This window comes from Artemia franciscana, chromosome 9, assembly GCF_032884065.1.
Source record: "Artemia franciscana chromosome 9, ASM3288406v1, whole genome shotgun sequence".
In the NCBI taxonomy this organism is placed as follows: domain Eukaryota; kingdom Metazoa; phylum Arthropoda; class Branchiopoda; order Anostraca; family Artemiidae; genus Artemia; species Artemia franciscana.
Window position 1 is genome coordinate 3,253,778 of NC_088871.1, and position 72,089 is coordinate 3,325,866.

A 72,089-nucleotide genomic window follows, 5' to 3' on the forward strand; every position below is an offset into this window, starting at 1 on the left:
TATGAGAATTAAAAATACATAGATCGAAATAAAGGTAGTTTTCAGTAAAGAGCAAATTACGTTCTAGTCTTTAGAAGGGAAAGGGGACACTGGCCTTACTCTTCTTAGTGGTAGTTTCTTTTCGTTTTGAGTTTGACTTAGTTATTTATTTTAATTTCTGTTGGCTTCGAGTTTCATTTATTTATTGATGGTGATTCATAACGGTTTTACCCTTGAAATATTATTTGCCTTTATTTCTAGTCATCTTTGGTTTTCCTGCATACCTTTAGTTTTTGTTCAAAAACTTCTTTAGCATAATAAGTTTATTTTTAATTAATTCTATAATAGCAAAGAAAAATCCATTCGTCTAAGAGCATATGAGTGGCTTTAGAAAAAAGGGGAAAAAAGAAAAAAATAAGGGGTTGGGTGACGAAAATATTGAAAATTACGCCAAAACTTCCAGCACGCTCACCTTTTGTGTAGTGTAGTTCTTTATTTTTATTTTAAAAAAGAATTGTGTTAAAAGTTTTTCAATACACAGGAACAAAAAAGAGCTCATTGTAGTATTAAGGTCATTTAAATTACTTCTATTTGAATTTGTATTCGCCAGGTTTTTACCTTCTTTAGGCAAAGATAGCAGAAAATGGCAGAAAACACGAGTGTGCTGCGACAAGATATCCTTTGTTAATTAAAAGAGCAGTAGATAGCCCCTTTAGTCCCACCCCCTGGGTGCGTGCCTGCTCCCATTCAGGGTTCATATCATGAAAATAATTTGCGTCTATTTAAATTGAATTCATCAGTTTTTGTTACCCTCTTCTGGACAAAATGGATATTTTGTGGCATAAAATGGAAGAAAACACCACTTTGCTGTGGCAAGCTGTTCTTTGTTACTTAAAAGAACAGTAGATAGCCCCTTTAGCCCAGCCCTATGGGTGCACGCCTGTCCTGTTCAGGGTTTATATCATGAAAATAAATAACGTCTATTCGGATTAAATTTATTAGTTTTTATTACCCTCTTCTGGACAAAATGGATATTTTGTGGCATAAAATGGAAGAAAACACCACTTTGCTGTGGCAAGCTGTTCTTTGTTACTTAAAAGAACAGTAGATAGCCCCTTTAGCCCAGCCCAATGGGTGCACGCCTGCTCCTATTCAGGGTTTATATCATGAAAATAAATAACGTCTATTCGGATTAAATTTATTAGTTTTTATTACCCTCTTCTGGAAAAAATGGATATTTTGTGACATAAAATGGCAGAAAACACTACTGTGATGAGACAAGGTATCATTTGTTACTTAAAAGAACAGTATATAGCCCCTTTAGCCCAACCCCGTGGATGCGTACCTGCTCCTATTCAGGGTTTAATAATGAAAATATATTGCGTCTATTTGAAATGAATTCATCACTTTTTGTTACCCTCTTCTGGAAAAAAATATATATTTTGTGGCACAAAATGGAAGAAAACACCACTATGCTTTGGAAAAGTGTCTTTTGTTACTATAAGGAACACTAGATGTGACAATTTTCTTTCAATTGAGCCCCATCCCAAGATTCTACGGCCACTAGTTCGGTACGATTACCCCTGGAGAGAAAAATAAGACGAAGAGAAAAGGGAGACACATCAGTGCTTCCCGAGCAAACAGGCGGGGTACTGTACTTCAAGTGAATTTGCTTTTCGACTATGGAGATCCCAATAGCTTACTGCTCATTTCAATCGGACGCCATTTTTGAGTGGTTTAAGGCTCTTTTTGAAACTTCCATAAATTTGTCTTCGATATAACCTTTTATCAATGGACTGGCTAAGTGGTTGGCGCGCTGGTTACAAAATTCTCTGTCCAAGGGGCACGGGTTCAATCCTATCGTAGCCAGCTATTTAATTTGGGACGGGGGTCAGTGGCGTGACTTTGTAAGCTTAAATAGCCCAGCTGCAAATAGGTACCAGGAGAAATCTGTGGAAGGTAAGCAGGAACGGTGTAGGAAAGCACAAGATGGCTGGCCCCCAACCCCCCATTATACTTCCTGACTGAAAGGCCACGAAACGGATATCAGCACCGCCGGTTCGGACCTTAAGGGTCTAGTGCCGTCATGGAATGAAATCAAATGGGATAAAAGTTATCATTCATGAACCAACTCAAATTGTAAATTCTTTCTGAAAAGAGTGTTTTTTTCAAAATACGCGGAGTAACATGATGATAAGCTGAATTTTCTTTAAGCTCCAAAAATAATAAGGCTTATTTATCCGCATTCACTTTAAGTAACAAGATTTTCAGCTCATTTTTTTTTTCAAGTATTTAGTAAATAAATTACCAAATGGCTATATTTGTTGGCCCCTAAAATACTTTCAGGGAAGCACTGGTCAAACTTCAGCGTGAAGTGAAGGGGTTAATTGGGCTTCAGCCATCCTTATAGATAAGATAATATATATCTTCTTTCAGTTTTAATGTTGATCTTTGAGGTCATTTACAAAAATGTATTAGAACAAATAATTTAAGTAGAATCCTTGTGAAATCAATGACGTCTTATCAGACTCCTTTTGCGTCAAAAGTTAGAGGTCATTAAAGTTAGAGGTACCAGCTACCCTATGCTTTTTATCAAGAGCATTATTAATTATAGTAGTAATAAATGAAATCGCCATTTCTCTTGTTCTACCTTTCCTGAAACCAAACTGATTTGGATATAGAAGTTTATGACGTTCCAAATGTTCATAAATTCTAATATTAATACATTTTTCTAAAACTCGTGAAACAACAGGTAATAATGAAATTGGTCTATAATTCCCCAAATCATTCTTGTTACCACCCTTAAACACAGGAGTTATCCTTGTGATTTTAAGACAATTGGGGAACTTCCCTTGCAACTAACAAGCATTAAACAAGCATTAATAAGGGACGTAAATATATGTGAAATGCTTGGAAACGCGGTGTTTAAAACAAGAAGGTTAATGGAGTCACTCCCAGCCGAAGAACTCTTCATCTCAAAGATAATCTTACGAATTTCATCATGAGTGATAGGTCTTAGATACATTGATACATCGACAGAAGTACCCATAAAAGTCTCAAGCGGAGGATCATTATTAGAAGCTACTGTATTACGAGAAAATCGACCCCCAACAGTTGCAAAATATTCCGAAAGGGCATTACATATTACATCAGGCTCATTCGATTTTAACCCATCACTTGTAGTAACTTCATCACGCAGAACCGGATCTGTTGAAGATAAAACACTTTTAATATTTTTCCATGTTATAGCTGGGTTACCACAAGCATCTTTAAATTTACACTCAAAATATTTTTTCTTCGCGTTTCTCAGAAGTTTATTAAGAGCATTTCTATAATTTTTATAAATTCTAGTGCAAACTGGATCATTTTCATTCCTTATGTGAATCCCTATATAACTGGTCTTTCTTAGTTATGCACCGCAGAAGACTAGGTGACAACCACGGCTTTTTGGGTATCTTTTTCCTTGACCTTGTCCGATTAATTATACAAGTTTTACTCAAAATAGAGATCAATGTACCATAAAATCTATGAAAACTTATATTTATATCTTCTAGATTTTCAACTACATTATTCCAATCAACATTAGAAATCTCTTGTTTAAACTTTTCTATGTTACTTTGGTTGAGAACAGGTAACATACTCATTTTCAGTCTAGGGCTTTGCTGCCTCGGGAAACAAACTTTAAAACTTGCCGAAATCCCGAAATGGTCAGAAACATCAGTAACAATAACCCCTGGATCTGAAAAGTTAGAATTAGAAAAGATATTATCAAGTAGCTTTGCCGTTAAAGTGGTAACACGCGTACAAATATTAATAGTGGGAAATAAACTTATTCGAATTCATATCGTTAAGGTCAATATTAAAGTCCCCAAGCATGAAGAATTGGTGTGAACCAGTAGGTAGTTTATCCAACTGTTCCTCCAAAATATCCATAAAGGCGGGTATAGATCCAGATGGTGGTCTATATAGTACAACACCATAAACATCTTTTGGCTTAAGCCTGAGCTGAAGGATAAGTGGCTCAAATAACATCTCGTGATACAGCACTAGATCACTTCTTACCAAAACCTCGATATCGCTCCGTATATAAGCTCCAATTCCTCCATGTTGTCGAAATTGACGATTCCTATGAGTATACCTTATGATTCTACCTAAAGTGTATACCCTGGAATATCCAAGAGAGCAGAGTTATGCTCATTTAACCATGTTTTTGTAAGACCAATAACCTTAAAAATGGAAAGTTCATATATCTCACTTAAAAAATTAAAAGATGAATTCAAACCCTGGCAGTTAGGTGGAAAATTGTGAGATCTTCAGAATCACCACCACTATACCCGGACCTCAAACCATATTTAAATAGGTACTTTGAATAACAAGAAACATATTGACCAGCAACCCCAATATCATAATTCCGGTGAAGCTCCTCCATAAACATACTACCAAAATCCGCAAATGAAGCTTCCGAATTTTTGAGACGGCTATTGCCCCTGGTGCCACGATCACCATCAACCATATTCGTACTGTTTTACAACAAAGTAATATGGCCTCATCTCCACAACAAAACAAAAACAAAAAAGAACAAAAAACAACTAAACAAAAACAAAATAGAATATAACAAACAACAAAAGAATGACACTTCTCATCTCGAAAAAAAAAAAAAAACAAAAAAGAAAGAGGCCGCATTTGGTTTGCCCGTAACGAATCCATATACAAGTCACCAAATACAACGGCTACTAATTTCCATAATCACACAACCATAATTATCGCGACCAAATAGGAAGTTTTATTTTTTATTTATTTTTATTATTTTCTTTTTTAAATTGATTTTTTCAATAACAAATAAACAGTCACTAATGTTAACAGCAGCAAACAAAATATAAGAATCCAACAAACTCTTAGCATTGTACCAAGGCACTTTAATAACACGGTTGTCCTTTTTAACAGAGATGCTGGGTGGTAGGGTAGGAGGTGCCCAGCATTCCACACCTTTATCGACCAAACGCTTACGTAACCCAAGTAATTCTTTACGCAAAACCCGTACACGCGGTGTGACATCATCACTAATAAAAACAGACTTATAAACACCGAACTCTTTCTCTTTTAATTTTTCGCATTGCTGAGAATCAAGAAACGCGCCTGGACGCTGTCCACCCTAATTTTAACAAAATTCTTGGAACAGTGAACCACAGTGAATGTTGGCAACTTGTCACTGGGAGTGACAAACCATCTACAACCACCTCGGAAACCCGAGATGCAGCCTCATTCAACGGGATATCATTAAGGCCCCAAAACAGCGAATTGTGCAACTTGTCCCGATTTTCATCAACAAGAGACTGGGACACAACCACATTCATTTCCTCATTGCATTTCTTAATAAGCTGTGACTGGGGTTTTACTTGGCAGAGCTAGAAGTTCCGATTTCACTGTTGCAATTTCATTGTCCGTTGCACTACTTTTATTTTCCAGCACTATAATACGACTGTTAATTGTACCCAAATCATTCTGAATTTCAAGTACAATCTGATTTAGGGTTTCCATGTTAACATTAATAGATTGGACCATTTCCAAAATTTTAATGATATTCTCTGCATTCGTTTTCTGGCAGTCCGCATTGACACTCGCATCCGAATTACTAGTAGAATTCATAACCGGATCCGATAACTCAGCTTCTGTCCGGTTGCATTTGGGTCTGGCATTCTTTCCCATTCTGACTTTATCAAAATAATATAAGTCACCTACTTTTGCAAAAACTTATTTTTTACCCACGCTAGTTTACAGCGTGCAGTTTGCATAAACCGTTAAAAGGGCACGACTAACAACCACATCTGGATTTCTCAGGAAATATCTCGAACGTAGAACTCACTCCTTTGTATCCAATATTATATTGTGACAATTAACTCAAGCAATTATCACGATATTATTCACATAAGTCTACAACATAGCATAGCAGCCGTTGTATCCGGGCAAAAGCAGTCAGACAAGTTTATCCATTGACTGCTAAATGTCGACATATCGAAAATAATATTATTTATTTTACAAATATGTCAGTGTGCACTTAACTTGTACCAATGAAGTATGTAAAGTGTCTGATTAGTCCATACACGGCATTCTGTTTTGCACATGCCCGTGATTACATTTGCATAAGAAGGGGGCTGTTACTCCACCCTCCCCCAAGAATTAATCAAAAGGACCCCCTTGTAAAATCGAAAAATATTAGCCTGAAAACACACATCCCCAAACTCTAGGGAAAACGATCTTCTCCCCTCCCAAATGTTGGGCCTGTGTGAAACTATCCAGGGGATTAGCTACTGCCTCAAGGCGTTCCAGATTGAGTGTGAATAGCGCTCAGCCATTTTTTAGTATTTATTTCCCCGGGGAGAAAAGGGAGAAAGAGGAGACCCATCAATGCTTACCTTGCAAAAAAAATTCCATTGTTCAGGAGGGGAGGGAGGCTATAATTCCCTTGAATTACGATCTTTGAAGATTCCATCAGTGTACTTTACGTTACGGTCCACCGCTATTTTGAGGGATTTTATACTCTTATTCAAATTCCATCTTTTCTCTTTGTCGACTCAATTTTACAAGTGGAGATGTTGGGAAGGGGGATTATACTGGGGAAATTGTCATCTTTGATGAAATTAAATAAAAAAAACATTTTTTTAAAATGAAACTAAGGAGCGACATTGAAACTTAAAACTAACAGAAATTACTCCGTATATGAAAGGGGCTTTTCCTCCTCAATGCCCCGCTCTTTACGCTAAAGTTTGACTCTTTCTCTTAACATTACTTTTTAAAATAGTAAAAAACTTTAGCGTAAAGAGGGGGACGTTGAGGAGGAAAAGCCCCTCTCATATACGGAGTAATTTCTGTTAGTTTTAAGTTTTAATGTCGCTCCTTAGTTTCATTTAAAAAAAACTTGTTTTTTTATTTAATTTCTAAATGTTTTTGAATTAATGCATGTTTTGTTCTTGGCTATCCGCACATAAATAATTAAAGTAAAATTTGCATATTAATTTTTTTTTGGCTAAATGGCTTTCTCATAGTTTTAATCGGAAGATTTTGAGAAAAAGGAGCGCGGGAGGAGGCCTAGTTGCCCTCCAATTTTTTGCTTACTTAAAAAGGCAACTAGAACTTTTAGTTTTTTACAAACCTTTCATTAGTAACAAATATACGTAACATACGAATTAACCTAAGTAACCAACTTCTTTATTTGTATGTTTTTATTGCCTAAATGAGGGGGTTCACCCCTCGTCGGTACCTCGCTCTTTACTCTAGACCTTAAATTTTGTCCCAATTCCTTAAGAATGACCCCTGAATCACAAAGGCCGAAGAATAAATACTTGAAATTACTAAAAATACTTTAGCGTAAAGAGCGAGGTATTACGAGGAGGTAAACCCCTCATATGCGTAATAATTTCTGTTCGTTTCATGTTTTAATGTTGCTCCTCACTTTCAGTAAAATAAAATTTTCATATTTATTTTGTCATTGTTTTTTTAAATTATACTAGAAAATCCTGCGCTCTCTTATTTGTAAGTCTCTTCCCCCATGAAAAAATCCTCCATGGAAAGATCCTCCCACGTAAACCACCTCAACTCTCCCCCCAAACCAAAAAATTCCCATGAAAACGTCTGTACACTTCCCAGTAACCATTACTATATGTAAACACAGGTATAAGTTTGTAACTTGCAGCCCCTCCCACGGGGACTGCGGGTGAGTAAGTCGCCCCCAAAGACATAGTTATTAGGTTTTTCGACTAAGGTGAATAATTGGCTATCTCAGAATTTTGATCCAGTGACTTTGGGGGAAAATGACTGTGGGAGGGGGCCTAGGTGCCCTCCAATTTTTTTGGTCATTCATAAAGGGCACTAGAACTTTCGGTTTCCGTTACAATGAGCCCTATTGCGACATTCTAGGACCACTGAGTCGATACGATCACCCCTGGGAAAAAAAAAACAAAAAACACGCATCCGTGATTTGTCTTCTGGCAAAAAATACGAAATTCCACATTTTTGTAGATAGGAGCTTGAAACTTCTACAAAAGGTTCTCTGATACGCTGAATCTGATGGTATGATTTTTGTTAAGATTGTATGACTTTTAGGGGTTGTTTCGCCCTATTTTCTAAAATGAGGCACATTTTCTCAGGCTCGTAGCTTTTGATGGGTAAGACTAATCTTCATGAAACTTATATATTTAAAATCAGCATTAAAATGCAATTCTTTTGGTGTAATTATTGGTATCAAAATTCTATTTTTTAGAGTTTCGGTTACTATTGAGCCGGGTCGCTCCTCACTACAGTTCGTTACCACGAACTGTTTGATTGTCTGTGGTATTTTTCTGTGGGAGGGTGAATTTTCTGCGGAAGAAATCCTCCATGGGGAACTTCCAGCGGGAGAAATTCCGCATGAGGGCATTTTTCGCGGGAAAAATTTCCATTGGGGAGGGGGAAACCTTCTACGGAGGGGGATATTTCTAGCATGATTTGAAAAATTATCAGAAGTTAAATAATTAACAAGTAAGCTAAGGAGAACTGTCCAGGTAGAATTGTCAACAGAAATTGTTCGGTGGGATATTAGCGACGAGGGAATGTTCCGGAGGGTATTTCACGCAGGAAGAACTTTCCATGGAAGAATTCTTCATGGGTGGGCCAATTTCTAATGGAGGAGGGAGGTGGACTTCCCAGCCTTATTTGATGAACAATCAAAGATTAAATAAAAAGTTAAGCTTTTCAACTGAAAGTAAGGAGCAGCATAAACACTTAAAACGAACAAGAATTTATTCGATATATGAGGGGGATACCCCTCTTCAGTACCTTTCTCTTTACGCTAGAGTTTGACTTTGTCTCAATTCTTTGAGAATGACGCTTGAAAGACACGGGCTGTTTATTTAGAATAATAAACATTTTTAAAGTACCAAAAAAAACTTTTGCGTGAAGAGCGAAGGATTGAGGAGGGTGCAGCACCCTCATATGCAAATCATTTCTTTTCTTTTAAGTTTTAATGCAGCTCTCTAGTTTCAATTGAAATAAACTTGTTTTTTATTATTTAATCCACAATAAGAAACTATTTATTATAATGATACCATTAAATCGTTTTCAAACAGTTCGTGGTAACGAACTGTAGTAAGGAGCGACCCGGCTCAATAGTAAACGAAACTCTAAAAAACGGGATTTTGATGCTAAAAGATACATAAAAAGAATCGAATTTTTATGCTGATTCTAGATATATAAGTTTCATCAAATTTAATCTTTGTCATCAAAAGTTACGAGCCTGAGAAAATTTGCATTATTTTGGAAAATAGGGGGAAACACCCCCTAAAAGTCATAGAATCTTAACAAAAATCACACCATCGTGTTCAGCGTATAAGAGAACCCTATAGCATAGATTTCAAGCTCCTATCTACAAAAATGTGGAATTTCGTATTTTTGCCAGAAGACAGATCACGGGTGCGTGTTTATTTGTTTGTTATTTTTTGTTTTTTTTCCCAGGGGTCATCGTATCGACTAAGTGGTCCTAGAATCTCGCAAGAGGGCTCATTCTAACGGAAATGAAAAGTTCTAGTGCCCTTTTTCAGTGACCAAAAAAATTGGAGGGCACCTAGGCCCCCTCCCACGCTCATTTTTTCCCAAAGTCAACGGATCCAAATTTTGAGATAGCCAATTTGTTCCGCATAGTCGAAAACCATATTAAATATGTCTTTGGAATGACTCACTCCCCCACAGTCCTTGGGGGAGGGGCTGCAAGTTACAAACTTTGTCCAGTGTTTACATACAGTAATGGTTATTGGGAAGTGTACAGATGTTTTCAGGGGGATTTTTTTGGTTTGGGGTGGGGCGGAGGGGAGGAGGCTATGTGGGAGGATCTTTTATTGGAGGAACATGTCATGGGGGAAGAGAAATTCAATGAAAAGGGCGCGGGATTTTCTAGCATTACTATAAAAAAAAACAATGAAAATATAAACACGAAAAAGTTTTTCAACTGAAAGTAAAGAGTAGCATTAAAACTTAAAACTAACAGAGATTATTACGCATATGAGGGGTTCTAAAAATACTTTAGCATAAAGAGCGAGGTATTTAGGAGGAGATAAATACCTTGCTCTTTATGCTAAGTGTTTTTAGCAATTTCAACTACTTATTCCACGGCCTTTCTGATTCAGGGGTCATTCTTAAAGAATTGGGACAAAACTTAAGATTTAGTGTAAAAGGCGAGGTATTAGCGAGGGTACAAACCCCCTCGTATACATAATAAAAATATAAGATTATGAAAGTTTGTTACGTAAGTTAATTTTTAAGTTACGTATATTTTTTACTAATAAAAACGAGGGGACAAACCCCCTCATATACATAATAAAAAATATAAGAGCATAAAAGTTTGTTACGCAAGTTAATTCTTAAGTTACGTATATTTTTTACTAATAAAAACTTTCGTTAAAAATTAAAAGTTCTAGTTGCCTTTTTAAGTAACCGAAAAATTTGAGGGCAACCTCCTTCCCCACCCCTTATTTCTCAAAATCGTCTGATCAAAACTAAGAGAAAGCCGTTTAGCCAAAAAAATTAATATGCAAATTTCATTTTACTAATTAATGTGCGGAGAGCCAAAATCAAAAATGCATTAATTCAAAAACGTTCAGAAATTAAATAAAAAAAACTAGTTTTTTAAACTGAAAGTAAGGAGCGATATTAAAACTTAAAACGGACAGAAATTACTCCGTATATGAAATGGGTTGTCCCCTCCGCAATCCCTTGCTCTTTACGCTAAAGTTTGATTCTTTGTCACAATTCTACTTTTTAAAACAATTAAAAACTTTGGCGTAAAGAGCAAGGGATTGCGGAGGGGACAACCCATTTCATATACGGAGTAATTTCTGTCCGTTTTAAGTTTTAATATCGCTCCTTACTTTCAGTTTAAAAAACTAGTTCTTTTTATTTAATATTGAGAATGGCGCAATGCAATGTATCCCGAAAAACCCTTTCCTGTTTGAGAATTTTTGTTAAAATGTAATTGGGTTTTATGATCTATTTCGTATACAAGCCTGATGTATAAGAATAACTCTCCAGGTTTTGCATATGTGTCTTTTTTTATCCTTTGGTCAAAAATAAAATTCTTTGACGCATAAATTGAAACAGGTGTATAAAATAGATAGCTCCCTAACACAAGTCGCTTTGATAAATGGCTGAATGTATTATAAACGAAAATAATTTCTTACAAAAAATATAACAAAACTTGTTGGTTCCGGTGAATAGTTAACATGAGAACTATTTACAGCTAACAACGTAAAAGGGATTTTACAATGTGCAGCACGCTAACTGGGCATCATTCAAAGCTGTGTCATCTACAAAAATTCCCCTGTCAGGCTCAACTCTAGTCAAGATAGCGCAAACTCCAGAACCAATTGGACATGTATCACTGAAAGTTGTATATGTGCCATGTGTGTTACCAATTCCTTCAATCATGGTGATTCCGCTAGTGCCGTCAAACGTTCTACACAGTGCTTGCATGTTGTTAATGGCAGTTTCATCTCCTATAAGACTTTCTTCTTGATTTTTAAGTGCAAAGCCAACGATATATGAGCGGTTATTTCCTATGATTGGACAATTGTAGGGCCCTCGCCAGTCACCCCATGGGCCTTCTTTTGAGCATGGACGGTTCGCAAGTAGACCAGAGTCAGCATATACACACTCCAAGCAAATTGAATTCACTGATGTTTCATCTGCAACATGCTGAGGTTCAACCTGCAAATATGAAGCTATAATCACTGGATTACTGAAAAAGGATTGAATATTAGAAAAAGGGAAGGATAGAAATAAAACATCTAATCTTTTTTGTACTTTGGTAGTTAGCTAACCAAACTTTTCGTGGTAGCGAAAATTTAAGAATAAAGCTACTTATACCAATAGCAACCAAAACTGTAAAAAACAGTATTTTGATCCATAAAACTAATTTGCCTTTTATTGGTGATTCCAAATATAGAAGAACCTTTAAGTTAAAAACTATCTGTCATTCGTAATTGGTGTAAGGACCTTCACATAATTCTAGAAAATGGGTACAGCCTCTTCCGAAAGGAGGAGTGTGCGATTTCACAGGCCGTAGATTACTGTCGCGCGTTGGTGTATTCATTTCTAAACATCATATACAGTTCATACAAAATGACCGGTTATAATAACGAACATGTATGAAATACTACTAATGGCTAAACATTATCATATATCTAAACTGCAAATATTATGGGGTAGGTCCGTGGATCTTGCTGATAGCTCCCCTAATATTCTAAAAAGTAATTTCAGCATAATATGAAAAATCTCATTCATATTTTTACCTACAGAAAGCCAGAAAAAGTTTGGGGCGTCACCCCAGAAGCAATGTTTTTTTCCAACGGGTCCCATACCCCTTGAAAAATTCATATTGTGGGCTATATAGTAAATTTTTGTTTCAGAACTTCCCCCATCAAGAAGAAGAGAAAAAATAAGCCTAAACAGCGTTTAGAAATGGTTCCCATTGTTATTATCGTAAATAATGGGGCTCCAAGGCTTCTCACCTGCAAAACCTCTCTCTATTTATCATTCTCAATTTCTCATTATAAATTTACTATCATTTTTGTATTCAGCATGAAGTTCCATCAAGAAATCGTAATAATCAGTGAAATTTGATTTTATTTTTAAAATATAAAATTCAAAACAAAGAACCATTATTGAAACAGTAAAGGTGACCTTTTCCATATCTAATTTAAATTCAGCTTTCTTTAAATACAGACTATGTAAAGGCAGATAGGTGTCGCTTAAAAATAAAAATGATAAAAGTAAAATGACTTAGCTTAATTGGGAGATTCAAGGTTGATCGTATCCATTTCAGCAAACGTTGACGACGGATAATGTTTGATCAGTTTTTTATTTATTTTTTGTTTGCTGGGTAATCTAAGCAGGGAATAATATAGTCTTTACTTTATAAGGCTAGGGAAAACTTTCACAAGCTTGAAACCAGGACATGGCTACTCAATTTGAACTGGTGCCGTAGCTGTCACAAGACTTCACTCTTAAAGTGGCGTCAAGCATAAGAAGTGAGTAATGAAATGATTACAATAAAATTATATTTAATTATAGAGAAATTATAATTACAAAGAAATTAATTTTAAAAAAATGAATAAATAAACATTATTTATTGCACTATTACAAAGACATGAATCTAGCGTTGCCTCTAGTAAAGAGCCACAAGCCTTCAATGTGTTTTTCCCGTGCCACTTCACATAGAAGAAGCGGTCTTATATATTTGTGAAAAAGCTAATTCGATTGGATATTGAAAGTTCTAGTGGCTTTTCTAAGAGTCACGAGTGATTGAAGGGCATCCAGTCTCCCTCCTTACCCTTCCTTTCTAACCGGCCCCCCGTACCCTCCAAAGGCATTTGACCAAAATTTGAGAGAGCCATTTTGTTCAAAATAGTCAAAAGGTAAAAAATATGCCTTCGGGGATGACGTGACCCCAATATGCTCTGGGTAAAGGGCAGTAAATAACACAAATTTGGAGGGCCCAATCTGTTTGGAACTGAAAGTTTTAGCGCTCTTTTAACGAGTCAAAAGTGATCGGAGGGCAACTAGTCCCCCTTTCCTTGCCATTCTTTCCCAACTGCCTCAGCAGTCTCCAAAGTCAATTGAAACAAATTTTGAGGAAGCCATTTTGTTCGAAATGCTCAAAAAGTTAAGAAATGTGGCTTCCGTGATGACATGACCCCAACATACCCTGGGGCATGGGTCGTAAATATGGCAAATCGGCAACTGTTTGAGCATATGTTTCATAATAAAAAAGAGGGATTGTGCAATGCATTAGGAACAGATAAGAGCATTAAGTTGGAACTTTCAGGGAATCTCAGAAAGCTCTGAGATTTAACGAGGTCTGCAAATCTCAATATACCATTGCAAAATAAAAATAAAAAAACTACCAATACTTCATTATCACTCGGAGCTATGGGGAAAGGAGACAATAAAGACTTTGAAGACAGTTCAATTAAGCTGCTACGAACGGATTGATCTATTTTAGTTTCTTATTTATCTATAATTATTATATCTATATATTGTATCTATATATCTATAATTGATCTATATATAATTATAAAATTGATCTATTATTTTAGTTTCTTGCCATCCATTGCAATTTAGGCACTCCAAAAGAATATGTAGGCATCCCTGGCAATAGGATAGGACCACAATTTTTATTTTTGCTGCAGCAAAAGCGACAGAAGCTTATGCGACGTTACTTCAGGATGCCGTAAAAAAACAGTCTAGAAGACAAAATCAACATTTTGAAATAAAATAAGTGTAAATATTATTTCTAAAACATACAATTTGTAATTTAAAAAGTTTCTAAAACAATTTATTTGCAATTTCAAGCTTTCGTTTAACTGGAAAGCTTTTAGCATTATAATGGTCATATATTTTTTTTTTCGTTTCATCGTAGCAATCTTGGATAATTTGATTATTTTTCTGGGGCACTGGGACAAGAACCTTGAGTATTGAAATACCCTGGATGTTCCGGGACTAAAAGTAACTGTAATTGTACCTCCGAAGCAAAAGCTAAAGAGAGATGGTTTATAGATCCTTATAGAGATGGTCTATACATCTAGATGGCCTAGAGTCTTGTTTTTAGTAAGGCAAGCACTGAATACTCACTATTTAATTTTTTTATGCTTAACTAGTCGTAGAAAAATGTTCAGGGGGTAACTTTCTACTTGCAAAAAAAGAAGCAAAATAATAATGAAAAAGCTGACCTTCATCCTGAATCCATTTGCATAGCTTCCCTGCGGGCAACTGTCCCAAAGGCCCCAATCTCCCCATGGGCCAGCATTTGAAACGCTTATGATCTGGATAACGTTCGCCCGGCTTGCTTTCAGACTTTCTATTGTTGGCGGAGCCTCATGCAACGCTGGCACTTTTGCCAATTCAGTTGCTGGCAAAACAAAGAGAAAAAAGAGGAGTGCTTCCATTGTTTATCTTCAGTATTCTTAGTTGTACATCTTTATATACAAGGAAGAGTAGAGATAAGATTTATTTGTTTGATATTTTCTAGATTAATTTTTAGTTGTTTATATTACATTCGGTTGCTCAAGCTTGACTCATCTTAATCAAACAGAATCTTATCAAAAAGACCTTCACAAGCATTGTATTTGAAGAAGCTATGTCATAAGAATAATCAGACACATCATAACGTTTATAGCAATAGCTACAACCTGGTAAAGAGCTAACGACATCCATCTAAAAGTTTAAAAATTTACTTAAACGTTTAAAAAGTTTAAAAGTTTACTTACTAGAAGTTTAAAAACTATGCAGTGATAAAAGAATTCCATTTAGAACTGATCCAGGAGGGGTAACTATTATTTAATTGGGGTAACTTATTAGGGGTAACTATAGCAATTGCAAAAACCAATATGTGTGAATTTCAATAAAGAGTTTAATATCCTTCAAAGCGGCATTTGACCGCAACATAAAGTGCACTATTGAAATCATCCTGATAAAAAATCTGATTTAACAGAATTATAGCCACCCCCCCCCCTGAACAACATGGAATTTTTTTGCAAGGGAAGCATTGATGTGTTTTCTTTTTTCCCCTTCCCCCAGGTGAATCGTACCGAGCCAGTTGTTGTAGAATGTTGGTAAATTTCTAACTGGAAAGAAAATTACCATATCAAGAGCCCTCATAAAATAACAAAACATATCCTTGCATATTAAGGTAGCGTTTTCTGCCATTTTTTGCTACCAAACATCGATGTTAGACAACGAAGGTAAGAATACAAAAAGAGAGAAAACAAAAGATAACCGATCGGCTTTCCCTGGTCTAAAACCCTAAATAAAAGGTTTGAATTTATAATAAAAAATAAAAATATAAAATATAAAATAAAAATATAAGAAAATAAATAAAAAATATAAAAAAAAATATATAAACAATAAAAAAATAAAAATAAAAAACAAATAATAAAAGGTTGTGAGTTCCCCACCTTGAAAACCCACTGCAGAGTTACATTTTCTGCCACAAAACGTAAATTTTTGCCCAAAGAGAGTGCAAATACTAGAGAGTGTGAATTTTAAAATAATAGATTAATTTTTCATCATCCGCAACCCCCAACAGAAGGTTGTGTGACAGACCAAGGAAAAGAGACGTTTTCTGCCATTTTATGTCACAAAACCTCAGTTTATACCCAACAACAGTTCATGATACGAATTAGGTTCGTATCTTGGAAACTGACCCGACTGGGTAACGCACCAGTGAAACAACTGATGCAGTTTTTTGGATATGAATTCTCCTCATCCGTCGGCAATGTCTCACTACTTTTGGTCGTTTGGTAACTACAAATGGTTTGACATTCCTTGTGCTCCAACTTTTCCAGACATTGCCACTGTTGAAGAGAGTAGACCACAAGGCTGTTTTTTTTAAATTGATGGTGAAATACCTTTGGAATTTCATGACTCGGGAAAAGACTTTGTTTTTCTGTGCATTAACACACCGGTAACTAAGGCTTTTTGAGTCCACATAATATTTCTTTGGTAGAGGATGGGGGTATTCACTTGACACCTTCAAAACAAAAAGTTATTGCCGACTTTGGTCCTAAGCGGAATCACAATGAGAATGTCGAAAAGTCTGCAAGGGGATCCTACGCAGTATGTTAAAGATAATTTTGATATGAGTGTTCTTAGAAACTGTGGGGAAAATAGTTTTGCTGCAAGAGCGAAAGTCATGGTGATTCGTAATTTAAAATTTAAAAAATAAACAGATTAGAGAAAAATGCCATTTCATACATATCGGACAAAGTCTATGTATTTGAGGATGGTACTATACATAGGCACTACCTCATTTTAAATTGAGATGAGTGTGCACAATATTAACAGTGTCTCGGTCTGGAGAAAGTCCTTTAATTTCAATGGACAGAAGGTGGGAGGGATTTTCTTAGCAATATGTTCCGTGTTTACTTAAGGCAGAGCTATTGAAGATGTTATATTGCCAACATATTCTTACATATTTTTAACATAAAAATTGTTGTTTAAATTACTTGCATCCCCGCAACCACGGCTGGCCTTTTTCTAAGTGTTTTTTTAACTGTTATACTTTTTTGTAAAGTCTTGATTTAGAAAAAAATGTTGTGTAACTATTATAAAATAAAAGAAAACATATATTATTCTAGTTTTTTGTGTTCTTTAACATAATAGAACGAGGAGGATTAATAGGTAAATTATTATTTATTCATTAGACAACCATATTTTACAGTTAGTGGTATTACAGCTGTTGAAGACGTTGACGACAACAATATGTGTCAATTTAAACACAATTCTGATCGTTTTTTTTTGTGGTGCATCAATGTCGGGAAAACGACACTTTTAACAGAAATAATTCCAAACCTTAAACAATTTTTTTTGGAAAAACTAAGAGTGTCTACTATTGCTTAAGACTCTGGCAAGAGTCCTATGATAAAATGAAGTCTATTACACAAGACACAAAATTCATGCTCGGACTTGACGTGTTCAGCATTATTGAATCAAAATCTGGGTTGATTATTGACAATTTTGCTGGATTCATTGAACAATGGCCTCAGGAGATGTTACAATTGCTTACTGTCCGCTCGTACCATGGGAAGATTTTCGTAATACCTGTCCTTCATAATCTCTTTCATCAGAGCAGATGTATGAGAACAATGGCTTTGAATTGTGCCAGATATATCATATGCAAAGTTGTTCGTGACTCAAGTTCTCTAGTAACTCTCAGCAAATAAATACATCCCGATGCTCCGAAATTTCTACTTTCAGGCAACAAATAAACCCTATGGTTACATTCTCTTTGATCTCAATCAGAATACACTCGATGCTTTGCATGTAGTCACAGATATTTTTGGACAATGAAGTTACCCTATATCTTCTAGTGAAGAGTAAAAAAAGGTCATTAGTTGCCATCTTTAGACAGAAGAAACTAGATGAAAATATTTTTTTTCCTTTCTAAGCAGTTCAAAACTGGCACTTAAGAAATCCATATTCAAACATGGTATTGACAAAGAATCCATTAATCTCATATCTGAAGTTTGTTGAAATTTAACTGAGGGCACTATTCAGTTGCCAGAAGTAGTTATGCAATAAACAAAGCAACATCGTTTTATTGTACGTGCTCTGGCAAGAAGCACCAACAAAGGAAAAGATTCAAAATTCAAATGAAAACGTCTTCTCCAAGTGGGTGGTAGATTTTTTTTACACTTTTACTGCCTATAATTGCAGAACTTGTAAACTGTTTTCTCTAGAAAGAATGGCTAAGCCAAACAAATTAACGCCCATAGAACTAGCCCTTCCGCCAATAGAACACCTTGAGGACAATCTAAGTAAATTGATTGATCATGAGAATATTGCCGATAAAAACAACTTTTGCTTCAAGATACCCTTTGACGAGTGGACAGGCATATACTCTGTCAATTAAAACTGGTCAATGTAAGTGTCATTGACAAAAAAGAAACTCCACAAGGCTCTGGAGCAACACGACCCAAGAAAGGAAGATTCAACATTTTCCAATGTTTTGTCAAGTGTTGGAGACTTACTGCCACACTCATATCGTGAGGAAAGTAAAACACTCTTGACATATCTCATGGAAAGTGAACACATTCAAGTTGATAGGAAAGGCAATCGAATTATAATTCAGGTGAATTTTATAATCTACTTGATTTAATATATGATATGGTTACAAACCGGAAAGCACTTTTTTCATTTGGCAATCATCTATGCGACTTTTTAATTACTTTAAACTTCCCGAAAAGTCTTCTTACCAATAAGCAAATTTAAAAGTATTTAATGGAGCATAGTAGTAGTAGTCTAACATTAGCAGAAAAAGAAGATTTTTAAATCAATCTTGGAAAAGACTAGCACTTCTACCGCTACTAGTAGTAGAAATAATGATTTGATGACACCAGCGGTGGTTAGATAAGAGCGAAGATGTCTTGATATTGACTCATCACTATCAGACATTACTCTACGTGTTTTCTTTCAAAATAGATGAAGTTTTGAAACAGGTTTTCTGAAAATATACTTTCTTACTAGAATAAAAATACATTTAAAATGCAACCTTATACTGGAATTGGTTGCTACGGCCGGTTGCTTGGGCCTCATGGATATATTTAAATTACATTCCATCTGCAGTATGCAAATTATGTATTCCTTGTAGTATAGGTAATCTTGTTCCTAGGGAAGGTTCATGACCGAATCTGGTTGCTAGTATGGGCAGTTGTGGAAGTATGTAACCTAAGTTCAAAAGGCGAGAGGGGTTGTTTCGTTTGGAGTGTTGCCCCCCACTACTAAGATTGCATAGGGTTAAAGAACTTCTACTAAAAACCGACCTTGCTTAAGTTTTTAATGAGAATTGTTTGTGTACTAATCTTTAGTTATATCAAGGTCACTGAAGGACTGTTTAGAAACCTATAAATCAGTCTTTGTTTTGTGGAGGCTGCATCCTATTTTCCGAACCGTCGATATTTTTCTTTTCAGTAAAGTGCTAGCTTTTAAATTTATACAGGCATTGGAAAACGTCTCGACTCAGTTCACGTGATGAAGTTTCGTAAATTTATCGGCAAAACGTGATCGGCAAAGCAATAATTTGGATTGGGCATAAAGTTCAACTTCATTCTTTACTTCCGTAAGAATTTTTTTTTTTAATTAATTTCAGTATAGACTGAGCAGTATCCCTTTTTAGCAAGCATAATTTCTACGAGTACAAGCCTTGAGTTTGATAACAACTTTTTTGAAACAATTTTGAAGCAATATTTTGAAATCAATTTAAAGTAATTGTACGAATTGTTGAAAACGGACTCAGCAAGGACGACATATTCAATTTACAAAGTATTAGGTTGTTCCAAAGGTGTTGCCAAATTTATGAATAGTCTTCAAACTGTAATATCTCATTGATTGCTTACTCAATTTATCAGGAGTAAGTGTCATGATTCACTACAATTTTGCCAATGTAACTCAAGTCGATTAATTCTGTCTGGCATAAAAATTGCGAAATCTGGATTCGATGAAGTCGACAAAGGCATTTTTTCGTCTCATCCAGATTGACGAAAGAAGTGCTTGAAAAGGAGTTAGTCGATTGGCGAGAAGTATAGGGAGTGTAATGAGTAAGGAAGAACATCGAAAAGTGGATCCTCTAGCACAACAGGAGACAGTCAGGACAGTGATTGGACACTGACGAGTCACCCAAGCGCTTCCCAAAGGCAAAAGCCCGCTAAAAAAGATCATGATTACTGTGTGGTAGTCAGCGGCTGGTGTAATTTACTGCAACTTTTGTAACCAGACCAAACGATCACAGCAGGGCCTTGTTGTAAGAAAGTCGATGAAATGTACCGAAAATTGCGTCAGAAGCAGCCTGCTTCTGACAACAAAACAGGTCCGATCCTGCTGTAAGATAACGTTTGTCTACACATTTGACAAATTACCGTCTGAATATTAAAAAAATAAGACGTTGAAGTGCTGCCTTACCTGCTATACTTCCCAGAACTCTCACCAACTGACTGCTATCTTTCCAAGCACTTTGATAACTTTCTTATTGGTAAAAACTTCGTCAATCTGGACGAGGAGGAAAAGGCCCTCGTCGACTTTACAAAATCCCGAGCACTCCATCTTTGGTGCCGACGGAATTAATTGAACTGTATTAAGTTGGCAAACGTGCTATGAACCAAATGCCACTTATTTTGATTAAATCAAATAAGTAATCAGTAAGATGTTACTGTTTGAAGAAGACTCATGAAATTGGAAAAAGATTTTGAATTCTACAAGATAATCAGCTAAGTCTTGTGAGTTGATCTGTAATCTGACAGAAGTAATCAATTATTCAGTGTAGTATATTTATTCTGTAGTCCATTTAATCCCAGAGAAAGTTTCTGCTTGCGTTGGAAAATATCAGCATCATGCATATTTGCTTTTTCCCGCAGGAATACTAGTAAAAAATCGGATGTAATCCCCAAAATCGCTTTTGTTTTCGCAAAGCGCAGCATGAGGAATAGGTTACAGATATTGCAAGATTATTTCTTCCCATTTTATGCCCTGAGCCTGATACCAATAGTTTGAAATCAAACATATTGCCAAAAAATGGCAGAATGCTATGCATACTCAATCTGAAATTCCTTGAGGTATGAGCTAATTCCCTGCATAGGTTCAAACAGGCCCAACATTTGGGAGGGGGTAGAGCAATTTCCCTACAGTTTGAAGACGTGCGTTTTCAAGCTACTATTTTTCAATTTTTTCAGGGGATCTTATTGACTGATCTAGAGGAGGGTGGAGTGACCGCCCCCTTCTTATGCAAATGACCCTGGTCATGGGCCAAACAGAATCTCGTGAATGGACTAATCAGACACTTTGCATACTTTATTAGGTTCAAGTTAAGTGCACCGTGACATATTTGTAACATAAATTATTTAATATATTATAAATATATTATTTCCTCTATGACTTTATTCTTTTTGGAGTAGGAGCGGTGCAAGATCAAGGGATATCCTATGACTCTTATGGATCATTTCCTCTTGTACATAAAATTGCGTATTTCCCTCTTCCCTCCTCATGTGTTTCCCCTGTTCCCCTTATTAAATGTAGGTCCTACTCTCTACTTTATTTAAGAGGGCTCAAACAACCCTATGGTCTCTCTCTAAGGCTCAAGGATTGACAGGAGCCTGTCTAGAAGCATTGATGTAGGTTACCGAGGGAAGAAAAATGATTTGTTTTAAGAAAATCATGGACAAGGTGCCTAAAATTTTTTGTTTTTTTTTCCACAAAAAGTATGTAAAACTTTCTCCTGCTCATTTTTAGACTTTCCCCTCCCTCAGCACAGAATTTAAATGACAGATATATTCTCCTCCTCTAGTGTAGGGGATTACAGTGGTGTGCCTTCAATTGCAGTAACTCACTAAGCTAGCCAAATTTAGGAGCGACATTAATGGGAATCGTCCTGAGTGCTGAAGGGACAAAAGCCCTCTCTGTTTTATTAAGGAGACGATACTCTGCCTTAGGAAACTAATTTTTGCTTAGAAAAGTAAATACATCAGATGAGCTACTTTTTTCGATGTATTGCTGAAAAAAGTGGATTTTGATTTAAGAGTTGAGTTTGAGGTAGCTCTCCTCCCACTCTCCTCGTTTATTAAAAACGATCTGGAATTAAATAAGAAAAAATTCAAATGACAGTAAAGAGGAACAGTAAAATCTTAAACAAGCAGAAATTATTTTGTATGTGAGGGAGGCTACCCCTGCCTCAATCCCCACTATTTACGTTAAAGTTTGACTTTTTGCACTAATTCCTTATGAAATACTGCTCAAAAACAAGGGCTGTTCAAACGAAATAAGAAGTATTTTTAACGCAAGATAAGAATGTAACATAAGGATCGAGGCCGAGAGGATGGGATACCCCTCCCTCTCATACACGCAATAGTTTAGGTTCATCTAAAGTTTTAATGTTGCTCTTTACTTTCATCTTGAAAAATAAACTCTTTCTTATTTAACCGTTATTAAGCTCAAGGCATGCAATGGAAAAAAATATAAAAAAAACAAACAGATCAAACAGTTCGTGGTAACGAACTGTAGTAAGGAGCGACCCGGCTCAATAGTAAACGAAGCTCTAAAAAACGGAATTTTGAAGTTAAAAGACACATCAATAGATCGGATTTACATGCTGATTTTAAATATATAAGTTTTATCAAATTTAGTCTTTGTCATCAAAAAGTTACGAGCCTGAGAAAATTTATCTTATTTTGGAAATAGGGAAACACCTTAGGAAACACCCCCTAAGAGTCATAGAATCTTAACGAAAATCACACCATCGCATTCAGAGTATCAGAGAACCCTATAGCAGAAATTTCAAGCTTCTATCTGCAAGAATGTGGAATTTCGTATTTTTTGCCAGAAGACAAATCACGGGTGCGTGTTTATTTGTTGTTTTTTCCCCAGAGGTCATCGTATCGACCAAGTGGTCCTAGAATGTTGCAAGACGGCTCATTCTAACGGAGATGAAAAGTTCTAGTGCCCTTTTAAAGTGACCAAAAAAATTGGAGGGCACCTAGGCCCCCAAAAACGCTCAATTTTTTCCCAAATTCAACGGATCAAAAATTTTGAGATAGCCATTTTGTTCCACATAGTCGAAAACCATAAAAACTATGTCTTTGAGGATGACTTACTCCCCCACAGCTCCAGGGGGAGGGGCTGTAAGTTACAAACTTTGACCAGTGTTTACATACAGTAATGGTTATTGGGAAGTGTACAGACGTTTTCAGGTTTTTTTTCGGTTTGGGGTGGGGTTGAGGGAAGGAGGCTATGTGGGAGGATCTTTCCTTGGATGAATATGTCATGGGGGAAGAGAAATTCAATGAAAAGGGCGCGGGATTTTCTAGCATTACTATTAAAAAAACATTGAAAAATAAACATGAAACAGTTTTTTCAATTGAAAGTAAGGAGTAGTATTAAAACTTAAAAGAACAGAGATTATTACGCATATGAGGGGTTCTAAAACTACTTTAGCATAAAGAGCGAGGTATTTAGGAGGAGATAAATACTTCGCTCTCTATGCTAAAGTATTTTTAGTAATTTCAACTATTTATTCTACGGCCTTTCTGATTCAGGGGTCATTCTTAAAGAATTGGAACAAAACTTAAGATTTAGCGTAAAGAGCGAGGTATTAACGAGGGGACAAACCCCCTCATATACATAATAGAAATATAAGAATATAAAAGTTTGTTACGTAAGTTAATTCTTAAGTTACGCATATTTTTTACTAATAAAAACGTTCGTTAAAAATTAAAGGTTCTTGTTGCCTTTTTAAGTAACCGAAAAATTGGAGGGCAACTAGACCTCCTTCCCCGCCTCTTATTTCTAAAAATCGTCTGATCAAAACTAAGAGAAAGCCATTCAGCCAAATAAAGAATTAATATGCAAATTTCACTTTAATAGTTTATGTACGGAGAGCCAAAATCAAACATGCATTAATTCAAAAACGTTCAGAAATTAAATAAAAAAACTAGTTTTTTTAACTGAAAGTAAGGAGCGACATTATAACTTAAAACGAACAGAAATTACTCCGTATATGAAATGGGTTGTCCCCTCCGCAATCCCTCGCTCTTTACGCTAAAGTTTGACTCTTTGCCACAGTTCTACTTTTTAAAACAATTAAAAACTTTAGCATAAAGAGCGAGGGATTGCGGAGGGGACAACCCATTTCATATACGCAGTAATTTTTGTTCGTTTTAAGTTTTAATGTCGCTCCTTATTTTCAGTTAAAAAATTAGTTTTTTTTATTTAATTTGCTGAAAGGAACTACTGATTAGTCTGTACTGAACTGACGTATCTTGTTCATCTTATTACATAGCTTGCTCAGTGTATTAGCTTGATTTGAACTTAATATAATGAACCAGTTCAAATCGAATGTTTGTGAAGGTGATAGCGAACTATTTAATTTTCTTTTGCAACTCTTCACTTTTTTTGATAAGATTATGTTTGATTAAGATGAATCAGCTTGAGCAACATAATGAAATATTCACAGATAAAAAAACATTCTGGAAAACATCAAACAAAACAATCTTATCTCTTTTTCCTTTTCAATGAAGGTGTAAAACTAAGAATTTCGAGGTTATAAAAGGATCCACAAAATATTTACACGCACATGTTCTATGTACAGGGGCGTAAATTGGGTAGGGGCAGGGGTATTTACTTCCTCAAGATTTTTCCCTCCTCATAGGCTTTACGCTGAAGGCTTTACCTCATAGTCTTTACCTTGCTCTTTACGCTGAAGTTTGAATTCAGTCCCGATTCCTTGGGAACGACTTCTAGAACCCTATGTTTGTTTAATTAGAACAATAAGAAGCTTTTTTAAAAGTACTAAGAACTTTAGCATAAAGAGCAAGGTGTTGTGGAAGAGTAACTCCCTTTATATACGTAATAGTTACTGTTCGTTTTAAGTTTTATAATTACTCCTTACTTTAAGTGGAAAATTTTTTTATTTATTTAATTAGTGATATAAGCAACCAAATTACAAAGGTATATTAAGAAATAGTATTCTAAGTGAGCTGCACAAATAGCAAATATTATTTTGTTGAAATAATATTTTGTTGAAATAATATTATTTTGTTGAAATAATATTATAATGTTGAAATAATATTTTGAATATCTGTCGGCTTAAACAATTGCCTAAATCGGGTGTAAAACAAAAATCGTCAATCGAACAGTTCGGGTAACGAACTGTACGTAAGGAGCGATACGGCAAAATATTAACCGATACTTTAAGCAACAGAGTTTTGATACCAATAGACACATCAAAAGAATCAAATTTCAATGCTAATTTAAAATATATAAAAATTCTTTGAGTTACTGTAACCCATAAAAAGTTACGAGCCTGAGAAATCTTGTCCAATTTTGAAAACAGGAAAGGAAAAGTCCCCAAAACATCATTTAATCCTAATGAAAATCCTACCATCAGATTAAGCATATCAAAGAACCGTACTGTAGAGGTTTCAACTTCCTATATACAACAATGTGGAATTCTGTATTTTTTCCAGAAGAAAGGTCACAGAGACGTGATCACTATATAATCGAAGTTGACTTGACCCCCCACTATCCCCGGAGGAGGGGCTGCAAGCTACAAACTTTGCCCATTGTTTACATATAGTACAGGTTATTGGGAAGCATAGAGACTTTATTGGGGGGGGGGGGTACGCTGGAGGATCTTTGCATGGAGGATCTTTTCCTGGGAGAATGGAATTTTCATGGAGGGAAAGCCAGATTTCCTCGTGTTATTAAATAAAAGATTAGTAATCAAATAAGAAAACAAGTTTTATTCAACTGAGAGTCAGGACCAACATGCAAACTTAAAATGAACATAAATTATTATGCATATGAGGGATGTTCCCCCCTCCTCAATGCTTCGCTATTTACGCGAAATTTTTTTAGGACCTTTAAAAAGGCTTATTATTTTAATTTAATGGCACTTGTGTTTCATGTTTTATTCTGAAGTAATTAGAACAAAAAGTCAAACTTCAGCGTATGCTATAATGAAGCTAATTTGTTTTAATAGAATAAAATCCAATTTTAATTTATATATTGTAAAAGGTTTTCTTACTTCTTTTTTATATCTATAAATTTTAAAGATCGATTTTTTTTTGTAGTCAACAGATATGTAACTGCGTACTCTGTCACAAGAAAAACTACTTAAATCATGAATCCAAGCAACTATTTCTCATTATACAGTCACCAGGCTCAGTAAAAGGATGAAGAATTTTGACGTTATTTCGGTAAGTCTTTCCTGTTTTTCGGTTTTTTTTTTATCACAGCTAAAAGACTTGGTTCAAACTTTCAGGAAAATATTTTGGGGGGAGGGAGTTAAGATGACTTTAAGTTCTGTATTAAGGGACGAGAGCTGTTTATACCTGTCATCTTAGATTTTCTATTGTGAGTATCTACATAATAAATTAGTGAATTTGATTGTAAGTGAGTGTCTTTTACATAAAACGACGAAGTTTTCGCTAAAATATTATATAGAAAGCAAGTCAAAACCAAGCGTAATTGTTATTTTTCTATTTTTAGATAAAGGAATTTACGTCAATGGATTTAGCTATCCTGTTGTTACAAAAGGCGAAGCAAGAATCAGAGTCCAGATATCAGCCGCCCACACGCCATCTGATATTAACAGAACTGTTGACGCATTTATTTCAGTTGGTCGAAAAATAGGAGTGATCATATAATAGTCAAAATACTTAAGTAAGATTAATAGTTTACTCTTAATTTTTGTGTTATTTTAGAGCCAAATATAAAAATTCAACTGATATGAATTCCAGATGCAGCGGCCGTAATTGTTAGTGGAATATTCCTGTCAAGACAATTTTCAAAGAAAAGTCTCAACTGTCCCCTTAAATATTTTTCCCTGTCATCCCTCTAAATTCCAAAAATACTTATACCTTTTCATTGAAAAAATCCTAAAATATCCCCCCTCTCCAAAGAATATTTTTTGAAAATATCACCCCCTGCTTATATGCTAGATACATTTGTTGTTGTTTTTTTCAACAAAAAAAAAACCCAACTAAATAGCACAATCAGAGATCCCACAAAGGCTGCATGGCGTGTAAACTAGGAGAATCACAAAACAAAACTATTAATCGATTAAGTACAAACGATTCTTAAACCCGTACTGACAAAAATAGAACGAAAAAAGGAAACAAAAGAAAAAAAAAATACCATCCCAAAAAGGCTGTATGGCCTGTAAACTAGGAAAATCACAAAACAAAATTATTAATCTATTAAGCACAAAAGATTCTAAAACACGTACTGACAAAATAGAACGAAAAAAGGAAACAAACAAAAAAAAAACAAAAAAGAAGGAAAAGCAAGAAGAAGAAGTGACAGGAGGAAAGAAAATTCATTCATATAAGACAAAATGGACAACTGATATACAATGTGTATGATGTCGTTTTTGAGCAACTCTGCTTGGGGTTGTCCCCGTACTATATCCAGCTAAGAAAAAGTCGAGTTTTTTTTCCTGTGTGTGATATATGACGCAATTTCAATATTTGAATAAATGATAAATATAACATCTACAACATCAATATAACGTCTATGTGACACATATAACGTTCATAGATTTGTTGACTAAGTATACTTGATTCGTTTCAAGTATACTTGAGTCAACCCGCGTCTGTTCCCCGGTGAGAACCTCCAACAGGGTTGACTCTAGTTTGGCATTGTGTAGTGACATGCATGCACGGAGAGGTGTATCATAAATGGGAGACAGTAACAACGGCAATCAAAGGGTTAAAATTAACCTTGACTAGATGCCTACTTAATTGGACAATCTGTCTTTGAGTTAAAAACAGGGAATAGTTGTGGGAAAAGTCAAAGTCATGGCCAATTGTAGAAAAAGCCAAGCTCCCTGTTGAGGTTCTCCCCGGGGAACACACGCGGGTTGACTCATGTATACTTGAAAATTTTCCTCTTATGCATGTCACTCCCCAATCGTATGAAAATACTATACAATCGGTATGAAAGACACAACGGAGAGGAGAACTAGATGAAAAACGTTGAATGACAACTAATCACAAGTAAGCCGCTCCAATAATTAAAATATATTCAACACAGTAATGGGTCAATATGCATTGTAAAAGTGAGAACGTTTAGCTCACTTTGTCATGGGTATCAATTTCCTTCACAAAAAATATTTGGCGCTATTCCAGAGGAAAATGCTGCTTCAAGTCATTAAACATTAGGCAATCTAGCATATTTTCTTGAGTAATATCGTCTAGTTTCACTTCAAACTTTTCCACACGATTGTCAAGATTAGATTTTTGCAATCTATATGCTTTACACTCAAGTTCAATCCGGTTGAGGACTGGATTAAAGTCGAGAAAACAGACTGTACTTATCGGTTATATAATAGACACTATAAAATATCGATCGCGAATGATGCGAGCATGACACAAGAAACTGGTCAAGCAATTTCTTTATACCACACAATTAGCTTTGGTTTGGTTGCAAAATAAATTGCAGCTATGTTTTATTTAAGTATTTAATTTGTATTTTGGTTTGCTTTGGTTTATGCAAAGAAATTATGGCTATATATTTGCACAGTAGGGGCGTGGTGTAAATTATAGCATATATTAAATACAGCAATGGTTAGATTACGTATTTAATATATGCTAAGCTTTACCCCCAACCCCCCTAATGTGCAAATATATAGCCCAAATTTGTTTCTAAACTATTATATATTCATAATATTTTGTTTATTTCATTAGCATTAATCTATCTTCTCTTCCCGAGTGTCTGTTATATAAACAATAAGTACCAAACAGACTTGTAATCTCGACTAATTGCCTCATTGATATCAACTTCAGTAAAGTCTTTTAAACTGTTAACCTCAGTAGTATTTCCAATTTTAGCAGTAATTTGCCAAATTATTCCTGAGATTAAAGATTCCCTAGTCACCTCAAATTTATACTCTGTGGCATATATCCCGGCAAACAGAGCAATCTATGGATTAGAGGGACTGAAAGCTGATGGAAGCATAGTCAAAGCAACGAATGACTTTTAAACTAACTTGTAAATATCCGCAAAATTGTGCTTCTCTTCCAAGGCTTCTCAAACTGCGGGAAGGTGAATAGTTAAGCCGAGTACGAATTTTCAGGATGGTGAGACAGGCGCTACAATGTCAAAAATATAGTTGAGACAAGAAACCCCCCCCTCCCAACTGCAAAAAAGGGATAGTAACATCTGAGAGTTATCTTGACAAGAGACATTTTTTTTAAGGAGAGCTTTGAAAATCACGGTACTGTCATTAGCCAAAAACTCCTCGGTAATACTCGTTTGATTGTTATCCTCTTCCTCAGTGGGCTTTTTACACGGGAATAATACAAGTGGTTTGTGTCGAAACAAGCAAGAATAAGGTAGCAATGATCGGAAATTTGCAACAAGTGAGGGGAAACAGAAGGTGGGGGGTAAATAAATCTCTGGACGAGATTTGTCCTGCCTTTCAAGATACTATTTTTTGAAAAGCTCTGGCTTCAAATTCCAAATTCGGATCACTTCTGGCTCCTAACTGGCTTTTTTTAACTCTCAAGTACTAATTTTTAATGTGGAATTAATTAGAAGCGTAACAAAACTGTCTTGCTACGTTTGCGAAGGTTTTTTAGTACAATTTTCCTAAGATTGGAAAAATGTAAATGTAAGTGATGAATTCTTGTAGAAGTTACTCTAATATATTTATGTTATTCTTATTAGTGTCTTTAGGCTAGTGGATGTATTCGTAAGTTTTTCTTGTTAGACCTGAATAAATTATGTAGAAAATAATATCTGAGAAGTTAAAAAAAATGACCAATAAGCACCATTATGTCAATGAAAACATTGATTAACCCCGTTTTTTTTATATTGCAAAGGATAATAAATCCTCGACAAGCATTGAGCAAAAAATAAATCCTAATAAGCAACATGCATAAGTAAACATAAGTTAATTGGCACTTAATCGAAATTAATTTTTGCAAGGGGACACAAATTCGAAAAAAAGTAGGTGGATGGAGATAAAGTCTAATATAATGTATAACATAGTTTACGTCATTTTAATAACATAAAGCAACTGTTAAGCTTCTATCGTTAGATAGGCTTTTGTTAAGCCTTTGTGTTTAGCCTCCTCAAAGTATATAAATTATGCAGCAAATTAACATGAACCACCGAAGTCGGAACAAAAGTTTATGAAAGTTTTTTACATGAGGAGTCTCCATGCGTTTAGTTTTTTTATGGCACTTGGTATTAGCCAAGTGACATATAGCGATCGCAAATTCTGTCTGTCTGTCGGGGGTGTCTATCTTTCGGTCTGTCTGTCTGTCGGTCTGTCCTGCTTTTGCTACTTTAGGCACTTCCCGGTAAGCTAGGACGATGAAATTTGGCAGGCATGTCAGGGACCGGACCAGATTGAAATAGAAATAGTCGTTTTCCCGGTTTGACCATCTGGGGGGCAGTGTGGGGCCGGTTACTTCGGAACAAATAAAAAATTGAAGTATTTTTAACTTACGAACGAGTGATGGGATCTTAATGAACTTTGATGTTGGGAAGGATGTCGTGTCTCAGAGCTCTGATTTCAATTCCCCATGTTTGATTTAAAAGGAATATCAGAGGCTTAATGCCGGTATTTAAAATAAGAGATATGAGTCCCGATGTCCTTCTAAATATCAAAATTCATTAAGATCTGATCACCAACTCGTAAGTTATAAATACCTCATTTTTTCTAATTCTTCCTCTCCCTTCAGCCCCCATAGGGTCGAATCGGGAAAAACGACTTTATCAAGTCAATTTATGCAGGTCCCTGACACGCCTAACAATTTTCATCGTCCTAGCACGTCAAGAAGCACCAAACTCACCAAAGCACTGAGCCCCACTCTCTAAATCCCCCAAAGAGAGTGAATCCACTACGGTTACGTCAATCACGTACAATCTACAACAATCTACAATTAATCTACAACATTTGCTCATTCTACCACCAAGTTTCATCCCGATTCCTTCACTCTAAGCGTGATCCAAGATTTCCGATTTTCCCTCCAACTCCCCCCAATGTCAACAGATATAGTCGGGATTTGAAATAAGAGCTCCGAGACCTGATTTCTTTCTAAATGTCAAATTTCATTAAGATCCGATCACCCATTCTTAAGTTAAAAATACCTCAATTTTTCTATTTTTTCCAAATTAAAACCCCCAGCTCCTCCAAAGAGAACGGATCCATTCCAGTTATGTCAATCGCGTATCTAGAACTTGTGCTTATTCTTCCCATCAATTTTCATCCAGATCTCTCCACTCTAAGCGTTTTCTAAGATTTCTGTTTCCCCCCCCCAACCCCCACGTCCCCGGATCCAATTCGAGTCGAAAATGGAGCATCTGAGACATGGGACCCTTCTTTATACAAAGTTTCATTAAGGTCCGATCACCTATTCCTAAGATAAAGATACCCCAATTTTCACGTTTTCCAAGAATTCTGGCTTCCCCCCTCCAACTGCCCCCAATGTTACAGGATCTGGTCGGAATTTCAAATGAGAGCTTTAAAGCACAAGATCCTTCTAAATAGCAAATTTTATTAAGATCTGATCACCCGTTCGTAAGTTACAAATACTTCATTTTTTCTATTTTTCCGACTTATTCTCCCCTCCCCAACTCCACCAAAGAGAGCGGATCTGATCCAGTTATGTCAGTCATGTATCTTGGACTTTTGTTTTATTCTTCTCACCCAGTTTTATCCAAATCTCTCCACTTTAAGTATTTTCCAAGATTTCCGGCCCCCCCAACTGCCCCCCCCCAACTGCCCCCCCCCAATGACGGTGGATTCGCTCGGGATTTAAAATGAGAGATCTGAGTTACGAGGTCCTTCTAAATATGAAACTTCATTAAGATCCGATCACTCCTTCGTAAGTTAAAAATATATCAATTTTATAGTTTTTCAGAATTAACCCTCCCGCCCCCCAACTCTCCCAAATAAGGCGGATTTTTTCTGATTATGTCAATCACGTATCTAGGACTTCTGCTTATTTCCCCCACCAATTTTCATCCCGATCCTTCCACTCTAAGCGTTTTCCAAGATTTAAGGTCCCCCCAACTCTCCCAAATGTCACTGGATCCAGTCGTGATTTAAAATAAGAACTCTGAGACACGATATGCTTCTAAATATCAAATTTCATTGAGATGTGATCACCCGTTCGTCAGTTAAAAATACCTTATTTTTTCTAATTTTTCAGGATTAACCCTCCCCCCAACTATCCCAAAGAGAGCTGATTCGTTCCGGTTACGTCAATCACGTATCTAGGACTTGTGCTTCGTTTTCCCACCAAGTTTCATCCCAATCCCTCCAATCTAAGCGTTTTCCAAGATTTTAGACCCCCCCAACTCCCCCCAGTATCAACAGATCCAGTCGGGATTTAAAATGAGAGCTCTGAGTCACGATATCCTTCCAAACTTCAAATTTCATTTAGATCCAATCGCTCCTTCGAAAGTTAAAAATACCTCATTTTTTCTAATTTTTCAGAATTACCCCCCCCCTCCCAAACTCCCCAAACAGAGCAAACCCGTTCCGCTAATGTTAATCACGTATCTAGGACTTCAGCTCATTTTTTCCACCAAGTTTCATCCCGATCCCTCCACTCTAAGCGTTTACCAAGATTTTAGGTTCCTCCCCTCCAACTCCCCCCAATGTCATCAGATCTGGTCGGGATTTAAAATCAGAGCTCTGAGACACGACATCCTTCCAAACCTCAAAGTTCATTAAGATCCCATCTAGCGTTCGTAAGTTAAAAATACTTCATTTTTTTATTTTTTCCGAAGTAACCGGCCCCACACTGCCCCCCAGATGGTCAAACCGGGAAAACGAATATTTCTATTTCAATGTGGTCCGGTCCCTGATATGCCTGCCAAATTTCATCGTCCTAGCTTACCTGGAAGTGCCTAAAGTAGCAAAAGCAGGACAGACTGACAGACAGACAGACCGACAGACAGACAGACCGACAGACAGACAAAACTTACGATCGCTATATGTCACTTGGCTAACACCAAGTGCCATAAAAAAAACTAAACGCATGGAGACTCCTCATGTAAAAAACTTTCATTAACTTTTGTTCCGACTTCGGTGGTTCATGTTAATTTGCTGCACAATTTATATACTTTGAGGAGGCTAAACACAAAGGCTTAACAAAAGCCTATCTAACGATAGAAGCTTAACAGTTGCTTTATGTTATTAAAATGACGTAAACTATGTTATACATTATATTAGACTTTATCTCCATCCACCTACTTTTTTTCGAATTTGTGTCCCCTTGCAAAAAATAATTTCGATTAAGTGCCAATTAACTTATGTTTACTTATGCATGTTGCTTATTGGGATTTATTTTTTGCTCATTGCTTGTCGTGGATTTATTATCCTTTGCAATATTAAAAAAAATGGGGTTAATCAAAGTTTTCATTGACATAATGGTGCTTATTGGTCATTTTTTCTAACTTCTCAGATATTATTTTCTACATAATTTATTCAGGTCTAACAAGAAAAACCTACGAATACATCCACTAACCAAAACACACTAATAAGAATAACATAAATATATTAGAATAACTTCTACAAGAATTCATCACTTACATTTACATGTTTCCAATCTTAGGAAAACTGTACTAAAAAACCTTCGCAAACGTAGCAAGACAGTTTTGTTACGCTTCTAATTAATTCCACATTAAAAATTAGTACTTGAGAGTTAAAAAAAAGCCAGTTAGGAGCCAGAAGTGATCCGAATTTTGAATTTTAAGCCAGAGCTTTTCAAAAAATAGTATCTTGAAAGGCAGAACAAATCTCGTCCAGAGATTTATTTACCCCCCACCTTCTGTTTCCCCTCACTTGTTGCAAATTTCTGATCATAGCTACCTTATTCTTGCTTGTTTCGACACAAACCACTTGAATTATTCCCGTGTAAAAAGCCCACTGAGGAAGAGGATAACAATCAAACGAGTATTACTGAGGAGTTTTTGGCTAATGACAGTGCCGTGATTTTCAAAGCTCTCCTTAAAAAAATGTCTCTTGTCAAGATAACTCTCAGATGTTACTATCTCTTTTTTGCAGTTGGGAGGGGGGGTTTCTTGTCTCAACTATATTTTTGACATTGTAGCGCCTGTCTCACCATCCTGAAAATTCGTACTCGGCTTAACTATTCACCTTCCCGCAGTTAGAGAAGCCTTGGAAGAGAAGCACAATTTTCCAGATATTTATAAGTTTGTTTAAAAGTCATTCGTTGCTTTGACTATGCTTCCATCAGCTTTCAGTCCCTCTAATCCATAGATGGCTCTGTTTGCCGGGATATACGCCACAGAGTATAAATTTGAGGTGACTAGGGAATCTTTAATCTCAGGAATAATTTGGCAAATTACTGCTAAAATTGGAAATACTGCTGAGGTTAACAGTTTAAAAGACTTTGCTGAAGTTGATATCAATGAGGCAATTAGTCGAGATTACAAGTCTCTTTGGTACTTATCGTTTATATAATAGACACTCGGGAAGAGAAGTTCGATTAATGCTAATGAAATAAACAAAATATTATGAATATATAATAGTTTAGAAACAAATTTGGGCTATATATTTGCACATTAGGGGGGTTGGGGGTAAAGCTTGGCATATATTAAATACGTAAACTAACCATTGCTGTATTTAATATATGCTATAATTTACACCACGCCCCTACTGTGCAAATATATAGCCATAATTTCTTTGCATAAACCAAAGCAAACCAAAATACAAATTAAATACTTAAATAAAACATAGCTGCAATTTATTTTGCAACCAAACCACAGCTAATTGTGTGGTATAAAGAAATTGCTTGACCAGTTTCTTGAGTCATGCTCGCATCATTCGCGATCAATATTTTATAGTGTCTATTATATAACCGATAAGTACAGTCTGTTTCCTCGACTTTAATCCAGTCCTCAACCGGATTGAACTTGAGTGTAAAGCATATAGATTGCAAAAATCTAATCTTGACAATCGTGTGGAAAAGTTTGAAGTGAAACTAGACGATATTTCTCAAGAAAATATGCTAGATTGCCTAATGTTTAATGACTTGAAGCAGCATTTTCCTCTGGAATAGCGCCAAATATTTTTTGTGAAGGAAATTGATACCCATGAAAAAGTGAGCTAAACGTTCTCACTTTTACAATGCATATTGACCCATTACTGTGTTTAATATATTTTAATTATTGGAGTGGCTTACTTGTGATTAGTTGTCATTCAACGTTTTTCATCTAGTTCTCCTCTCCGTTGTGTCTTTCATACCGATTGTATAGTGTTTTCATACCATTGTGGAGTGACATGCATAAGAGGAAAATTTTCAAGTATACTTGAGTCAACCCGCGTGTGTTCCCCGGGGAGAACCTCCAACATGGTTGACTCTACTTTGGCATTGTGTAGTGACATGCATGCGCGGAGAGGTGTATCATAAATGGGAGACAGTAACAACGGCAATCAAAGGGTTAAAATTAACCTTGACTTGATGCCCACTTAATTAGACAATCTATCATGGCTTTTTCTACATTTGGCCATGACTTTGACTTTTCCCACAACTATTCCCTGACTTTAATTCAAAGACAGATTGGGGGACAACCCCAAGAAGAGTTGCTCAAAAACGACATCATACACATTGTACATCAGTTGTCCATTTTGTCTTATGTGAATGAATTTTCTTTCCTCCTGTAACTTCTTCTTCTTGCTTTTCCTTTTTTTTTTGTTTCCTTTTTTTGTTTGTTTCCTTTTTTCGTTCTATTTTTTCAGTACGTGTTTTAGAATATTTGTGCTTAATAGATTAATAATTTTGTTTTGTGATATTCCTAGTTTACAGGCTATACAGCCTTTTGGGGATCTCTGATTGTGCTATGATATTTTTTTTCTTTTGTTTCCTTTTTTCGTTCTATTTTTGTCAGTACGGGTTTAAGAATCGTTTGTACTTAATCGATTAATAGTTTTGTTTTATGATTCTCCTAGTTTACACGCCATGCAGCCTTTGTGGGATCTCTGATTGTGCTATTTAGTTGTTTTGTTTTATTTTGTTGAAAAAAAAACAACACCAAATGTATCTAAATGTATCTAGCATATAAGCAGGGGGTGGTATTTTCAAAAAATATTCTTTGGAGAGGGGGGATATTTTAGAATTTTTTCAATGAAGAGACATAAGTATTTTTAGAATTTAGAGGAATGACAGGGAAAAATATTTAAGGGTACAGTTGAAACTTTTCTTTGAAAATTGTCTTAACAGGAATATTCCACTAACAATTACGGCCGCTGCATCTGGAATTCATGTCAGTTGCATTTTTATATTTGGCTCTAAAATAACACAAAAATTAAGAGTAAACTATTAATCTTACTTAAGTATTTTGACTATTATATGATCACTCCTATTTTTCGACCAACTGAAATAAATGCGTCAACAGTCCTGTTAATATCAGATGGCGTGTGGGCGGCTGATATCTGGACTCTGATTCTTGCTTTGCCTTTTGGAACAACAGGATAGCTAAATCCAATGACGTAAATTCCTCCATCTAAAAATAGAAAAATAATAATTACGCTTGGTTTTGACTTGCTTTCTATATAATATTTTAGCGAAAACTTCGTTTTATGTAAAAGACACTCACAATCAAATTCACTAATTTATTATGTAGATACTCACAATAGAACCTCTAAGATGACAGGTATAAACAGCTCTCGTCCCTTAATACAGAACTTAAAGTCATCTTAACTCCCTCCCCCCAAAATCTTTTCCTGAAAGTTTGAACCCAGTCCCTTAGCTGTGATAAAAAAAAACGAAAAACAGGAAAGACTTACCGAAACAACGTCAAAATTCTTCATCCTTTTACTGAGCCTGGTGACTGTATAATGAGAAATAGTTGCTTGGATTCATGATTTAAGTAGTTTTCTTGTGACAGAGTACGCAGTTACATATCTGTTGACTACAAAAAAAAAATCGATCTTTAAAATTTATAGATATAAAAAAGAAGTAAGAAAACCTTTTACAATATATAAATTAAAATTGGACTTTATTCTATTAAAACAAATTAGCTTCATTATAGCATACGCTGAAGTTTGACTTTTTGTTCTAATTACTTCAGAATAAAACATGAAACACAAGTGCCATTAAATTAAAATAATAAGCCTTTTTAAAGGTTCTGAAAAAATTTCGCGTAAATAGCGAAGTATTGAGGAGGGGGGAACATCCCTCATATACATAATAATTTATGTTCATTTTAAGTTTTCATGTTTGTCCTGACTCTCAGTTGAATAAAACTTGTTTTCTTATTTGATTACTGATCTTTTATTTAATAATACGAGGAAATCTGGCTTTCCCTCCATGGAAATTCCATTCTCCCAGGAAAAAATCCTCCATGCAAAGATCCTCCAGCGTATCCCCCCCCCCCCCCCAATAAAGTCTCTATGCTTCCCAATAACCTGTACTATATGTAAACAATGGGCAAAGTTCGTAGCTTGCAGCCCCTCCTCCGGGGATAGTGGGGGGTCAAGTCAACCTCGATTATATAGTGATCACGTCTCTGTGACCTTTCTTCTGGAAAAAATACAAAATTCCACATCGTTGTATATAGGAAGTTGAAACCTCTACAGTACGGTTCTTTGATATGCTTAATCTGATGGTAGGATTTTCATTAGGATTAATTGATGTTTTGGGGATTTTTCCTTTCCTGTTTCCAAAATTGGACAAGATTTCTCAGACTCGTAACTTTTTATGGGTTACAGTAACTCAATGAATTTTTATATATTTTGAATTAGCATTGAAATATGATTCTTTTGATCTGTCTATTGTTATCAAAACTCTGTTGCTTAAAGTATCGGTTAATATTTTGCCGTATCGCTCCTTACGTACAGTTCGTTACCCGAACTGTTCGATTGACGATTTTTGTTTTACACCCGATTTAGGCAATTGTTTAAGCCGACAGATATTCAAAATATTATTTCAACAGATATACAAAATAATATTTGCTATTTGTGCAGCTCACTTAGAATACTATTTCTTAATATACCTTTGTAATTTGGTTGCTTATATCACTAATTAAATAAATAAAAAAAAATTTCCACTTAAAGTAAGGAATAATTATAAAACTTAAAACGAACAGTAACTATTACGTATATAAAGGGAGTTACTCTTCCACAATACCTTGCTCTTTATGCTAAAGTTCTTAGTACATTTAAAAAAGCTTCTTATTGTTCTAATTAAACAAACATAGGGTTCTAGAAGTCGTTCCCAAGGAATCGGGACTGAATTCAAACTTCAGCGTAAAGAGCGAGGTAAAGCCTATGAGGTAAAGCCTTCAGCGTAAAGCCTATGAGGAGGGGGAACTCTTGAGGAAGTAAATACCCTTGCTCCTACCCAATTTACGCCCCTGTACATAGAACATGTGCGTGTAAATATTTTGTGGATCCTATTATAACTTCGAAATTCTTAGTTTTACACCTTCATTTAAAAGGAAAAAGAGATAAGATTGTTTTGTTTGATGTTTTCCAGAATTTTTTTTTATCTGTGAATATTTCATTATGTTGCTCAAGCTGATTCATCTTAATCAAACATAATCTTATCAAAAAAAGTGAAGAGTTGCAAAAGAAAATTAAATAGTTCGCTATCACCTTCACAAACATTCGATTTGAACTGGTTCATTATATTAAGTTCACATCAAGCTAATACACTGAGCAAGCTATGTAATAAGATGAACAAGATACGTCAGTTCAGTAGAGACTAATCAGTAGTTCCTTTCAGCAAATTAAATAAAAAAAAACTAATTTTTTAACTGAAAATAAGGAGCGACATTAAAACTTAAGACGAAAAAAAATTACTCCGTATATGAAATGGGTTGTCCCCTCCGCAATCCCTCGCTCTTTATGCTAAAGTTTTTAATTGTTTTAAAAAGTAGAACTGTGGCAAAGAGTCAAACTTTAGCGTAAAGAGCGACGGATTGCGGAGGGGACAACCCATTTCATATACGGAGTAGTTTCTGTTCGTTTTAAGTTATAATGTCGCTCCTTACTTTCAGTTAAAAAAACTAGTTTTTTTATTTAATTTCTGAACGTTTTTGAATTAATGCATGTTTGATTTTGGCTCTCCGTACATAAACTATTAAAGTGAAATTTGTATATTAATTCTTTATTTGGCTGAATGGCTTTCTCTTAGTTTTGATCAGACGATTTTTAGAAATAAGAGGCGGGGAAGGAGGTCTAGTTACTATTCTTAATACTACTATTCTAAACTACTGTTTCTTAATATGCCTATGTAATTTGGTTGCTTATATCACTAATTAAATTAAAAAAAAAGTTTTTTCCACTTAAAGTAAGGAGCAATTATAAAACTTAAAACGAACAGTAACTATTACGTATATAAAGGGAGTTACTCTTCCACAACACCTTGCTCTTTATGCTAAAGTTCTTAGTACTTTTAAAAAAGCTTCTTATTGTTCTAATTAAACAAACATAGGGTTCTAGGAGTCGTTCCCAAGGAATTGGGACTGAATTCAAACTTCAGCGTAAAGAGCGAGGTAAAGCCTATGAGGTAAAGCCTTCAGCGTAAAGCCTATGAGGAGGGGGAACTCCTGAGGAAGTAAATACCCCTGCCCCTACCCAATTTACGCCACTGTACATAGAACATGTGTGTGTAAATATTTTGTGGATCCTTTTATAACTTCGAAATTCTTAGTTTTACACCTTCATTTAAAAGGAAAAGAAGAGATAAGATTGTTTTGTTTGATGTTTTCCAGAATTTTTTTTTTATCTGTGAATATTCCATTATGTTACTCAAGCTGATTCATCTTAATCAAACACAATCTTATCAAAAAAAGTGAAGAGTTGCAAAAAAAATTAAATAGTTCGCTATCACCTTCACAAACATTCGATTTAACTGGTTCATTATATTAAGTTCACATCAAGCTAATACACCGAGCAAGCTACGTAATAAGATGAACAAGATACGTCAGTTCAGTACAGACTAATCAGTAGTTCCATTCAGCAAATTTAATAAAAAAAACTAATTATTTAACTGAAAATAAGTAGTGACATTAAAACTTAAAACGAACAAAAATCACTCCGTATATGAAATGGGTTGTCCCCCTTCGCAGTCCCTCGCTCTTTACGCTAAAGTTTTTAATTGTTTTAAAAAGTAGAACTGTGGCAAAGAGTCAAACTTTAGCGTAAAGAGCGACGGATTGCGGGGGGGACAACCCATTTCATATACGGAGTAATTTCTGTTCGTTTTAAGTTTTAATGTCGCTCCTTATTTTCAGTTAAAAAATTAGTTTTTTTATTTAATTTCTGAACGTTTTTGAATCAATGCGTGTTTGATTTTGGCTCTCCGCACATAAACTATTAAAATGAAATTTTAATAATGAAAATTTTAATAATGTTCGTTAAACCTTTAATTTTTAACGAACGTTTTTATTAGTAAGAAATATGCGTAACTTAAGAATTAACTTACGTAACAAACTTTTATATTCTTATATTTTTATTATGTATATGAGGGGGTTTGTCCCCTCGTTAATACCTCGCTCTTTATGCTAAATCTTAAGTTTTGTTCCAATTCTTTAAGAATGACCCCTGAATCAGAAAGGCCGTAGAATAAATAGTTGAAATTACTAAAAATACTTTAGCATAAAGAGCGAGGTATTTATCTCCTCCTAAATACCTCACTCTTTATGCTAAATTAGTTTTAGAACCCCTCATATGCGTAATAATCTCTGTTCGTTTTAAGTTTTAATGCTACTCCTTACTTTCAATTGAAAAAACTTTTTCATGTTTATTTTTTCAATGTTTTTTTTTTAATAGTAATGCAGGAAAATCCCGCGCCCTTTTCATTGAATTTCTCTTCCCCCATGACATATTCCTCCAAGGAAAGATCCTCGCACATAGCCCCCTTCCCTCAACCCCACCCCAAACCGAAAAAACCCTGAAAATGTCTGTACACTTCCCAATAACCATTACTGTATGTAAACACTGGTCAAAGTTTGTAACTTGCAGCCCCTCCCCCAGGAGCTGTGGGGGAGTAAGTCATCCCCAAAGACATAGTTTTTATGGTTTTCGACTATGTGGAACAAAATGGCTATCTCAAAATTTTTTATTCGTTGAATTTGAGAAAAATTGAGCGTGGGAGGGGGCCTAGGTGCCCTCCAATTTTTTTGGTCACTTGAAAAGGGCACTAGAACTTTTCATCTCCGCTAGAATGAACCGTCTTTCAACATTCTAGGACCACTTGGTCGATACGATGACCCCTGGGGAAAAAAACAGTAAATAAACACGCACCCGTGATCTGTCTTCTGGCAAAAAATACGAAATTCCACATTCTTGTAGATAGAAGCTTGAAATTTCGGCTATAGGGTTCTCTGATACTCTGAATGCGATGGTATGATTTTCGTTAAGATTCTATGACTCTTAGGGGGTGTTTCCTAAGGTGTTTCCCTATTTCCAAAATAAGGTAAATTTTCTCAGGCTCGTAACTTTTTTATGACAAAGACTAAATTTGATAAAACTTATATATTTAAAATCAGCATGAAAATCCGATCTATTGATGCGTCTTTTAACTTCAAAATTCCGTTTTTTAGAGTTTCGTTTACTGTTGAGCCGGGTAGCCTTTCAAACTATTGGTATCAGGCTCAGGGCATAAAATGGGTAGAAATAATCTTGCAATATCTGTAACCCATTCCTCATGCTGTGGTTTGTGAAAACAAAAGCGATTTTGGGGATTACATCCGATTTTTTACTAGTATTCCTGTGGGAAAAAGCAAATATGCATGATGCTGATATTTTCCAACGCAAGCAGAAACGTTCTCTGGGATTAAATGGACTACAGACTAAATATACTACACTGAATAATTGATTACTTTTGTCCGATGCTAATGGCTATTGGGAAGTGTACAGACGTATTCAGCGGGATTTTTTTTTGGTTCTGGGGGGGGGGAGAATTTGGGGGGGGTATGTGGGAGGATCTTTCCATGGAGGAATATGTCATGGGGGAAGAGAATTTCAATGAAGGGGGCGCAGGACTTTCTAGCATTATTTAAAAAAAAAACAATGAAAAAATAAATATGAAGAGATTTTTTCAAATGAAAGTAAGGAGCAGCATTAAAACTTAAAACGAACAGAAATTATTACGCATATGAGGGGTTCACCTCCTCGTAATACCTCACTCTTTACGCTAAAGTATTTTTAGTAATCTCAACTATTTATTCTACGGCCTTTGTGATTCAGGGGTCATTCTTAAGGAATTGGGACAAAATTCAAGTAGTAGTGTAAAGAGCGAGGTATTGACGAGGGGGTGAACCTCCTCATATACTTAATACAAAATATAGGATAATAGAAGTTCGTTACGTAAGTTGATTCGTAAATTACGTATATTTTTTACTAGTGAAAACGCTCGTAAAAAATAAAAGTTCTAGTTGCCTTTTTAAGTAATCAAAAAATTGGAGGGCAGCTTGGACCCCTCCCCCGCTCCTTTTTGCTCAAAATCTTTCGATTAAAACTACGAGAAAGCCATTTAGCCAAAAAAATTAATATGCGAATTTCGTTTTCATTATTTTGTGCGGAGAGCCAAAATCAAAACTCGCATTAACTCAAAAAGGTTCAGAAATTAAATAAAAAAACAAGTTTTTTTCCTTAACCTCCCGCTCTTTACGCTAAAGTTTGTACTGCTTTAAAAAGTAGAGTTAAGAGAAAGAGTCAAACTTTAGCGTACAAAGCGGGGTGTTAAGGAGGAAAAGCCCCTTTCATATACGGAGTATTTTCTGTTCGTTTTAAGTTTTATTCACTCCTTACTTTCAGTTAAAAAAACTTTTTTTTTTCATTTAATCCATAGCAACCATAGCACCACTCCCTAGCAACCATGTCTACTATTGAACTTTCTTGACAGTGAATTTACAGCATTCCCAGAATGAACATAGCAATACATTTCTAGAAAGACTTTTGTTCCAGCTCAGAATCAAACATTTTATCACTGCAGTCACATCTTAAGGTCACATCTTATATTTCCATACTTGTGATATAATTACAAAAACACGTTTTCTAAGCTGTTCTCAAAGTTAGGAGTGGTATCAAAATTTATTCTGGGGGGATCAAAGTGTAATTGAATATATATTACCCTTGTGATTCTTTGTTTGAGGATATCAAATCTCAAATCTCAACCTATTTAGCAAATTGCAATAGTCTAATAGCCAATCTCATCGCCTAATAGCAACCTAGTAGCATATCTCAATAGCGAATCTCAACCTACCAAACGGATTTTGTCACTTATTTTGGAAGTTTCGGTCTATTTTGGCGAGACAATGACGAAAGATATACACATATACAAGTCCCGTTTCAATAAACGATCTTTTTCGGTTATATATATGTGCATATAACTTTTGATGGGTAAGGCTAAACTTGATGAAACTTATATATTTAAAATTAGCATTAAAATACAATTCTTTTGATGTCAATATTGGTATCAAAATCCCGTGTTTTAGACTTTCGGCTCCTATTAAGCCGGGTGGCTCCTTACTACAGTTCGTTACCACGAACTGTTTGATAAGATACTTTTTTAAAGCACTAAAAAACTTTAGCATAACAAGCAAGGGTTCAAGAAGTGGCAGTCCCCCTCATATATGGAAAAATTTCTCTTCGTCTTAAGTTTTAGTACTGCTCCTTACTTTCAGTTAAATTTAATGTCTCATCTTTTTCAAATTATGTCAGGAAATCCACTTCTCCTCCGTGGAAAGTTTCCTCCGGAAAATTCCTCGCCACAAGAAATTCCCACTTTAAATTTTCACTTTAAAGAAAAATGTTTTTATCTTTATTTATGATCATTTTTCAAACCATACTGGAAATTCTATCCCCCTCCATAGAAAATTGCTTCTAGAAAATTTTCCCCTGTCCCATGACAAGCTCTCCACTGAAAAATTTTCGAATATTTTTCAATATCGAGTAGTATGCGTAAACAATAGGGAAATGACATAACGACATGACCCCCGCATATACTTCACCCTGGAATGACCCCCACGTATAATTCACCCTGAAAATCCCCCAAAAAATTTCTTTGGAAAATCCGCCTCTCGCTCTAAAAAAAAACCTTGTATTTCCCAATATCAAATACTGTATGTAAACACTAGGCAAACTGCATAACTTAAAGCTCTTTTCCCAGGGGTTGCTGGAGGTCACATCATTCCCAGAGGGAAAGATATGTAATCTTTCAACTATGCTGAACTGAATGGCCAGCTCAAAATTGTGATCAGATGTGATTAGGGGAAAAGAGGGTATGGGAGGAAGACTATTTGCCATTTGATTTTTATGGCTACTTGAAAAGGGCACTAGAACTTTTAGTTTCTATTAAAATATGCCTTCTCCCAATCCCTCGGGACTATTGGTTCGATATGATCACTCCCGAGGAAAAAAAACCAAACAAACACAGCCGATAAGAGCTTTATCAAAGGTCTAATAAGGTATACCAGATAAATACATTAAAATAATTAGTACTGTGTACGAGAATAACATTGCTACTGGTAAGGTAGTAAACGACGTTAGTACCTGGTTTAGTCTGGAATTATACAGGGTTATGTTTTATCCCAATTTGTATTGAGAATTTTAATGGCCTTTGTCTTAAAGAGTACAGGAAGCGCAATGGGAGAATACGGAGTCAAATGGGGAAGTTATTATAGTTTATATATTGATTATAGTGATTGTAGTAGGGTGATTATGATTATAGAAAATCGGTGCTTTACTGAAAACACAAAAGCCAAGTATAAAAAGCGAAAATATTAATTTAGGAGTCAAAAGTGAGTACGTAGCCTGGCAAAAACAAACTAATCTATAACGCTTTTCAAAGTCTTACACCAGCTGTGATATCAGTAACTTTCAGTATACAATTAAAATTATTTTAAAAATACATCTATTGAAATAAATACTGTTTTAATTGCCAAAGGTTCACTGAACAGCATACAGAAATAATGAATTGATTTATCAGGCTACGTAGGAGCATCTCACCAGCTATCATCACTATCATTAGTGAGTAATATACAATTTTAAATTGTAAGAAATATGCTTTAGCATTAGTCAAAATGAAAATCAAATAAGCCGTAATATGAACCCTAGAAATCTGGTTATTTCTTTCTATACAATAATTCTGAGTTTTGATGTAAATTTTGAGTTTTGATGTAAATTCTAAAGCTAGTCTATTGTCCTAATGCTATCAAGATGGCTTTACTTCAGACTTGTGCACAAACTAGTCATGAAATGTCCTTTTCATCGCCAAAAAGGTATGCAATCATTAGACTGAGCTAGTTGCGCAGAATTATACGAAACTAAACAAAACAAAAAATTAAGCAATAATCCTAAATGCTTTATTTTTATACTATAAAAAGTGTCCTCAATCGGTTTAACTTTTCTATAACAAAACCCCTATATTGTTTTGTGTTTTCAGTAAAGTGCTAGTTTTCTATATTCATATAGACATGGGAAAATATCATTCGTTGGTTTATTCGCACTAGTTTTATCGATATATGTAAGATAGTGTATGAAGCAATAATTTTGCTTATTTTAAGTTTCGACTTCACTCTTTACTTCCCTCAGAAAATCTTGCTCTTTGATTAATTATTCGTAAAGATGGCGCATGAAGTGAAGATGTTAAAACTGGAATAGTCAAGGTCAAAGGTGTTTTTTCACAGTTGAAAAGAATTTGGAAGAATAGGGAGATTAGTCTGCCAATCAAGATTTGTTGTGACTACAGTTGTGACAGTGATCAAGCATGTTTCGAAATCCAGGTGCCCCAAAAGATGGAGGAGGGATTGTTAGTTGATATCTAGAATAATTGTCTACAGATCCTTTTGGATGCTCGTCTGACTGGCCGCTTTCCAAACAGAAATCTGATCGAAAAGTGTGGATCTATCACAGTTTCTTGGGCAATAATGAGAGAAGGATGGAAGGAGGTTGTGAGGAAGAATTCAAGGAAAATCGTAACTTTTTGGGAGGGTTCAAAGAGGTTGGCTTTTAGTGAATTGTGATGGATTGTAAGTTGATGTGCTTCATGGAGGTTGCCTTTGAATGGATTGTGATGAATTAGGAGTGTGTGTAGTTGTGTTGACTTCAGGTGGCTTGGTACTACAGTGAGTTGTTAGCAGTAGCAGAAGTAGTAGTGTCCCACAAATCCTAAGAGTCAAGAACATCCCTTTTTCGAATAAGTATGGCCTTCCACTAGATACTTGATATGAATTGTTTGATGTCCTCCTTCAGTGTCGACTATCAGCACAAGTTCACTAAAAACTGTCAAATTATGGTTCTGGGTACAGCAATTGACAGTATAAATACAAAGTGGAATATATCTCTACTGTATGAATGTGCGGTAGGCAGTACTTATATTAGGTTCATCGCGTCCTTGTTGAGACTCGTCCTAAACAAAGCAAAGGTTCTGGTTTTCGTGGGTGGCACAGATAGGGCAAACGTCTCATTAAAACACATTTCTTGTTAGGAAAAAATTCTTCCTTTGCATAACGGGAAGCCATTGCACATTTTGTAAGTCCACGGTGAACAACAAGGCAGTTGAATCCTTTTCGTATTTCTGCTTTTCTTAAGAAAATGCCTTAGAAAATTGTCCAAAAGGACTTGTGTGCTTTCTATGCACTATAGTCTCTTTCTCAGTTGCCTCTAGTGGGCTCCACAACTTCTTCGGATGACTCACTCCTCCCCTAGCTGCAAGCAAGGATATTTAAATTGTATTCTGCCATTGGCAGGCTGAATCGTTACCTTTGATGAAAACCCGACATCAGTTGTTCAACTAAAATAGGATTTTCAACGTCCTCGTCGATTCTGAAATGCTTTGCAGAGCTGAGACATAGCATACATCAAACGCAACACTAAAGGCCATCAATTTTTTCCAGACAAAGAGCCTGATAAGGATCGAAGGTCTAAGGTATTGATTCAGTGTTCAATGTGCAAACATCTTCATTAAATTGGAGATATTGTTTAGCATTAAATTATTGCCTAACAGCATACTTTCAGTAAGGATATAGTTTTTTCCCAATCGGATTATCCTTTATAGTTGATAGTCTTAAGTAAAACTTGTCTGACTGATTTGCTAAATAAACGGATAAGCCAATAAAGGATTTAACTAGAACTTCGATTGACAATTTTGAAGGAAAAGAGGAGATAGAAAAAAAAATAAAACTTCCTAAAGTGAGTTTTTGGTCTGGAGGCTTTGGTCGAGGCAATTTGGAAAATTAAAGAAGGTGATCTTGCGTTCGCACGTTTCCATGGATTTTCCTGGTGGCCGGTTCGATTATCAAGTGAATTTGTGTGAAGTCACGAGAAAGCAGCACAAAATCAATAGAAAAGCACCCTGTGTTAGATCATGACCATTTTACAGGCAGTCTAAGGGATACAGACCAAAGCAGGTGTAATTCGATTTTAAGAAGAAAATTATATTTTTCTGTTGAACTTCGAATCATTTATATTATCAAACATGTTGTGCCAGGCACTCCACACCTTCAGGATATAGTCTGAGTCTATACCAAACTAGCAAAAAATATATGTCGTTGTAAGCTTCGCAGAAAAATGGAAATAACCGAAAACATGCCGCTAAATTTTTCGACGCACTCAATTTTCTGCCACAGTCCCCCGAAACGCTTACTCATTCGCAAAGAAGCTAAGACCCTAAACAATTTTGCAATATTCAGATACAAATTATCTTAAAATGACCTATTTTACCTTCTTACACGAAAAGGAAATTTTGCATGGAGAATGTTTTAAATAAATTAAAAGCTATACCAGCAGGAGGAAAATTGACTCTTAAGAACCTAATCTTTAGCTTATGATATTGTGCTTAAGATGATAGCACCACAAGTAAAGGTAAAGGATACGGTATTAGACTTTACAGTCCGTACCGGCGGTGCTGATCTCCGTTTCTTGACCCTTCAGCCAAGAAGTGCAATGGGGGATTGGGGGCCAGCCATCCTGTGCTTTCGCACACCCTTCCTGTTTACCTTCCCCAGATTTCTCCAGGTACCCATTTAGAGCTGGGTCGACTCTGGCTAAGCTTACAGAGTCACGCCACTGACCCCCGTCCCAAACTGAAGGATTGGGTACGCCGGGACTCGAACCCGCGTCCTCTCAGACGAAGGATCCCGAATCCAGCGCACCAACCCACTCGGCCAGGAGTATTATAATTAATTACCGTTGGCCGTTTACCTATTAATAGAAAGAACAATTTATGGAAGACTAGTTTTTCATAATGATAGATCTGTAAAAAGCAACCCAAATGACAACGAAAATCTAGTTAAGGTCTCTGTCATGAAACAAGTGCCCTTCACGCACATTTTCCGGCTACCGCATACCTGTTAGAGACCCATTGGGCATTAGACCCATCTGACTAACCCGACATTAAGATAGTCGAGGATATTGGCGAGCACTGGGCATTTGGTAGAAGTGGGTAGCAGCCTAGAACACCCTTTTTAATATCAAAAGTACAATCCTCCTGTCTCCACAGAAAAGACTCGTTTTTAGAATTTATTTGCATACAACCAAAGAAGGGTCAAAGAAAAAAAGTAACCATGGATATAAAAAGAGAAATTCGTCACGTCATTAAATACAAAAATTTAATCTTACATCACATACATCTTAATTGGGCGCTGAATTCTGATTTTAGAGCAGACACAATTAACAGGGTTGTCCGTTTCAAACAAGACTTTTACAAGAAAACTTTTATAGAGCATTTTGTGAAAGAAATAGCCCAGGCCTTTTCAAAACCATAGAATGAGCTCTTCAAACTTTTTAATGACCTGATAGTGGGAAATCAGTTGAGTATGAAAGGAAAATAATGTCATGTGATGTTTTGACACATCTTGAACAATTCTCCTAGATCACCAAAGACTTGAATTTTACATTTTTGAGAATAATTTCAGAAAATAAGGCGCTCATATTCAGGAAAAAATTGACATGTTTTATTCAGAAAAATATTGAAGCTCTATTCTTTACATGTCAAAAAATTATGAGTTCGTTTAATTGTGATAGTCGAGCCCCTTTCTAAGACAAATCCGGATGGGAAAAAAAAATCAAACTGTTATATTGATTCCGACTTGTTATCTGTACAAAACACAGAAGCAAAATCTAGTAGGGGACATCACTTTACCCCAAAAATCACTGAATTATAAATTTTTCCTACTGGGACCCTTAAAAATATTCCCAATTAGTCAATAAACGGAAAGAATCGACTCGAAGGATTGAAAAAGAAATTCTTGGAAGAGACTATTTTACAGAACTTTTAATTGGAGGGCCAAAATATTACTGCGAGCTAATGACTTAGGGAAGTTTTAAAAGGAATGTCGATAAGTTTAAAGATACAATTTTTGTGTGAAAATTATAAAGTTTGTTTCGAAATCAAATCATAATGCAAAGCTAAATCATTAGTTTGTTTGATGACCATTACAAATTTTCAATTTGGATAACATCAATGCTGTTGGACTTATTGATAGAGTAAATTTCTGGACACTTAAGTGGGCTACCTGACTTCCACCAGATGATGAGACCCACTGAGATCTCACCAAACGGTGAGACCTACCAGATATATCCACACATGTGAGGCCAGTTCGTTAATATTGATTGAAAACAGTTTTCTTTGGGAACTACCATTTTAGACTATAATTAATCTTATACATGTTGGTAACTCGGAAGTGAAGTAGCGCTATCTACAATTAAATAAAAAAAAAGTTTTTTTTAACTGAAAGTAAGGAGCGACATTAAAACTTAAAACGAACAGAAATTACTTCGTATATGAAAGGGGCTGGTCCCTCCTCAACGCCGCGCTCTTTACGCTAAAGTTTGACACTTTCTCTCAACTCTACTTTTTAAAACAGTAAAAAACTTTAACGTAAAGAGCGGGGCGTTGAAGAGGGGCCAGCCCCTTTCATATACAAAGTAATTTCTGTTCGTTTTGAGTTTTAATGTCGCTCCTTACTTTCAGTTAAAAATACTTGTTTTTTTTTATTTAATTTCTGAACGTTTTTGAATTAATGCATGTTTTGATTTTGGCTCTCCGCAGATGAATAATTAAAACAAAATTTGTATATTTATTTTGTTGGCTAAGTGGCTTTCTCGTAGTTTTGACCGAATGATTTTGGGGAAAAAGGAGCGGTGGAGAAGGCCTAGTCGCCCCCCCCCCATTTTTTTGGTTACTTAAAAAGACAACTAGAACATTTAATTTTTTACAAACGTTTTTATTAGTAAAAGATATACGTAACTTACGAATTTGCTTACGTAACGAACTTTTGTATTCGTATGTTTTTATTACGTATATGAGGGGTTTTCCCCCGGCAGCAGTACCTCGCTCTTTACAACAAAGCTTAAGTTTTGTCCCAATTCCTTAAGAATGACCCCTGAATCACAAAGGCCGCAGAATAAACAGTTGAAACTACTAAAAATACTTTAGCGTAAAGAGTGAGGTATTGAGGAGGGGACGAATCGCCTCATGTGCGTAGTAATTTTTGTTCGTTTTAATTCTGCTCCTTACTTTCAGATGAAAAAACTTTTTTATATTTATTTTTTTATTGTTTTTTAATAATGCTAGAAAATCCTGCGCTCCCTTCATGGAAATTTTCTTCCCCCATGACAAATTACTCCATGGAAAGTTCCCCCAACATATCCCCCTCTTCTCAACAACTCCCCCCCCAACCAAAAAAATCAATCTGAAAACGTCTGTACACTTCCCAATAACCATTACTATATGTAAGCACAGGTCAAAGTTTGTAATTTGTAGCCCCTTCCACGGGAACTGTGGGGGAGTAAGTCGTCCTCAAAGACATAGTTATAAGGTTTTTCGACTATTCCGAATAAAATGGCTATCTCAGAATTTTGATCCGTTGACTTTGGGAAAATGATTAGCGTGGGAGGGGGCCTAGGTGCCCTCCAATTTTTTTGGTCACTTAAAAAGGGCACTTGAACTTTTTATTTCCGTTAGAATGAGCCCTCTTGCAACATTCTAGGATCACTGGGTCGATACGATCACCCCTGGGGAAAAAAACAAAAAAAAACAAACAAACAAATAAACACGCATCCGTGATCTGCCTTCTGGCAACAAATACAAAATTCCACATTTTTGTAGATAGGAGCTTGAAACTTCTACAGTATGGTTCTCTGATACACTGAATCAGATGGTGTGATTTTCCTTAAGATTCTATGACTTTTAGGGGGTGTTTCTCCCTATTTTCTAAAATAAGGCAAATTTTCTCAGGCTCGTAACTTTTGAAGGTTAAGACTAAACTTGATTAAACTTATATATTTAAAATCAGCATTAAAATGCAATTCTTTTGATGTAGCTATTGCTAACAAAATTCCGTTTTTTAGAGTTTCGGTTACTATTGAGCCGGGTCGCTCCTTACTACAGTTTGTTACCACGAACTGTTTGATAACTTTTGTTGTTTTTGAGTAGCGTGGATATTCCTTAAATGAATCTAATATGACCAATGAATTTTCATTTCTTTGTTGCGTGTGTTGAGATGGGAGGATCAGCGCATTCTGTTATTTTAAATTTTGTGCAAATGAATATTCTCAAAGGAAATTGTGATGATACCGTAATTGATCATGCTGTTTTTTCTTAGAAAATTAAATCATCAAAGATGCTAAACCCGAGTTCTGGATGACTGTCTCGCAAGGAAATTCCACTCCAAAACATTAAGAAGAGCTATCCTCTTAACACAATACCAAGGACATTTTTGACCTTTTCTGTCGGTGGAATAAAGACGATTTTACGTTGCCAGCTTTTGTAACCCTTTTTCTAACTTAGGTCCCTATTATTCTGTTTGTAGCATATTCACACTTAGACTGCAAAGTTCCTCAAACGATCGCTCTCCTGATTTGATCCTGATCTGATTGAAAAGGTAGTTCAACTGGCTGCAAAGTCAATTTAGTCCCTTCTTTCGATATTATTTTGTAGTTGTTGTTTTTTCAACGCTGAGGAATAGCCTTTGATCATGTGATTACTGATCGATAGCATAGAAACAAAACCAAAGTGTCGCTCTCGCAACACTTTAGTCGGCGAAGCCGGACAAAGGTTGCCGCAAGACTTCACGTTGCCCGGGCAACGCAGGTCTAGTTTCTGTTCATTTTTGGTTTCATTTATTCTTTAACATAAATTTTTGGTTGTTTTGAGTTTGAATTATTATAGAAATTATTTCTGCTGATCTTAAGTTTAATTTGGCCTTTACTTTCTTTAAAAAACTTATTTTTCACAAAATTTCCTTTAATTAAGGCTATTAAATGTATATAAAGTTTTAGCCTTTTTTGTCTTATTAAACAACATCTGGTTATCTAATCGATATTGACATTTGTCTCTATTTGTACTAACTCCATTATACCTATTCTTTTTTATTGTTTAATTTTTGAAATTTCGCAAAATCTTAGTAGTAGCCCAATATGATTATTAATTAATTTTGCCTCTTCAAACTTAAAATTATGGTGCAGAAGATCAAACAAATGTTCCACAACTGCTAAATCGGAAGTTTCTGGGTTTTTTTGTTTTTTTTTTAATTGTACTTTAAGGATTAGTATATTGGAATATCATCCTGTTGGAGGTAATGTTCCAATCTTCTTCTTTTTTTATTTCCCAACATAATAATTTTTCAAAAGAACAAGGTATTCTATTCTCACAACTTGATAGGTTGTTTGGAATTATGTCTTTGGTTGAATTTCATAAAATATTATAGAAAGGTTGGCTTTAAAGACAACTTTAATATTCTGTTTTGAATTCTTTTATTAATTTCAGTTATAAAACTGTGACAAAAAGGTAAATATCCATAGTTTATTTTCTTATCAGTTTCGTTGATATTCTTCAAAATCTTTGCTGGTGTATACCAGCTCAACTAGAGGAAAAAAAATCGTTTTTAAACGCGTAGGAAAATACGGGCTGTGGAGCAAGGATTTTTTTTGTATTCTTTTTAAGGGTGCAAAGAAGCTATTTTAAAAAATGAAGCTTTTCTCTAAAATAAAGACGTTCTTTCTTCGAAATTTAGGGGATAATTACCTCCCAATTGTTGCCCTGTGTTGATAATGCGTGAATAAAGAAATAAGTTAATCATATTGATAAAACAGTACTAAAAGCATAAAACAATTAGAGCCGGCGATTTTAAACTGTCAAAGCACGTTGTTTATTGAAAAAAACTAATTAAAAATTTTGTGATTTTGTTACTACTTTAGTGATTTTTTTCAAGAATCTAGTGATTTTTTTTACTGATTTAGTGATTATTTATTCAAGAATCTAGTGATTTATTTTTTCATCGGGTGGCAACCCTGTTTCTAAGGAGCTGCTGATCAGAAAACGTGAAGAAAATCAAACAATTCTTATAAATGGCCTAATTTTTCCACAGTGAATTATTGAGGCTGAGAAATATTGGTGTGTAAGAGACCAGGAAGAAACATCTGAGTATGAATATGGGCAGAAAAAGAAGGGTTTAAACTTTACGTAAGATTTTTTTTCGGAGGGGAATTTATTGGCAAATTAAGTATCGTATCGGTACACTATCGATTCATGGGTATCGGCATAGAACCCAAAAATCCATATCAGTCGGTCCCTAACACATACTGATAATAATTCCTTAGAATTTTAATAATTTTTTGTTTACTAAAGTAAATAAAGTGAAAACATGTGAAATATATTTTTGTTTTCAGTGAAGTGCAAATTATATCATGGTTTTGAGAAGGGAAGGGGGCTGTCAGTCCTACTTATGTTAATTTTTGCTCGTTTTGAGTTTGGCTTGTTTTAAATTACACCCGGGGCATTTAATTTTTGTATGGAAAAGGTGGTGGTATGAGATTCGGAGGGGATTCAATGGATTTGAAGTCAGAAGTTCTAGTTTCCTTTTCAATAGTTAAAAGCGATTGTAGGGCAACCAGCTCCCCCTCCACGCCTATCATTTCCCGAAACACGTCCAATCAAAATTACGAGATTGTCATTTTGCTCAACATATTTTTAAGGTCCAGTAACTATGTTTTTGGCAATGACAAACCCCCACGGCCCTCAGGGCAAGGGCTATAAGCTTTACTTTTTGCCCAGTGCTAACATTTATGGTTTTTATGGAAAAGCGGGTCATATTGACGACGGAGAAGGGTCATTCGATGTAAAACGGAAGTTCTAGCTCCCTTTTTAAAAGTCAAGGGTCATCAGATGGCAACCAACCCTCCGCGCCTTTTTCCCCCAGATGCTTCCGACCAAAGTTCTGAAATTTTAAAAAAATCAAATTTTTAAGTCTCGCTATTAAAACTTGGGTTTTGAATAATCAATTTCAATAAGTATCTTGCGCTTCTTTCCATCAAATTTACATGTATTTGTCTTTATGTAACTAAACTGGCTAGTTTGATTTTTTTTTTTTGTTATTTGTCACTTCCGCAAATATCCGACAGTTTGTTTCTGTGCTCAAAAGCTGCTGCTGATCAGAAAAGGTAAAGAAAATCAAACAATTCGTGTAAATGGCCAAATTTTTGGAAACCACAGCAAATTATTGAGGTTATTCTTTGGTGTGTAATAGACTGGGGAGAAACATGTGAGTATGAATATGGGCAGAGAATGGAGGGGGGGGGGTAAACTTTAGGTAAGGTTTTTTCGAGGGGAATGTAAAATTATATCGTTAGCAAATTATATCGGTATCGTATCGGTATGATGCTGATTTATCGGTATCGTATCGGTATGATGCTGATTTATCGGTATCGTACCCCAAAAATTCATTTCGATCGGGCCCTAGTTGATTCACATATTTAGAAAAAGCATGCAAAAAGAAATTGAGTAGTATATTCACCTTGTCCCTATGTTAGTTATGGAATCAAACAGTTCGTGGTAACGAACTGTAGTAAGGAGCGACCCGTCTCAATAGTAACCAAAACTCTAAAAAATCGAATTTTGATACCAATAGCTACATCAAAAGAATTGCATTTTAATGCTGATTTTAAATATATAAGTTTCATCAAGATTAGTCTTACACATCAAAAATTACGAGCCTGAGAAAATTTGTCTTATTTTAGAAAATAGGGGGATACATCCCCTAAAAGTCATAGAATCTTAACGAAAATAAAAAAAAACAGATTCAGCGTATCAGAGAACCTTGTTGTAGAAGTGTCAAGCTCCTATCTACAAAAATGTGGAATTTTGAATTTTTTGCCAGACGGCAGATCATTGATGCGTGTTTATTTCTTCTTCTTTTTTTTTCTTTTCTTTTTTTTTCCAGGGGTAATCGTATCGACCCAGTGGTCCAAGAATCTTGCGAGAGGGCTCATTCTAACGGAAATGAAAAGTTCTAGTGCTCTTTTTAAGTGACCAAAAAATTGGAGGGCACCTAGGCCCCCTCACACGCTAATTATTTTCCCAAAGTCACCGGATCAAAATTCTGAGATAGCCATTTTATTCAGCGTAGTCAAAAAACCTTATAACTATGTCTTGGGGGACCACTTACTCCCCCACAGTCCCCGTGGGAGGGGCTACAAGTTACAAACTTTGACCAGTGCTGGTCAACGCCATGGTTATTGGGAAGTGTACAGACGTTTTCAGGGGGATTTTTTGGTTGGGGGGAGGGGTCGAGAAGAGGAGGATATGTTGTGGGAACTTTTCATCGAGGAATTTGTCATGGGGGAAGAAAATTTCCATGAAGGGAGCGCAGGATTTTCTAGCATTATTTAAAAAAAAAACAATGAAAAAATAAATATGAAAAAGTTTTTTCAACTAGAAGTAAGGAGCAGCATTAAAACTTAAAACAAACAGAAATTATTACGCATATGAGGGGATCACCCCCTCCTAATGCCTCGCTCTTTACGCTAAAGTATTTTTAGCAATTTTAACTATTTATTCTACGACTTTTGTGATTCAGTGGTCATCCTTAAGGAATTGGGATAAAATTTAAGCTTTAGTGTAAAGAGTGAGGTACTGACGAGGGGGAAAGCCCTCTCATATTAGTAATAAAAACATACTAATTTGTAAGTTACGTATATCTTTTACTAATAAAAACATTCGTAAAAAATTAAAAGTTCTAGTTGCCTTTTTAAGTAACCAAAAAATTGAAGGGCAACTAGGCCTCCTCCACCGCTCCTTTTTTCCCAAGATCATTCGATCAAAACCATGAGAAAGCCATTTAGCCAAAAAAAAAAAAAAAATGCAAATTTCGTTTTAATTATTCCTCTGCGGAGAGCCAAAATCAAAACATGCATTGATTCAAAAACGTTCAGAAATTAAATTTTAAAAAATAAGTTTTTTTAACTGAAAGTAAGGAGCGACATTAAAACTTAAAACGAACAGAAATTACTTCGCATATGAAAGGGGCTGCTTCCTCATCAACGCCCCGCTCTTTCTGCTCGTTTTAAGTTTTAATACCGCTCCTTACTTTCAGTTGAAAAAAAGTTGTTGTTTTTTTCTCTTATAAGTTGACCTTGTCTTGTTTAACTTAAGAGCCTGCGTCCAAGATTTGGCAGCATTCCAAAATAAGACTCCAGTTTGGATAAATTTGCAGTTTTCAAAAAAATCAAGCTAGAATGAAAAGAACATAACACTTGATACCTTTTTTATGCTCTTTAATAATTCAATAATTGCCTCTGGATGACTATAAATTTGAGCCTTAAAAGGGCTCAAAACAGCCCATGGTTACCAAAAGTTCAAAAGTATTTTTCTAAAAAAAACTTTCTAGTGGAAAAAAAAATGTCATTTGCCAGCTGAATCAAGGATGGAATTACTATTTTCCATAGTCTTAACAGTAAAATGTTACTTTGAAAACAAATTCGTAGGTGTTTTTAAAAAGTGCCCGAAATCCATCTAAAAAGACCATTGGTTTGCTGTGATTCATTATTGAAGGGTTTCAGGTTCTTTCTAAAATAAATTCAAAAATAAATTCTTTGGGCTGTAAGTTAGGTTATTCGTTCATTGTTTATTTATATTATATATTATTGTGAAAGGTACACAGATTTGACCTTTACTTTCCAAAAGGATGTACTAAATGTAAACACATTATTTGTATACAGGTTTTTAAAAGGGTGTAACTCAGGAAAGATCAACTATTTTGATTTGGAACTTTCAGGAAATGATAAGGGAGATGATCAATTGACCGAAAAGGTAATATTTGCACGCTATTATTACTGCTACATCTACCACAACTACTATGTCTACTGCTACTACTATTAATGCTACTACTACTACTACTACTACTACTAATACAACTACCACTGCTACCACTATTACCACACTACTGCATTGACAATATTGAGGGGAAATTTAAACTAAATCAAAAGATACCATGTACATACATATTGTCAAAAGAGCGTATCTTAAGAATGGATTTGGTCATTAAGTTGGAACTTTCTGAAAATGCTTAAAGAAGACCAATTGACCAAAAGGCAATATGTGAAAGCTACTACTAATGCTACTACCACTACCACTTCTATATTTACTGCTCCCATTACTTCTACTTGTAAGGCTAAGACCATAAAGATGAAAATTTCGAGAAGTATGTGAATTTACAGGTTATAAAAAGGTTATAAAACCAATGTCATAGCAACGGTTAATTGTATTATAATGAGTAGGGTTCACGACCCCCCCCCCATGCCTTTTCAAGACCAAAACATAATGTGCCCTTCACTGATAAAAAAGATGACTACGGATCGTCAGTTTAATATACAAATACTGATATTCATCCTTTAAAGTCTTATTAATCTTTTATTGATTAAAGTCAAAAAAGTGAAATATTTTGTATGTATTTTGTTCTCAGTAAAGTGCAAATTATGTAGTCTTGAGAAGGCATTGGGGTTGTCAACCCTAATCCTGTTACTCTCCGCTCGTTTTGAGTTTGAATCGGTAGTTTATCAAAATTTATGTTCGTTTTAGGTTTCCTTTATTTATTATCAGTCATCTATTCATCTATCTAGGGTTCATTTATTCAGTTATCATTCATCGTTCAAAGCGAAAGGACCTAGTTGTGATTTGTATTGCATTCTCAAAACCTGTTTCCTAAAAAAGCCCATTGACCTATTGAACAAAATTGGATATGATCTGTTGGTCATAAAAAATTACTAATGAACTTGATATTGAATTAGATTGGATACGATCTTTGGATGTGACGGCTTGATTGCTAGAGTTTTTTTTAAGCGTTATAGGACTTGATACGTTAGAGGACTTAACATGAGGTCAGCATTCATTCAGAGCAGATGCAATAATAGCCAGCAGTGACTGTAAATTTTCAGAGTACTTTTTGCATTCAGATATGGACTCAGGAACCGACTATAAGGTGATTGCCAAGCTCATGTGGGCCTACCTATTCAAAGTTAAGTGCAGTTTTTTTTTATTTTGTTTTTATTTTGAAAATATATTTCAATGGTTCAGTTCACAAACGATGCTGTTGTTCTAGCAAAATTCAAAAGTTAACCACCATGGCCATGCCGAGTGTTGGATATAATTAAGGCCAAGAACAAAAAAAATATCCTATGTTTTATTTTGTTACAAAAGACATGAAATCATGACAACAATAGCCTCACAGCTTTCGGGCTTTGTTAGTATTTCAAAGGAGGGTAAAATTATAGCAGTTCATATAACTGACTTACCAATAAAGTAAAAATACAAATCGATGCCTTTTTATATTCTTTACGAATATAATAATAGCTTGTACCGTAAATTCAAATTTAAGCACTTTTTTAACTCTTAAAAATGACGAATTTTCAAAAAATTATGACAGTTCATATAACTGACTTACCAATAAAGTGAACATACCACTTGATGCCTTTTTTTATGTTCTTTACGAATATAATAATCGCTTCTACCGCATATTCAAATTTAAACACTTTTGAGCTCTTAAAAATGACGAATTTTCCATTAAAGTATGACTTATCGCTCGTTTTCCAAAAAAATAATACTACGTTTTCTCAGCGCCATCTTTTCTATCGTTTTCGAAAAAATAATGCTACATTTTCTCAGTGCTAAAATTATTTATAATATGGTTAGGTTAAAAAGTGCTTAAATTTGAATTTACGGAGAAGCGATTATTATATTCGTAAAGAACATAAAAAAAAAGGCATCGAGTGGTATATTCACTTTATTGGTAAGCCAGTTATATGAACTGCTATAATTTTACCCAAAGGAGGCTAAGAAGAAGAATGAATTAGGCGTTGTGAAAACTTTTGCGGAATTAGCTAAATTTCCTAATAAGCATCTCGAGATTAGTGATTCGAGTTTACCAGATACATTGGTGAATTCAATAAATTCTGCTTTATCGGACTTAGACACACTAAAATCCAATATCCGGAATGATATTGAAAAAAAATTTTGTGAAAAAGTTGGAATATCAAATAGTGCGGATATGGTTGACTCTATTGTTTCTCAGATTCACACGTCCAGAATTCGACCAAGTTTGATGAGATTGAAAACTAATTACGGTCTCTCCAAAACGCGAACCTAGTCTTAAAAAACAGGATTGAACAGATTGAAACCCGTCTTGAACATATTGAGCATGAAAAACGACTGAATCTGCTTGTATTTCATGGTGTTGGCCAAAGTGGGGGTCTTCCCATCTCTGAGTGTTTATTGAATGTGATTACGGATAAAATGCAAATTTCTGAGTTTTCTTCGACCGCAACAGTTTCTGTATTTAAATTTCGAGCAAATTCTACTGATTCGGACACGATTGTAAGTGCAAAAAAACGTCCTGCTCCTGTGTTGGTTGCATTCAAGTCTGCTGAAACCGCAAGAAAAGTGTTTGCATGTAAGTCAAAACTTGCTCGGTCGGAAATTTTTGTTACCGAGTACCTAACATCAAAAAAGAAGTGGATTCTTGAATTGGCTAAGAGGAAGCTCGGAAAAAGAAATATTTGGTCGAACAACGGGACGATTTTTGGAAAAGACTCAGCGGGAGAGATCCGTAAAATTAGAGGTATGGCTGAAGCGGCCCGTTTGCCAAATCCGACCGCATAATTTTGAGTTGTGAAATTATTTTGTTGCATTACTTGTATGTTTGTTTTCCCCTTTGTATTTTATAGCCGAAATTCCAGTTCCTTTCACGTTTCCCTCTTTCTTTTCCCTTCTTCTTTCTGCCTATCAGTTTTTTTTTTTTTTTTGTTTTTTTTTGTCGTATAAAGTAGTCACCTTCTTCAATGAGCGTGAATAGATATGATGACACTTTGCATGAATTTGAACAAAACCGGTTTATTCTTGGAAGCCAAGCTCGTGACACACTTCCGGGGGATGTTTCGATAATTTTTCGTTGAATTGTTGCCCAAGTAATTATGTGAATCCGAATAATCTTTATAAGTATTCAAAACCTGCGAGTACAGAAAGAGCGATCGTTTTCTGGAATTGTCAAGGTCTAAGAACGACATATTCCCCTTTATGTGAGATTTTAAGTTTACTAAATAAGAAGCCATGCATTGTAGGCCTATGTGGGACATTTGTTTATAGCAAGTTACTGCCCTGGGATTTTTCTCTTCCGGGATATGTTTGCGAGCGAAGAGAACGGACAGCCATGAAGCGGGGCGGTCTATGCCTTTTGATTAATGAAAGCACCCAAAATTGGGCTAGGGATGACCTTTCCCTGTGGCAAGAAGGTAGGATCGAAACCCTTTTCATCGAAAATTCTGGCGAAAGTCAACGAACGAATTCATTCAAATTCAGACTGCAAGTCTTGCGATACAGATTCTATCGTAAATGAAATTTATGACGCTATTGTTTTGGAGTTTCAACCCAAGTTTGCTTCACTGGAGAAAGAACTATCAATTGTGAAGAATCAGGTTCTGTTGCTAGAAAACAGAATTGCCAAGATCGAAGTCAGTTTAGACGATCTGGAACAGGAATCGAAGCTTGATTCTCTTATTTTTGCTGGTGTTAAACAGAGCCCGGGTTCAACAGTAAAATATGCAGTGCTTGGAATTATTCACGCAAAAATGGAGCTCACTGATATCTTGGAATCTGATATTATTAGTGTGTCGTGATTCAAGCCAAGCCTAGACCCTAATAAACCTTACAAGGTAGCCCCCGTCCTTGTAAAGTTTAGGTCTGCTGAAGTGGCTGGCAAGGCTTATGCATCAAAACAGAAACTAGCCAAAACGGGAGTCTTCTTATCAGAAAATCTTACCAAGAAAAAGAAGGACCTTTTGAGTGCCGCACGTGAGCGATTTGAAAATAAGAATGTTTAGGCGAAATAAAGAATGTATATATGTGAAATTAGCAGGTCAGACGACCAACCGTAGGATTAGTCACCAGGCTGTTTAATTAGAATAAGAAGTTTTTTTTAAATACTGAAAAAACTTTTGCGTGAAGAGCAAGGGATTGAGGAGGGTTATCCCCTTATCTGTGAATAATTTATATTCATTTAAGTTTTAATGTTGCTTCTTTGTTTCAATTGAAAAAATACTTGTTTTTTTGTATTTAATCCACAATAGGAAACGTTCCACACTGAATGCTCCACACAAGAATGGCGCAATGAAACATATTTTGAAAAATCTTATCCTGTTGCCTGTTGAGAATTTTCCGTTAAAATGTAATTGGATTTCTTGTTCTTTTTTGTATATAAACCAGATGTATGAAAATTTATAGCTATCAAAGTTTTGCATCTGTTTTTTTTATCCTTTGTTCAATATAAAAAGTCTTTAGCGCACAAATTGAAAAAGGTATAAAACAGATAGCTCCCTAACACAAGAAACTTGATAAATAGTTGAATGTAATAAAACTCAAAATAAATTTTAATAAATGATATAACAAATTTGTTGGTTCCGGTGATTATTTAACATGAGCACTATTTAGAATCAACAACACAAAAGGGATCTTACAACGTGCAGCACGCTAACTGGGCATCATTCAAGGCTGTGTCATCTATTAAATTCCCCCTGTCCGGTTCAACCCTTGTCATGATAGCGCAAACTGCGGAACCAGTTGGACATGTGGAACTAAAAGCTGTATATGTGCCATGTGAATTACCATTTCCTTCAATCATTGTGATTCCGCTCGTACCGTCAAACGTTCTACACAGCGCTTGCATGTTATTAATGGCAGTTTCATCTCTTATACGACCTTCTTTTTGATTTTTAAGTGAAAATCCGACGATATATGAGCGGCTATATCCTATCATTGGGCAATTGTAAGGCCCACGCCATTGACCCCATGGACCTTCCGAGGAGCAAGCACGGTTTGCAATTTGACCAGAGTCAGCGTATACACATTCTAAACAAATTGAGTTCACTGATGTTTCATCTAAGACATTCTCAGGTTCAACCTGCAAATATGAACCCAGAATTAAAGGATTATTGGAGTAGGATTAGATTCCATAGAAAATGTATATATATATATAAATATAAATATATAAATATATATATATATATATATATATATATATATATATATATATATATATATATATATATATGTATATATATAAATATATATATATATATATATATATATATATATATATATATATATATATATATATAAATATATATATATATATATATATATATATATATATATATATATATATATATATATATATATATATATATATATATATATATATATATATATATATATATATATATATATATATATATATATATATATATATATATATATATATATATATATATATATTTATTTATTAAATAGCCGTTCTTGTACTTTGATAGGGAGCTAACCAACTATTCGTAATAGTGAACTGTAAGAAAAAAGTGACACTTACCAATAGTAACAAAAATTAAAAAAAAATCGATCCATAAAACTGTTTTGCCTTTTATGGGTGGTTCCAAATATTCAGGATTCTTTAAGTTAAAAATTTATCCATCATGAGTAATTGACGTAAGAAACTTTAAATAATTCTAGAAAAATAGGGAAGATTCCCCCGAAAAAAGGAGTATGCCATCTTCTTGAATATTTAACTATTAAATTAAACGCATCTGATTACCCAGAAAATGGAAAATAAATAATCTGCATTTTTTTCGAGGTGGTCAATAACGGATACCTGTTTAATTGTCTTTTTTTGCTCTTTTCCAGGAATGATCGTGTCAAACTAGCCATAATAGAATATCGGTAAAGGATTAATTGAAAAGAAATTTGAAGTAATAGCACCCTGTCCAAGTACTAACTGATGATGCTACGACAAAGTGTCTATTTGTGCCAATGTTCCTCAAGGCAATAATTTTGTGATTTTGGCCTGACGATAGCCAAATTGGTGTGCGTGTAACTCAACCATCGTGTAACGAAACCCCAAGATAAGAAGTGAAAAAAAGAAATATTTTGAGAAGAAGTTTAAGGAAACTAAGAAAAACTTGGGGATTAATAAAAGAAGTGATTGATTTAAAAACAAATAGTGTTCCCGTAGAATTAATTAGTGCAAAGGGTGAGACTTTAAATTTGGAGGATAATGTATGCAATGAATTTCAGTGTTATTTTTCAAATATTAGTCAAAATCTAGCAATATCCATTGTGCCTGATATTAGTGATCCGACGTATGAATCTGTACTGAGGGACCCGATTGATGTATCTCTTCATCTTAGACTTGTAACAGTTGATAAAATTAAACAAATTATTGATGGGTTACGAAGTAACTCATCTGGTAGTGATCAAATCACTTTAAAACTCTTAAGTTTATATTCCCTATTATATCTCAAGTTTTATGTGAATTAATTAACAAGTGTTTTCGTCAAGGGAAATTTACAGATTATTTTAAAGTTGCCCGTGTAACCCCAATTCATAAGGGTGGTATTAAAACTGACCCAGGAAGTTACAGACCGATAAGTATTTTACCCACACTTTCCCGCGTTTTAGAGAAGTGTTTTAGTACTAGAATGATGAGTTTTTTGGAGGATCATAAATTACTGGTAGAGACACAATTTGGGTTCCGTAGAAAAACAACAATGGAACAGGCAATGATTTATTTAACAACTATTATCAATGTGGCATTAGAGAAAGGTTTTAAAGTAGGTGCACTATTTTTAGATCTGATAAAAGCTTTCGACATGGTGGACCATGAACTTCTTCTTAAAAAGTGTGAGGTGTATGGTCTGAGGGGAAAAGCGTCGAATTTTTTAAGAAAGTTTTTAAGTAATCGTTATCAGTATGTTCAACTAAATGATTCTTCTTCAGGAGAAAAACTGGTTGAAATAGGTGTTCCGCAAGGATCAGTTCTTGGTCTTATATTATTCTTGATATTTATAAGTGATTTACCGAACTCTCTAAGTAATTTTTGCTACAGAATAAATGAACTAACGGTTAACCCCACTAATGAAACAGTTTTGCTTTTTGCTACTGACACAACAGTAATTACCACAGCTAAGACAGCGCAGCTGCTTGAGAAGTCAATGAGGGAATCAGTTGATAAAATTGTAACGTGGCTGAGGGTAAATAAACTAAGGATAAATATAAGCAAGTCTAATTTTGTCTTTTTCTCACGATCACCGGTTTTTTACCCATGGATGAAGGAATTAAATAGGTCTAATGGAGCTATAAAACGTACTGTTTCTTTTAAATACCTCGGGATTGTAACTGATGAAACTGTATCTTTTAAGCAGCATGTAACTTTAACTAGTAAAATTCTGGCAAGAAATCTAGGTATAATGAAGAAACTCAAACATTTTTTTCCTAAATCTGTTCTCCGCCATCCTTATTTTTCTCTTATACACCCGTATATACTTGAACCAGATGTTCAAGTATCTGGCTCTCCCAGATACTGCTTTTCTTAGATAATGAGCTTTGATTCATTCGTTTATTTTATTTATTCTGGGGGTTATGATGATATGTAGTTCCCAGAGGAAAAGTAAAGTAATGATGTTTTTTTTCATATTTATATTTGATTGTGGTGGTATTAGTGGTTTTGGTGGCCTAGTGTTCTTTTATTTTATGTATTTTGTTTTCTCTATCTCCCCCTCGGACAAGCTTTGCTTTTTAGTAGCCATTTTTTGTTTATTATCCGTTTGATGAATAAATCCTTCTCTCTCAAGCAACTAAACTCCTGTAACTGAACCCCCGTGTAACTGAACCCTCATGCACCTGAACCCTCGTGCAACTGCTCAGATTCTATGCCATCTATGTTATATAAAAAGCTATTGTGGCTGAGTTTGCTTCTTTGCCCTTAATGGGATAAAGCTTCTACATTACTTTGAAGTTATTTTCATATTGACTTCTACACCCTAATGACAGATTTTTAGTTATTTAGTATCTGAGAGAACGTATCCAATTCCTTGTATAAGTCTTTCTCTCTGGGTATTTTTACCAGTGCCATTTTTTTCACAAACAGATTGGCACGACATCTACTTTTTTAATTTCATATAGCAACATCTTTGTTGCCATGTCATTAAGGTGCATCTGAGTTTACTGAGAACAAGCAGAAGAGGGGAAGGAGCCCCCCACAAGCGCCGTATTGTACCCGGCGGTATTCAGTTACCCGCAAATTGTAGGAAATTGGTGAGGGGGTTCTTACACCTCCCTTGTTCTTTGTTGATTTCGGATTTACATGCGTGATTTGTTGGTGATGGCAATTAATCGGTACATATATTCGCCGGTATTAAACTTCGTTGAAACATGCTTGAAGCATCAGGATATTACGAAACATTCGGTAGTCAGCCCTGCCGTCAAGTTCTTTATTCGTGAACAAATTCATGAAGCCCATGATGAGCTGAATAATATTGTGAATAAATATAATGGAAATCTGGCGAAAAAAAGAAGGTCTTAAATTGGCCGTGATGTGTTGTCCAGCGATATGTATGATACGATTAAAACTCTACTCAATAACAGTGAGCTTAAAATCAGGTTCACGATATAGAAAATCTCTGAAATCCCCCGTATCCCGCAGGATGTGATCACATCCATGGCAGTCCGCGTAAATGAGTGTGTCAGAAAACTGTAAATAATGATTGACCAATGCAAAACTGCTCTACCCCAGACTTCCGAATGGCCCCCATTCCCAGCACCGGTAAAACCGCTCAATCGGGTGTTCATTATTGGTCCAGCCCCGGAAAAGACAAAATTTTGTTCAAATCAGAAACAGTTTATCGAGGATTTTATAATCCCTGCGCATGTGCAGAAGATTCACCAGACAAAGTTTGGCCTAGTGGCTTATATCAAAACGGAATCTGCTTCCCAAGTCCTAGTTGAGTCGTTATTTAAGATGCCTGACATTAAAGTGAAATACCAGATAGAAAAGTTCATGGCTGTTGCGAAATTCGTCCCGCCAGGTTCTACCCCAGAAGAGATAACCCCCATGTCACAGAAGCTAAAAGATATTTCACTTCACAGACATTTTGCAGATGCATTATCAACTGATAGGGCTATCCGGCAAGGTATCTTTGTTGAATACACCCACCTCAAAGTAACGACGTTCAAAGAAATCTCAAAAAGACGCTTTAGGTGCCAGTCTTTCAAACATCTGGCTCGAGACTGCAGCAATCAGCCCTGCTACCCTCGTTGTGCAGGGCCCAATGAATCGACAAAGGAAACACCATGTCAATCAAACAATGTCGAGTGTGCCCTCTGTCCCAACGGAAAGAGCGATCATCCAAGCTATAGCCTGATCTTTCCAGCCGTTAAGAAAGCCATGAACAAAGCGTGTCAACCCCCAAAAATGAACAATTTAAAGGTATTTTGCCGAAACATATACGGACACAATGCTGTGAAAATAGGCAACCTTAATGGAATTTGCTACGATTATAATGTAATTTGTGCACAAGAGCACCTACTTACCAAGCAAAATTTTGTTCTGTTCCAGTCCTTTCCGCGCAAATCAGTTTTCATACATGAAGCAAAACAACAATTTACGCTTGGAAGACCTAGCGGCGGTGCTGCTGTTATAGTCGACGACCACATTCCCTGTTAGCTGTATGAGTCGTGTGACTTATACGCTTCTGTGGAATTTGTTGGGTCAACTAGCTTTTTCCTCTTCAATGTATATCTTCCAGCATACCTGAATAACGATCGTTCTGAGAAACACTATGTTGAAGCGTATACTCGTTTAAGCAGACTCTTGTGTAGAATCGGTAACTGACGCGTTCTGATTTGTGGAGACTTCCAGTGCAACCCCTGCTTACCTGGTAAACTAAAAGACATCCTTCTATCAGCACTCACAGACGGGATATCCTTTTGTGACAAAGGTCACCAGTTTACATGTATACATAATAGTGGCTCTACAAGTAATATTGACCAGGTGATAACAAACTTTCCACTCATGAAAAATATAAGCGTTTATTCCGACCATTTAGGTCTATTTTTTAGTGTTCCCTTTCAATCTTTTGCCAACCGCCAAACCAAAAAATACTTTATCAAAACTAAGTGTGAAAAATTGATACGGTGTTGTATCAACATACTTGTGACGAAATCCTGAGAAAAGTTAAAGAGCCCTACCAGCTACTAGGGCACGGTGTCCAAGATTCGGTCACTTCAAATATCTATTGTGAGGAAATTTCCCACGCTATAAAAACCGCAGAAAAGTTAGCTATCCCCTGTCGTAACGTCCGTTCTGTTTCTCAAAAGCCAGGTTGGGACAAGTGTCCCCTGGTCAAGCAAGCAAAAAAACGTGTTAAGTTGTGGTACAATGTCTCGAAGGAATCCGATAAGCCCAGATCTGGAGTGATCTTCCAACTATTTTGGAGCACAAAGAAGGACTACCTAAATCTAACGGAAAAACTGAAAAGTGAAAAAGCTGATAAGATTTCAGAGCAAGCCTTAAAAAACCCGAAAGTGATGTGGAAGTTCTTCAAGAGATCTTAGACCAGTGGAAAAACGTGATCATCTGACATTCTGGAAGAGGAGTGGTTAAGGTTTTACTCTACAGTGTTTGATTCCAAAGACCCCAAGCTTGAACGGGATTGTGAAAAATGCTTAAACAAAAAACTCAAAACCTTGTTAAAAGTTCAAAATACCTTTGTGATATCTAAATTGGCTATAGCTAAAACAGTTTGTAAATTAAAACGCGGAAAGGCACCTGGTCTTGATGGTATTTGTCCGGATAACCTAAGGCATGGCACTGACCTCTTATTTGAGCATATCACTCTTCTGTTCCAGATGTGTGTCGATTACGGTGTGGTCCCCAGCTCATTTTGTGCTGGTGTTCTGTCAAATATCTCCAAAAAAGGAAAAACCAAAATCGGTGCACAGGATATAGACCAATTACCGTTTCAAGTGTTCCCAGTAAGGTCCTCGAGTTGCTTCTCCTTCCAGAAATGTTGGGGAAGTGTATATTGGATTTTCGTTAGTTCGGATTCCGTCGAAACCGGAGTTGCACGTTTGTACTTAGGCTTTTAAAGAGAGCTATTGACAAAGCACACAAAATGGGATCCTCACTCTTTGTGTGCAGCGTAGACATCTCAAATGCATTTGATTCAGTTGCGCAGTCTCAGGTGTTCTTGAAATTACTCGGGTATGGTGTAAATGCTCATGCCATAGCACTCTTATCCTTCTGGTACTCAGGAAGTTTTGTGAAAGCTAGACCGACAGGGGACCAACTGAGCAGACCGATTAGATTTGTTCGAGGTCTTCGTCAAGGATCTGTATTAGGTCCTATCCTATTTGATACCTTGACATCTGGAATAACAAAAACGTTGCTGGAGGATTCAGCATCAATCTATGTGACCTCAGACTGCTTTCATATGCTGACAACCTGCTGATGTTAAGCTTCAACCTAACTTCCCTACAAAAAAATATTGATCACCTGATAACTGGTTACAAGTGTATCGGTCTATGGGTCAACGCACTAAAGACGGAGTTTGTTAAATTTTGTCCCTCAGCAAGCAAGCAGCAAAGCAGTGGCCCTACATATGTGACAGTTGAACAAATAAAAATTTTCCCTGTAAATATCATGAAATACCTGGGAATAACGTACGGTCATGATTTCATTTGTTCTCGTTTACTAACAATCGAGAAAATTACCAAGAGACTTCGTTCAAGTTAGGGGAAGCTTGTCTCTCTGAAATTTAGCTTCACCAGGAAGATTCTTGCAAAGCTTTACGCAGCGGTTGCTCTCACTCACCTGCTTTATGTATCTCAGCTATGGGACTGGTTCACATAAACTGACAGACTAAAACTCCGATCTGTTTACTGCAAATACTTGAAGTTTTGCTTCGATACCCGCTCTACGAGAGAACCACATTTTTAATAAGACCTCAAAATATGGTGGACCCAACTGTCGTTGTGCTGTCTACTGAAACAAGTGAAGAAAAAAAGGCATTGGAAAAATTGTTCGAGTTTTTGCCTCAACACCTGATCTACGAGTGCGAATGAAGAAGTTATTACTTAATTTAGTTCTTTGATGCTGAGTGTTCTTGTTTTTTCCTTTCCTTCTTTTGTATTACTCCGCTTCTGTCTTTTTTTTGCATAAGCGGGCAAAAATAAAATTATTATTGTTATTATTACATGTTCAACCTTGTTGGCATTGTTTTTTTAAAGTCATGATATAAAAGATTGTCAAGATGATTCATAGAAAAGCTCTGTTTTCTTGTCACACAAACAAAGAAAAATGAACGTCACAAACCCAGATTTATTTCTCCTTTTCTATGTCTGTTTATGTTTTATGTTTCCACCCTGTCACTGTCGGAAAATACTCACTCTCGAAAAACATACCCCGTGGATTATACCAACTATCATCCCTCCCGTGGCTAGTTGGTTTTCAGTCACTTTTCACTAAAAAAAGGACTAGAACTATCAATTTCTCATCAAATGAGCATCCTCCAAAGTTTCAAACAGTTCGTGGCAATGAACTGTAAGTAAAGAGCGACCCGGCTCAATAGTAACCGAAACTCTCAAAAAAAGAATTTTGATACCAATAGATATATATAAAAAAAATCGATTTTTATCCTGATTTTAAATATATATGTTTCGTCGAGTTTATTCTTACCCATCAAAAGTTACGAGCCTGAGAAAATGTGCCTTATTTTCAAGAAAAAAGGGAAAACCCTAAAATTCATAGAATCTTAATGAAAATCACAAAATCCGATTTAGCGTATCAGAGAACACTACTGTAGAAGTTTCAAGCTCCTATCTGCAAAAATGTTGAATTCTGAATTTTTTGCCATGAGAAAGATCACGGATGCGTGTTTGTTTGTTTTTTTCCAAGGGTGATCGCATCAACCCAGTGGTCCTAGAATATCGCGAGAGGGTTCATTCAGTTTATGTGGGAAGATATTCCATGGGGGAAGAGAATTTTCCACGAAGGGGGTGCCGGTTTTCCCAGCATTATTCAAAAACTATCAGAAATTAAATAAAAAACAAGTTTTTTCAACTGAAAGTAAGGAACAACATTAAAACTTTAAACGAACAGAAATTATTACATATATAAGAGTGTTTGCCCCCTCGTCAATACCTCGCTCTTTGCGCTAGAGTATTTTTGGTACTTTCAAAAGAGCTACGTATTCTAATTAAACGGCCTTTGTGATTCAGGGGTCATTCTTAAAGGATTGGAACAAAATTTGACCTTTAGCGTAAAGAGCAAGGTATTGACAAGGAGGCGAACCCCCTCATATAATAATAATTTCTAGTTTTTTAAGTTTTAATGTTGCTCCTTACTTTCAGTTGAAAAAACCTGTTTTTTAATTAATCTACGACCATGACGCAGAGGTGAGGATGAGGAAGGGGCAGTACCTTTCCTATAAGGAATGAATTCTGCTCATTTTGGGGTTTAATGTTATTCTTTACTCTCATAATAACAGCGTAGATCAGACATATTCCTAGAAATCAAGAGGGGTCAAGTATTAATTTCACATTTTTGTAGTTTTTGCCCCCCCCCCCTCACAAAAAATAGCCCTCCTAACAAAAGACCTGGATACGACCCTTGATATTATGTATCAATTTATACCTCCACCCTCCCCACGTCTCACCCTTAGATTTAGTTCTGTATTTATCTGAAGGCTGAATGAGAGTTTGGATGTTTTGGCATTAAAATGCACCCTTTGGGGCATTTCCCTCCCTCCCTAACTACAAGACAATCAGAGAACCTCATAGCAGGGGTTTAAAGCCCTTACAAATAAAGGCTTGGGATTGTAAATAGCAGAGAATTTACCTAAGAAAGTGAAATTTGCTTAAACCTTAAAAATATTTCAGCTAATCATTTTCAATACTCGAACCTGCGGGGGTATTTTGGCTTGGTCGTATTTTCCACGCAGGGGCATTTTCGAGAGGGGGGGGGGCTATGTTTTCTATGAAAAAATGTTTTTCCGGGGTATTTTTCGGGAGGGGGGGGTTGAACATCTAGACCCGCTAGGAGGACTGATCACCCTTAGATCTAGTTCTGTATTTATCTGAAAGCTGAATGAGAGTTTGGATGTTATGGCATTAGAATGCACCCTTTGGGGCATTTCTCTCCCTCCCTAACTGCAAGACAATCAGAGAACCCCATAGCAGGGCTCATAGCCCTTACAAACAAAGGTTTGGGATTGTAAAACAGCAGAGAATCCCAGTATGCCATGGGGCAAGGAGAATAAATATTGCAAATTTGGAGGGGGACCATTCTATTGAAAAATGAAAGTTTTAGCACTCTTTTCACGATTTGAAAGAGATCGAAAGGCAAATAGCCCACCTTCCCTTGCCCTTCTTTCCGCATTGCCTCCGTACTCCTCAAAGATCTTTTATACAAATTTTCAGTAAGCCATTTTGTTCGAAATACTCAAAAGGTTGAAAAATATGGCTTCGGGAATGACATAGCCCCAACATACCCTAAGGAATAGACCATAAATAATGCAAATTAGCAACTGTTGAAGCATATTTTTATAATGGAAAAGAAGGTTTGTGCAATATCTCAAGAACAGATAAGAGTATGATGCTGAAACTTTCGGGAATGTTGAATTGAAGCAATCAAAAGATACTATGAGTATCCAGCGTTTTCAGAGGGCGTATCTGCAAAACCCCAGGTGCGCCTGAGGAAGTTCAGATAAAACTTTCAAAAATTGCCGTTGGGAGGGAAACTGAAGTAAATGAACATACCCTATATGCATCCAGGACGTCAAAACGGCGTATTTGTCATATCTCACAAGAAACTAAGTGAATAAAGGTCAGACAATCAGATAATGTTGAGGGGGATGTTGAACCAAATCAAAAGGCAGTATATTCATCCAGGTTGTAACAAGGTAGTATGTACAATATTTGAAGGACGACTAAGGTCATCAAGTTGAAACTTTCAGAGAA

At 35.6% G+C, this 72,089-nt stretch overlaps 3 protein-coding genes across 3 annotated transcripts; 1 reads left to right on the forward strand and 2 right to left on the reverse strand.

The window, feature by feature from the left end:
- Positions 1 to 11,138: 11,138 nt before the first annotated feature.
- On the reverse strand, positions 11,139 to 14,971 carry LOC136030889 (vitelline membrane outer layer protein 1 homolog). The gene is made up of 2 exons (XM_065709983.1): positions 14,733 to 14,971; positions 11,139 to 11,709 (listed from the first exon to the last, which is right to left on the reverse strand). The coding sequence occupies exons 1-2, from the start codon at positions 14,946 to 14,948 to the stop codon at positions 11,263 to 11,265; spliced, it is 663 nt and encodes a 220-aa protein (XP_065566055.1). The 5' UTR covers positions 14,949 to 14,971; the 3' UTR covers positions 11,139 to 11,262.
- Positions 14,972 to 57,886: 42,915 nt separating this feature from the next.
- Positions 57,887 to 69,319, forward strand: LOC136030891 (uncharacterized). The gene is made up of 2 exons (XM_065709984.1): positions 57,887 to 58,236; positions 62,979 to 69,319. Exon 2 carries the CDS (start codon positions 65,833 to 65,835, stop codon positions 66,793 to 66,795), a length of 963 nt encoding a protein of 320 aa, XP_065566056.1. The 5' UTR covers positions 57,887 to 58,236; positions 62,979 to 65,832; the 3' UTR covers positions 66,796 to 69,319.
- Positions 61,759 to 65,205, reverse strand: LOC136031545 (vitelline membrane outer layer protein 1 homolog). The gene is made up of 2 exons (XM_065711215.1): positions 65,197 to 65,205; positions 61,759 to 62,205 (listed from the first exon to the last, which is right to left on the reverse strand). Exons 1-2 carry the CDS (start codon positions 65,203 to 65,205, stop codon positions 61,759 to 61,761), a joined length of 456 nt encoding a protein of 151 aa, XP_065567287.1.
- Positions 69,320 to 72,089: the final 2,770 nt, after the last annotated feature.

Excerpts from the sequence above, each read along its gene's own strand:
- LOC136030889 (XM_065709983.1), bottom strand. The coding sequence starts at position 14,948 with ATGGAAGCACTCCTCTTTTTTCTCTTTGTTTTGCCAGCAACTGAATTG. Across the intron at positions 11,710-14,732 it reads CAAATGGATTCAGGATGAAG|GTTGAACCTCAGCATGTTGC; the intron begins GTCAGCTTTTTC and ends TCATATTTGCAG.
- LOC136030891 (XM_065709984.1), top strand. The coding sequence starts at position 65,833 with ATGATTGACCAATGCAAAACTGCTCTACCCCAGACTTCCGAATGGCCC.